Here is a 72,089-nt window from a genome sequence, read left to right as displayed (position 1 = left end):
CATCCGGTTTTTGCCGCATGCGGCAGATTTAGCCGATGCGGCGGCCGGATGGAACATTGCCTGGCACGTTTTTTCGTGCGGCAAAAAAAAACGCATCGTGCCGCATCCGGCCGACGTGGCACATTTTTCAATGCATGCCTATGGCGGCCGGATGTGGCGCGATGCGGCAAAAAACGCATCCGGCCGCCGCATGCGGTTTTTGCTACTGCGTATGCTCAGTAGCATACTGCAAGCGGCAAAAACCGGACGGGCCGCATGTAAAAAACTTATGCAAAGGATGCGGTGTTTTCACCGCATCCGCTGCATAGCTTGCACAGCCGGATTGAGCCGCACAGCTCAAGCCGGATGTGTGAAAGCAGCCTTACTTGACTGACAGCAGCTGATCGCGCTATTCACCTCAGTTGCTGTGTGGAGCTGACAGGAGCGGCAGTGTCTGCTGCAGCTCCAGTCACCTCCATGCAGCAGAGCTGGAAGCGACGCTGGAGGTCCGTGGATTACGCCGGACATGGAGGGCTTTTTGGGGCTTATTAAATTGGTTACGAGGGAATTGGTTTGTGTTTTTCATTTCTAATAAATGATTTTTTCAGGTGTGCGTGTGTGTTATTTACTGTAATTTACAGATTAATCATGGAAGGTTTCTTGGGGAGACGCCTGACATGATTAATCTAGGATTTAGTGGCAGCTATGGGCTGCCATTAACTCCTTATTACCCCGATTTGCCAACGCACCAGGGCAAATCGGGAAGAGCCGTGTACAGTCCCAGAACTGTCGCATCTAATGTATGCGGCAATTCTGGGCGGCTGCTGACTGATATTGTTAGTCTGGGGGGCTCCCCATAACGTGGAGCTCCCCATCCTGAGAATACCAGCCTTCAGCCGTATGGCTTTATCTGGCTTGTATTAAAATTGGGGGGACCGCACGCCGTTTTTTAAAAATTATTTATTTATTTATTTTACTGCACAGTATAGACACGCTCACCGGCGGCTGTGATTGGGTGCAGTGACACAGCTGTCACTCAGCGTGGTGGGCGTGTGTGACTGCAACCAATCACAGGTGCCTGTGGGCGTGGGAAGCAGGGAATACAAGATTGATTAATGAGCGGCCGGCTTTTTCAAAACAGTAAAAGCCGCCAGAGTTTTTATAACAGCTGTGCAGCGCCGCGCCGGGGAACGGTAAGTATGAGAGAGGGGGGGAAAATGACCGACAAACTTAGAGAGGGACAGACAAGACAGAGAGACCGAGACAGAAATAAATAAAATGACTTTTGTCACATTTTTAGGGTTTCTACATGCTGCCGGGGGGTCATTTCATAAAATTACTCAGGTCTCCCATAGGATAACATTGGGCTCGGTGCTCGGGCCGAGTACACGAGTATCTTGGGATGCTCGGCCCGAGCCTCGAGCACCCGAGCTTTTTAGTACTCGCTCATCACTAGTTATAACTTTTGATTTCCATTCATGATTTTGTGTGGTTTTGTTGTCAGTACTAGAGATAAGCGAACCGGTCGCGGTTTGGCTCGAGGTCGGTTCGCCGAACGGAGCTCCCGTTCGAGTTTGGTTCGTCGAACGTTCGACGAACCGAACTCGAACTGCATAGGAAACAATGGCAGGCAATCACAAACACATAAAAACACCTAGAAAACACCCTCAAAGGTGTCCAAAAGGTGACAAACAACTCACAACACAAACACATGGGAAAGTGACAAGGACATATACTCAAAAACAAAAGAGCTGGACAAGGAAAAAGAGGAGGAGACACAGATATATGAGTATATGCAAGGAAACATCGATGCCATTACTGTGCAACTTGAGCCCTGCTCATCTTAGGCTTCCAATCTGGATAAATTGCCTGAGCTCGACACGTACGCCTTGGGGATCTTGTCGTGTCCTGCAGCCAGCGTTCTCTCGGAACCTGTCTTCAGTGCTGATGGGGGTCTGCTGGCAGATAAGCACACGTGTCTGTCCACTGACAATGTGGACATGTCTCTCAGAGGACTTTTCTTCCCCTGGGTCAGCCAGGGGAGGTGAAAGGCACGCGTATTTTTGAGAGTGCTTCATGCAAAGCATCTTTTTCTTTTTCAAAAGGGGGGTCAACTGATGCCAGTCAAGTGGGATGTGTGTGGCCCAGTTAGTGGAAACGAGGGAGACTGTTTGGAGTCCCCTTGCTGTGTTTCTAAAAGAACCAAGATGAACAAGTCATGGCTCTCAGAGGACTTTTCTTCCCCTGGGTCAGCCAGGGGGCGGGAAAGGCACGCGTATTTTTGAGAGTGCTTCATGCAAAGCAACTTTTTCTTTTTCAAAAGGGGGTCAACTGATGCCAGTCAAGTGGGGTGTGTGTGGCCTAGTTAGTGGAAACGAGGGAGACTGTGGTTGGAGTCCCCTCGCTGTTTTACATGCTTTTAGAAGGGCATGACATGGCTTGGAGGTTGACTTTCAGCATCTGCAAACTGTTGGCTATCAAAATGCTGCCTTTCCAACCTTTTTAACCGAGGATTTTCGAGACCTTATGCCCATCGCAGTGACCCAAGAGCCGATGCCCAGGCGCCACTCCTTCTCCAACAAAGGCGTGCACGCTCTACACCAGCATGTCGTACTAAACATCACTGATTCCTTGAGAAACTCTGTGTGAAAGGGTGCATTTCACCACAGATAATTAGCCTAGTAAGCATGGACAGGGGCGTTACATGTCGCTGACTGGGCAATGGGTTACTGTGGGGAGAGATGTAGAAGGGTCTGCTGTACAAGTCTTGCCGTCCCCACGAGTTGTGTCAATCCTTCTTCTGTATGTAGAAGTTAATACACTGCTTCTGCCTCTTCAACCTCGTGTGGGTCCTCCACCTTGGCCCAAACCCTGTGTGGTCAGGCCACCCTTCCTTGTAACTGCGCACAAGGAATACCACACACCTCCTTACTATGCTGGCAGCAGAGCTCAATGCCATCAGGCGGTCAATGGTTTACTTTGAAATGTATGGGAAATGTGAGTCACACCGCTGAGAAGTTGTGGACGGTTCGCTCTGGAGACCGAGTTTCATCAATGGTTGTCTCCACTCAACCAGCAGCCAGGGAAGGCCGGGTGTGACAATGATGTAAACATGGGTGCGGCCCTTCGCTGTAACAATGTGACACACGTGCCTTGTGTGGCTCACGTGTTGAACCTGGTTGTCCAGCAATTTTTAAAGCACTATCCTGGCCCACATGGCCTTCTGCAGAGAGCACGGTGTAACGCCTTCCTTGATCCACACACTCAGATGGGCTGTAAATGATAGGCTAGAGGGAAGCCACTCACCAAGCAGGACCCCTAGAACCCTGAAACCCTTTAACCCCTATACAGGGATTAGGAATTACACAGGGCCCAAGTTGATCAATACCTGTGGAAGGCTGCAGTTCCAGAGAATAGTAGTCAGGCAGGGTCAAAACATTAATTGAGGAACAGGAACAGAATGGGACGGACAGGACTTAATCAGAAAACAAGCAGAGGTGAAATGCGGATCGGCCAACAAGGTACATAAACAGCAAGCAGGAAAAGTAGTCAGGTAACAAGCACACAAAATCATAAAACTGAACCGGGGGTAAAAGTAACCAGAGGTTCATAGCTATGTCTGGCAGTGGTCTGCAGACAGGATGGGCATAAAAAAGGGTGTGGTGTCTTCCCATTGGTTGTAGCTGAATGATGGTACTTCATCTGTGAGATACCCACCAGCTACATTCAGCCAGAGATTCTGCATCTGTCAAGGTAATGCAGCCCAGTGGGTAAGCATAACCTGCGTCCACCTGCGCCGCTGGCATCGACTCCTCTCCCATCATCAGCACTATGCATGAAAGGAACACGTTGTCACCTGCCGACCGGAGTACAAATTGACGGATCGGACTCCGTTGGTGACTTAACAGCCGTGTGCGGCAATGATGCAAACCTGGCTGCGGGCCATCGTCAGGGCAATGTGACACACGTGCCTTGTATGGCTCACGTGTTGAACCTAATTCTCCAGCAATTTTTAAAACACCATCCCGGCCTACATGGCCTTGTGCAGCGGGCACGCTCGCTATGTGCTCACTTCCATCGTGCCCACACAGCAGCTCAACAACTTTCGTCGCTACAGAAGTCTTTAGGTCTGGTGGTTAAACGCCTGAAATGCGATGTGCCGACACGCAGGAATTTTAATCTGCACATGTTGCAGCGATTGTGGCAGCACCACCGAACCCTGCTGCAATACGTTATGACATATAGCCTGGGATAACGTGATCCTGAGGTGGTGCAGATCATGCTGCTGGAGTGGTGTCAGATCAAGGACCTATGCACCCTTCTACACAGTTTACAAATGTCGACGAAGATGTTTAGCACTGGCGATGCCATTCTCAGCGTGACAGTTCTGGTCATCTACATGATGGAGCACACTGTAATTATTATTCGGTCAGGTGTTGGGACAAGAGGAAGGGGAGGAAGTACAGGAGGAGTCATATGCGGAAGGGATAACAAGATCTACGAGGTCCAGATGGTCAGCGGCACCTAGGCGGCAGTCATGGTGAGGGAGAGGGATTAACAAGGGCGCATAGTATCAGCAAAAAGTGTTGAGGAAGGTGCAGGAGCCCATGAAGAAATGGAGGACGAACTGGCGATGGGCATGGAAGACTCAGCAGATGAGTGAGAGCTTTCTCACATTTCGGTTGTGCAAGGTTGTGGGGAGAGGGCAGAGGAAGGAGGCACGATTCTCACCTCTCTGCCACCAACACACCAAGGACTTTGTCCTCCTGGATGCACAAGACACATGAGCACCTTCTTGCTGCACTACCTACAACATGACCCTCGGATTGTACGAATTCAAAGTAATCCTGACTACTGGGTTGCCACACTGTTAGATCCCCGGTACAAGACAAAATTTGGCAAAATAATTCCTGCCATAGAAATGGACGCACGTATACAGGAGTATCTGCAGAAGGTGGTACGCAATCTTAGATCTGCTTTTCCAGTAAACACCAGTGCTGCACAGAGTGAATCTCAACGCTTTGTCATGGATAGGAGGAAATGGTCTTTTACTTGTCCACATCTGAGGGACCGAGGGCTGGCTGCTGTGCTGAGATGGTGTTGAGTACAGTGTCCCTGCAGAGTTGCACTTTTGTTCATATACCAAAATGAGTTGAAAAAGGACAGATGCTGGTGGAAAGGGGAACAGGTGTGTTGGAAAGGGGAAAAAAGTTTTTGTCCGTGGGTTTGGTGGTTAAGCAACAGTAACATTTGCTGAAGAAACACCATCTGTTACAGTGGGACTGGCAGATTTGGATAAGGTGGTATATACTATGTTACCGCTATATACCGAAAATTATTAAGAAAAGAAAGAGAAAGGTATATATCCCTATCAGCAGTCAGTGTCCACCGTGCTCCCAGATGGAAAAGGAGAGGTTGGCAACTTTAAGGTTTGGTGGAGGATACAGAGCTGTGTGGCTATGAAACTAATAGTAGCCTGAACCGAGATAGACGCCATTCGGATCTGGAGACTGGGAGCCCTGTTAGCGTCACAGGGTCCACATGCCCACCCAGCCCAGGAACTCCCTGTTAACAACACAGGGGCCATTGAGTACGCTGACCGTGTGCGTAGGGGCCACACCTGTGGACAGCAGGTGCATCAGCAGCAGCAGGCCTGTTAATGCCACTGGGCTGCACAAGCAGGACTGGTAGGACAGGAGCTGGTCTTAACCGTTCTGCGTTACCAACTGTGGTGGTGGCCTGCATCGACACCCTATCCCTGCCTACCTCTGGCCTAAAGCCGCAATGGGTTCAACACATGGAGGTGTGCTCTTTCGGAGCATAATAGAAGACTGCGCACCTCCTTGTTGGCTCCAGCCCCTTTTATAACCTGGGTCCGCCCCAAACCAGGGTGAACCACAATGCACCTCCTGGAGACAAATGCAGAGTGACACGTCATGAGTGGCATAACTGGCGTCCTGTTTGGAACCGCAACTTCAATGATGACCTCATGGCTGCCATGACCCAAACACCTCACCAGTCATCGTCTGACCATCAATAATGCGGTGACAAGTCATAGGGGCGGGCCTCTGCAAGCAATTTGGGAGTGGCCTGGCCACATCGTCAGGACACCTGATGCCCTGTGGTCTATATGGGACCCCCACATCAGGGGCAGGGCCAAAGAGTTCCTTACCGGACATAGTCTCTGATGCAGTAAGTGCCTGAGCATGCTCAGTAGCATGAAATACAGTGTCTGAAAAAAGACTATCAGCTTTATGGTGTCTAGGCACAACACAGGACCTAGACCCAGCACGGAGTGCAAGTACCTGTGCAAAGAGGCTTTTCGCACTAAGTGTGGGAGCATGCGCTGTATCCCGAAATGAAGACTTAGCCTCAGCAATGGCACAGTCAGGCTGAGCATACTCACTAGGCGAAACACTGTAGTTAGGCTGCGGCTGGGGTAAATCGGCACACGCATGCGCACTAGCTGCCTCTCCACACTTAGACATGGAGGAGAAAGCAGCCAGCTGGACAACCCAAGGCACAGTCCTAAATGGCAGCTGACGCCTGGGCGCAAATGAAACCGCAGCAGGCTTCAGGTTACAGGTTTTGTAACAAAAAATACCATCCAAAAGACCAGGTATACTTCTTCCCATGGATAATCTGATATGATCCTTTTTTTCACGGACACAACCATCGCTAACAAATGTAGATGAGGCCAAAACAGCAGCTGCTTCAATGGATCTGAAGTGCTCCATAAAGTGGGCTCTCCTCCACCACAATTTCAAGATCCCAAATACTCCATTCCTCTGTGGTGTCAATCCAATCGCACTTGCTTCCTAACAGCTCTCAAGTTTCCACCAGCCCTGCTGAGTATGGGGTAACAGAGATGGTTGAGTTTGCATAGCTGTTCAGTCGCACTATAGCCTGGGAATCAGAGGTCTGCTCCAAAGCTGCAATGAGTACAGACAAGGAAGTTATTATTATTTTTATTATTATTGATTTATAGAGCACCATTAATTCCATGGTGCTGTACATGAGAAGGGGGTTACATACAGAATACATATACAAGTAACTATAGACAGACTGGTACAGCCCTGCCCTTGCGGGATTACATTCTAAAGGATTTTTGGGAGGAGACAGTAGGAGTGGTGTAGGTTGAGCGTCAAGTACGTATGGTGGTGGTGTCATTGAAGGTTATAGTCATTTCTGAACAGATGAGTTTTCAGATTCAGTTTGAAGCTTGCGGGTGTAGCAGATAATCTGACGTGTTCAGGTAGCGAGTTCCATGAGACAGGGGAAATGATCTGTGCAGATGGCCAGAAGCTTTGTGAGTGGGATCCAGGCCCCGATGAAGAAGGTGCTGAGCCTAATCTACACCCTCATTTCCAAAAAGTAAATCCTCCTGGTGGAGACAATGGGGAACATGATGAGGAGCACAGATACCTGATTGGAATGACAACTTTACTATTCGGTCAGGGCAGGAAGAGGTTGTCTCGGAGGACTCAGGACGAGGGGAATGAAAACATACAGGGTTTTTGATGAGGTTGGAGACCACACTTACTGTCAAACCAAAGTCAGCCAGTCGATGAGGTCAGCAGAGGAGGTGGAGGAGGATGCTACTGACGACGAGGTTACGTTGCGTCTTCCTGGCCAGAGACAAAGTACTGGAAGCACGTCAACAACTGAATCCTGGACCACAACTTTGACTCTAAGCAGAAGTCGTGTTGGCTATGCAGGTCGCATGGGCTGTAAGCCTTGCCTAGCCTGTGAATTTTTGGACATCGCAAAGGATCACCCAAGTCATGGAATCTGTAAGATTTGTCAACAATCTGTAAGTAGAAGGCAAAAACTCACACCTTTGAGTAGTTCCTCCATGAAGTGTCACATGGATATGAATTGATAGCGTGAAGGTGTATTGCTCAGCTTTAGCCACTGTCAATGCAGCATGCTTATTTGCCATTGCATGCATTGTTGCAGACTACACACAAGGGGCTGCTGTTTTTTTGGATCTGCCTTTGTTTAGTCACTATAGCAATATCAAATAGAGGGACAGCAACACATGTTTGCATTCACTGTTGCTTTTCAAGATTTCCATGACTGTGTTGCAGAGCTGTGTGGTTTGCATTCACACTGTTATCATCTGCATTATCTGTGAGGCTTCAGCTAACAAGGGTATTCAGGGGGGGTAATGTGTTTTGACTATGTTTAGGTAGATAACTTGGAAGCTCTTGTGATGCGCCACTGGTAAGTCGTGTTCAAACACACACACACACGCACAAACACACAATTACTGCTACACAGAGGGATTAGCAGGTAGTAGGCAACAGAATAGATTATTCAATTATTTAAATTGTATGCATAGTTCTTATTGTTTGTTTTGGTAAAGTTAAACAATCATTTATCAACCCAACTGCCTAGAGTCCTTTTCCTGTTGCCTGGTTTTGCTGCATACTGGGTAGCCCACCCTGTACACAACTTAAAATGAAGCATAAGTCGCAATGTGAATTTCACTTTGCTACAATGCGGCCTAGCGTGCCTGTGCAACCACCGCCTGCCCCATCAAGTGCATCTGCGTGCTCTTCATCCTCTGTGACTGTGGGGACAGCAGTCACACATGGTTTTTCACACTGAACTTCCACTCCTTTACCCGCAAGAGGGAGTGTGATTGGCAGGTCATCACTTGTTTTGGACGTGGAAACAGAAGGTATTGTTGAGCTGTCACACATCAGAGAACCATCATTGGATGCAGGCTACATTATATCCACGCCTGCACCTTCGTCACAGATTGGCTGGACTACCTGCAGTTAATAATTGCATTCCAGAAATGGAAAGGAGTGTAGAATGCACATGTGTTGTACCTTGCTTGGCAGCAAAGGAACACTAACTTAGTATTCCAGAATATTTTAGGATGGCAGAAAAAGAGTCAGCTCTTTGGGCAAATTAAATAGCGTGGCAAAAGTGGACAGATGGGTACAGGGGCCGTGTTCTGTGGGTACCAGGTCAGTAAAAGAAGCCTCACTTTCTATCCCTCCTAATGATCAAATGCAGCAAGGAATTCCCTGAGTTTGCTAAAAAATTAGCATAGCTAAATGTGCATGAGGGTAGAATGCAGAGGTGCTTGAGATTGCTTGGCACAAGTGGCACAATAAAGGAGTCCAACAGCCAGTTCTATGATGCCACTAAATGGCAGTATTTTTTGCTATCATTATAGCTTATTAAAAACAGAGCAGGAGGGTGTCCTGCACAGGTGCTAGAAATAGCTTGGCGCCAGTGGGGCACTAATGGAATACAACAGCCAGTTCTATGATGCCACTAAATGGCAGTATTTTTTGCTATCAATATAGCTTATTAAAAACAGAGCAGGAGGGTGTCCTGCACAGGTGCTAGAAATAGCTTGGCACCAGTGGGGCACTAATGGAGTACAACAGCCACTTCTTGTATGCCACTAAGTTTACTCAATTTTTGGTATTATAATGTCTTAGTAACAATGAGTTTGAGTGTTCAATGCAGGCAGAGGTGCTGCAAATATCTTTGCACTTGTGGGACTATACAGAAGTCCAACAGCCATGTTTAGGATGCCACTAGGTTCACTGAGTGTTTGCTAGTATAATTGCTTAGTAACAATGAGTCTGAGTGTGCAATGCAGGCAGAGGTGCTGCAAATATCTTAGCACTTGTGGGACTATACAGAAGTCCAACAGCCATGTTTAGGATGCCACTAGGTTCACTGAGTGTTTGCTAGTATAATGGCTTAGTAACAACGAGTTTGAGTGTGCAATGCAGGCAGACGTGCTGCAAATATCTTTGCACTTGTGGGACGATACAGAAGTCCAACAGCCATGTTTAGGATGCCACTAGGTTCACTCAGTGTTTGCTAGTATAATGGCTTAGTAACAATAAGTTTGAGTGTGCAATGCAGGCAGAGGTGCTGCAAATATCTTTGCACTAGTGGGACTATACAGAAGTCCAACAGCCACGTTTAGGACGCCACTAGGTTCACTGAGTGATTGCTAGTATAATGGCTTAGTAACAATGAGTTTGAGTGTGCAATGCAGGCAGAGGTGCTGCAAATATCTTTGCACTTGTGGGACTATACAGAAATCCAACAGCCATGTTTAGGATGCCACTAGGTTCACTGAGTGATTGCTAGTATAATGGCTTAGTAACAATGAGTTTGAGTGTGCAATGCAGGCAGAGGTGCTGCAAATATCTTTGCACTTGTGGGACTATACAGAAGTCCAATAGCCATGTTTAGGATGCCACTAGGTTCACTGAGTGTTTGCTAGTATAATGGCTTAGTAACAATGAGTTTGAGTGTGCAATGCAGGCAGACGTACTGCAAATATCTTTGCACTTGTGGGACTATACAGAAGTCCAATAGCCATGTTTAGGATGCCACTAGGTTCCCTGAGTGTTTGCTAGTATAATGGCTTAGTAACAATGAGTTTGAGTGTGCAATGCAGGCAGACGTGCTGCAAATATCTTTGCACTAGTGGGACTATACAGAAGTCCAATAGCCACGTTTAGGATGCCACTAGGTTCACTGAGTGTTTGTGTTGCGGGCGGGGAGGAGGGTGTCAGCACACTACGCTCACCCCCCTTCTGCTCGGGTCCGGCGGCCGCTGCTCAGTGGTGGCTCGAGCTGTAGGCCGGATCCCGGGGGTTTCTCGAGCGGCACTCCTCGCCCGTGAGTGAAAGGGAGTTGTTGGGTGCGGGGATGATTATTGTCCGTGACGCCACCCACGGTTGTGGTGATTTCACCACCGCTGCTCTATACGGGGCTCCCGGGGATGGTGATGCGAAGCAGCCAGGTGTTGTGTTGCCCCTCCGTGGGTAGGGGTTGGTGATCCCGGGGCCCGGTGATGGAGATGGAGGTGCAGGGCCAGGTGTGCGCAGGGACGCGGGAGCAGCGCTGTGCCTTGCGGCACTGTGGTACTCACTCAGCCTGAGATGTGGACACAGTTTTACGGTAAACCAAACGGCTGGTAGGACGGTCCCACAGACGGCTGCACCTGCACTCCCGGTAGGTGACGGTGATGTCCCTCTTCCTTGCACCTATGGTTGACTGGTGGTAGCGGTGGATTCCCTCCGGTTACCCGCTCCCCGGCTTCAATCTGGGCCGGAGGAGCCCTACACTTTGCCCGCAGGCGCTGGCCCTGAGAAACTGGTGCCGTGGCGGTGGCGGTGTGTCTCCGGTTCGGGTTGGGCTGTTGCCTTCAATCGGGACTTGGTTGTTGGGGGATCTACGTCCCCTTCACTGACGGATTCGGCAAATTTGGCGACTCCTAGCCTTGCCGGGGTCCGAGAGGCCCCTGCCCTGGTGCTGACTGTCCTTCGGAACACTGCTCCAGACCACCGGGCACACAGCCAACGGGGTCCTTCCAGGAACTTCCAAACGGTCCCCATCCAGACAGTCACCGCCGTCGCTGACCTTGCTGATCTGGCCCTACACAAAGCTGGACCCTTCAGGCTTTCTTTCTCTTCTGTCACTTCACTTGCTTTCCTCCTTTTCCACTTTTCTACTTTCACTTTCACTTTCTTAGCTCCTCTACTTAGCTCCTCACTCCTGCTCCTCCCTGAGCTGACTGCACTCAAGCCCTGCCTGGGCTAATCTTCCACTCCTTCCACTTCCTCCTCCAAACTCTATCTGCTTGGTTACTTCCTGCCTCCAGAGCTGTGACCTCCTCGGTGGGCGGAGCCAACCGCCTGGCCCACCCCCTGGTGTGAATCATCAGCCTCTGGAGGAAGGCAACAAGGATTTGTAGTTTAGCTGTGATGTGCCTACCTGGGGTGTGGGGTGTGGTGGTGTTGTGACCTGTGACCCCTGGCTTGCCCAGGGCGTCACATTCCCCCTTAGCAAAATGCAGACCGTCCGCGGGCTGCCGTCCTACACCGGTTTTATTTTTCTGAAAAAGATAACATTTGGAATTAACATATTTACATTTTTAATCATAACTCTTCCCAAGACGGGAGGCACATTTCTTTTAACGTTACAAACGGTTTACGGTTACAGTTTCCGCTCTCTCCCACCCAAGCAACCTGGCCCTGATGCTGCCCCTAAAACCCAGGCAGCACCCCTTGACCCACAGTCCAGCACAAGTTACCCGAGCGGGATCTGTCCTTCCCCTCCAGAGGGTAGCCACCGGTTCCTTTGGTGGCTGGGCCCTAGCCTGCTCTGCTGAGGGCCCTCCCTCCAACCTGCCTCTCCGGAGGCGGCATTGCGGAAAACGGTAACGGTAACCAACATATTTACAAGCCACTTAACGTTTGTGGTGCCCTGCAAGTTCACGGGCTTGTCCATGGATAGTTCCCATGCAAATAAACTTTAAACAGTCCCCACGGGGACAACGGTGCCGGCTCCAGCCGGTTCAATCACTACAGACAATCAGGTAACTTCTTCTTGGATCAATCATTTTTCATTTTCAACTTTTAAACAAACAAACTCTAAACTCACAACTGCCTCCCTGATCCCCTCTCTAAAGGACGGTTTCTCTGTACCTAAGTGGGGGTCTACCTAAGTTGGAACGGGTGGACCTCCGGGGACCGGTATCAGTAGGGCTAGGCAGTGGGGCAGAGGGAACAACTGGTTCCACCTCCCGGCTATCGTGTGGGACAGGTGGAGGCATAGGGGAGCTGGGCATAGGTTCATCCCTGGGCACTGGCATCGGTTCTGGCTCACGGTTGACCGCTTCCACCATTTCTTCATCCACAGGTTGTGGGAACAGTATCACTGGAAGAATCACCGCGCCGTTCTGCATAGGCCAGTCTGCTGGGAAGTCACCCATCACCGTGTGGATCACCTCTTTTTCCTTTTCCGCTGGTGGAGGAGCTGGCACCTCCGGCATTGTCCTCAAGGCTGGTGGGCACCTTTTCAGATGGTCCCGAGAAACCGTGGCCAAAGTGCCCCCTTGGTTGCGACTGATCTGGTAAGTCTTTCCATTCTCCCATCCGGTGGGCTGAATGACGTAGGGGGTTTGTTCCCACTGATCATCCAGCTTGTGGGCTTTTCTCTTCCGCTTCAACATCACATCTCCAGGCTGGAAAGGCCCAGCAGCCGCTCTCTGATTGAAGTGCCGCTCCTGCTGTTTTCGACTCTGACCCAGGTTCTTCTCCACATACTCCTGAATCTGTCGGTACTGCACCCTCCGCCGGGAATCCCATTCAGCCGTTGCGGGGAGCGTCTCTGGGGCTTCCAATCCCATTTCCAAATCCACTGGCAGCCGGCCAGGCCGAGCTCTCATCAGATACGCTGGGGTGCACTTCGTTGAACTGGACGGGATATTATTGTACATATCGACCAAGTCAGGCAGCTTTTCCGGCCACAGATTCCGTTCCTCTAGTGGCAACATCTTGAGGAGACCCAGGACTAGATGGTTCATCTTCTCACACATACCGTTGGTCTGGGCATGGTAAGGGGTGGTCCGGATCTTCTTGCAACCATACAGCTGACAAAACTCATGGAATACCTCCGCCTCAAAGGCTGGACCTTGGTCGGTGAGCACCCTCTCAGGGTATCCATGGGGCCGACAGAAGTACGCCTGGAACGCTCTCGCAGTGGTACGGCCGGTTAAGTCCTTGACCGGGACAACCACCATGAACCGAGAATAATGGTCTACTATGGTCAGAGCGTAGGTATACCCACTTCGGCTGGGAGTGAGCTTTACATGGTCCAAGGCGACCAGCTCCAACGGTTGGTGTGTAACGATGGGATGCAGGGGGGCCTTCTGGCTAGCTTCATCCTTCCTCCTCAACGTACAAGGACCACATTCCCGACACCAGGCTTCCACCGATTCCCGCATCCCACTCCAATAGAACCGCTCTCTTAACAGCATCTCCAGCTTCTTCCATCCGAAGTGGCCGGCACCATCATGGTACGCCTGCAGAACGGTGGGCACATCAGCCTGGGGAATAACCAACTGGCGGGTCTTCTCGTGGGTCTTCGGGTTAATCAGCTCCCGGTACAGCCTCCCCTGATGCAGGCACAGCCGGGTCCGTTCTTTCCACAAGCGTTGGGCCTCCGCTGGGGCGGCAGGGTCCATCCCGGCGGCGCCTTGCTCTACCAGGTTCTTGACCAGGCGGACCGCAGGTGCCTGATTTTGAGCTTCTTGCCACTTCTGACTGGGTAGCGGATCCAGATTCACCTGTTGTTGATGGACATGGATCTTCTCAACCGATGGCCGGTGGAATGCAGGCAACTCGATCTCCTCGAGGTCATCATCTTTGCACTCACCTTCTGACAAGTGGGGCATTCGGGAGAGGGCATCAGCATTGATGTTGACACGACCGGCCCTATACTTGATGGTGAAGTCGTAGTTGGCCAGTCTGGCTACCCACCGTTGTTCTAATGCACCCAGTTTGGCCGTGTCCAGGTGAGTCAACGGATTGTTATCCGTAAAAGCGGTGAACTTTGCGGCGGCCAGGTAGTGGCGGAACCGCTCGGTGATAGCCCACACCAGTGCCAGGAGCTCAAGCTTGAAAGAGCTATAGTTCTCAGGGTTCCTTTCGGTCGGTCGGAGTTTTCGACTCGCATAGGCAATCACTTTCTCCTTGCCTTCCTGGACCTGGGACAGGACTGCTCCCAAACCCACATTGCTGGCATCAGTGTGGAGAATGAATGGGCAGCCGTAGTCCGGATACGCCAGGACCTCTTCTCCGGTCAAAGCCGCCTTCAGCTGACGGAAGGACTCCTCGTGCCTGTCCTCCCACACCAGTGGGGCTGGTCTTCCCCCTTTGGTCTGTCCCACGAGGAGGTCTTGCATGGAGGCAGCCATCTTCGTGTACCCCTTGATGAAGCGCCGGTAGTACCCCACCAGACCCAGAAACTGCCTTACTTCCCTTACTGTAGTTGGTCTCGGCCAGCTCTGGATGGCAGTGATCTTCTCAGGGTCGGGAGCGACACCATCCGCACTCACCACATGCCCTAGATACTGCACCCTGGGCTTCAGCAGGTGGCATTTAGAGGGCTTCAATTTCATCCCGTACTTGGCAAGGGACGCGAACACCTCGGCCAGGTGCTCCAGATGGGCTTCATACGTCTGGGAATAAACAATCACATCATCCAAGTACAGCAGGACGGTCTCGAAGTTTAAATGTCCCAAACAGCACTCCATCAGCCGTTGGAAGGTTCCAGGGGCATTGCACAGCCCAAACGGCATGCTATTGAATTCGCAGAGCCCCATCGGGGTGGTGAAGGCGGTCTTCTCCCGGTCTTCCGGGGCCACAGCCACTTGCCAGTATCCACTGGTGAGGTCCAGGGTAGAGAAATAATTTGCCGTCCGCAGTGCGGCCAACGATTCTTCAATACGGGGCAGCGGGTAGGCATCTTTGTGGGTTATCTGATTAATCTTCCGGTAGTCCACACACATCCGCATGGTACCATCCTTCTTCTTGACCAGTACCAACGGAGCGGCCCAGGGACTACAGCTATCCCGAATGACCCCTGCCTCCTTCATATTCCTCAACATATCTTTGGCACACTGGTAATGTGCAGGGGGAATAGGCCGGTACCTCTCTTTGATAGGGGGGTGTTCACCAGTGGGGATGTGATGTTGGACCCCTTTGATCTGCCCGAAGTCTAGTGGGTGCTTACTGAATACCTGTTCATACTCCTGCACCACCCTGTATACCCCCGCTTTGTGATGTGTAGGGGTATTGTCAGTGCCCACATGTAGCTGTTGGTGCCACTCTTTCACCTCCCCCTGCGGTGGGGAAGTGCTGGGAGCAGGTGGGGAGACCGAGGGACTGGTTTCATGGATGGTGTGAGGGTCTAGGGTGAGCAGTTTGGCGATGGTAGCATACCGGGGAAGCCTGACTTCTTCCTCCCCACAATTCAACACCCTCACGGGCACCCTCCCCTTTTTCACGTCTACCACCCCTCGGGCGGCTATTACGGTGGGCCAGTGCTCGGAGGTTATGGGCTCCATCATGGCAGGGTAGTCACGCCCCTGAGGTCCTACTGCTGCCCTACACCAAATCATCATCTCACTTCTAGGGGGCACAAGCAATGGGGCCACATCCATCACTCTCACTCCACCAATCTCTCCTCCTGTGGAATTTACATGCTGGCGGTACATCAAGGCTCGAATCTCACGCTGCACAGCTCTCTGTCGGCTCCCCGCCGCCGTGGCGGCCAGCTGTTGCAATAGGGCCAACACATCACCCATACAGTGCTCCATAACATTGGTTCCTAGCACTATCTTCGGGTTATGATCACTGGGCACATTCATGATCACAATCATACCCTGGTGTTGCAGTTCAGCTTGCCCCACTGTCATGGCCACCTGCTTATACCCTACTTGGGTCAAGGGGAGTCCATTGGCAGCAATCAGCGTTATGCTAGTATCTGGGGGTGCCAGCTCGTCCGCCCCCCAATACCGCTGGTACAATGTGATATAGAAGGGTTAATAGTTTCTCTATTTCTTCATTAAAGATTTATTGTTATTAGTAAGTATATCTGATGGTAGTTCATAGTCATGGAGCCTACGGAATAAGAGACCGGCTCAAGGATTATTATGGTCTCTAAATGTTCTTCTAATCTTCTTCTTATCTCATATGCATGACTCTACATTTTTGTTTTGCTAAAACTTAAAGGTCATATGAGCAACTGGTAAAGTTCAGCTAGAAGTTTTTTTTTCTCTTTCTTTTGCAATATCACATTGATCTGTAAATGGTATAAATAAACTGTACTTTCCTTAAATAAACAGAAGAAATTGATCATGCTCACATGGATGCTGGTCTTTTCTCTCCGAGCGCTCGATCTTGATTAGGTCTGAAGAGGCCTAATTCAGAGGACCTCACTGGTGATCCCATAAGCTGACTTGTGACAAAACAGAACAGCTACGACAGTTTTGGCGCCTAACGTGGGGCCGTGGCCAACCAGCCTATTCGGAAGAAGATTTGGGGACTCTTGAGACAGTGAAATTTCAGCTGCAGCAAGGTGAGAAGCTTTATTCTTACACTTCATTTCACTCTCTCTGATTTCCCGAATATTCTGGGTAAGGCTGTACACACGGTTCAAGAACTCTGGCATCACCAGTGAGTATTGTTTTTTTCATGCATGTCTGAATGAGAGTTGAAATATAGAGTAATAAGATAATCTGTTGTCCGTCCATTAACTGATTGCATAGATTGCATAGTACGGAATTTGGGACAGTCTCTGTATAATTGCATTTGCTGTGTTGCTGTGTTTTGTGTTTTGCTTTGGCCATCTTTGCATCTTTGATGGGCAATACACTGGTCTAGGGATATGTGTTCATAAGTGGTTTCATATTAATGCCTAGATAAAGTAGGCAGGCAATAGGTTGTTGTATATTGATGAGAAGCCTCTGAATAACAAAGTGACAAGTAATTGAGATAAGAGACTTGGTGAAATAATATGTATGTATAAGTCTAATGGTTATAGGCTATACTGTGGACTGTGAAAAGATGTTCCGGTTGTGACATGTCACAGGGCATAGCCATATAGAGTATTTGAGTGGATACCTGACATATGTATTTTTTCCCATCAGTGTCAAGAGCGGTTTAGATAATTTTATTTGCATGTGAGGTTAACTGATCCTTGGAAGGTGTATTGTTACATATGTTTCTAGAATCAAGTGCTGTGAAGGTATATAAGTAGTCTCAATTTTCTGCAGGGATTGTGTATTATACCAGTGGGTATTAGGATTGTGTTTTGGAAAGCTGAATCTGAACGAGATAACACTCTTGCTAAACAAACTGTGCGCTACTGACATTCTTTTGGGAGGGGTCAAGTGAACAGCTGCGCGATTTTCTGCCCTTTGTGAGAAGTCAGCTCTGTTAATTGTATTGGTTTAACTCTAGTTTACGTTCGTTGCTGGAATACTCTGTAAAGGACCAGCATGAAGTACCCAACTGCACATCAGATTTGAAGAAGTGGGTTAGAGAGCCGTGTGGCCTTCCCACTTACATGGAGGTGGTCTAGCAGGTGAGAGGACTATCACACCTGGTCCTTCCTGCTTTAGTCATCTGGTCTATTGGGTGAGAGGTGTTTTTAACCCTTCCCAATACGCCCTACAAGTGTAGCAGGTGAGAGTGAATGCTGATTGAGCCTTCTTGCTACCACTTGAGAGCCCATTCTGACTTGCCAGGAGACGTGTGGCCTGTTAACAAGGTTCAGGGACACTGAGAGGGCATTTGCAGAAAGGTGGGCTGTGTGGGAATAAGTTGAAGCCATGGGCAACTTGTTCAGTGTGCAGCGTGGGGCTCCAGCAGGATCCAAAACAGCCAAACAGATAGTGCAAGAAAGAGAAGGCAAAGAAGCAGTGAAAAATGTCAGACCGATACTCAAAAAGGCAGACATGCCAGAGTACGGATGTTTGGATGTTGAGAAATGGCACAGATTCAGGGAAGAAAAGAGAGGTTGGATAAAAGATAAGAGAGTAGAGCAACAAGTAAATAAATGGTGTCGTGTGGCTGAAGAGGTGCAGCATTGTGGATATAAAGAGACCACAGCGGGAGATAAGGTGTATTATGAATGTTTTAATGCACCAAAAGCAGGAATTGTGACTGCTACCGCCCCCCCTTCACATAAGCAGAAACCCAGACCAGATGAATGGATTTGTAAACATTGTAGTCAGAAAAACCCAGACTGGAGAGGTACTTGTGCTACGTGTAATGTTACTCGCCCTAGGCAGATTGCACTAAATCCTGTTCGAACCAGGTCACATGTGATGACAGAGGACGCTGACACTGAGACAGAGGTAGTGAAGGAATTGAGTTTTGCGGAGGAAGCTGACGGTGAGGAAAGAAAAGAACTCCCTGGGACCAGTACAAAAAAATCAGATGCATCCCGACCGAGGAAGGTCACAAGAATCAGACAGACACAGGAATATCATCCCTGGAGCCCCTCTGACCAGCTAGCTATGTTGAAACAGTTACCTGACCCTGAAAACCAACCTTTCCCATTTTACAGGCAAATACAGACAATACAGGTGACTTATAAATGCACTTGGTCAGACCTCGAGAGTTTGGTGACTGCAAAGGCAGGTGACGTGCTGGGACACATAATTAAGACGCATACTGATATGATAAAGGAGCAATCATGGATCATGGATATTCAGTCTGAGAGGTCTGGAATGACGTACTGTGAGGCATTGAAAGGATGGGCTACCAAGAAACAAACAGAGCAGTCTGTACTGATGACTGACATGACACAGCAAAAAGGGGAGAGTATAGAGACGTACTTTGGGAGGTTACAGCTGAAGTGGACAGACATGGGGTACAGTGCAAGAAACGACCTTGATATCAAAATATTGGTGAATGCATTCATTGACGGTATGAATAAGTTTTTACGAGAAGCAGTACAGACGGCCAGACCTGAGTGGAGAAACATGGACCCAACAGACCTTCTGCAAGTAGCTAAGGGGGTTGAACTGACAAAATGCAAGCGACCAGTTATGTATGCTAGAGCACAAGGAAGACAGTGGAAGCAGAGGGGGGGGGCACCAGGTGACCGAGCGACCGTACAGTGCTGGAATTGTGGACAGAATGGACATTATGCCAGACAGTGCAAAAACTCCAAAAAGGAGAGTGAGCAGACTGATTTCCCTCCTCCCTTGCCTCTGACCTAGGAAACTGGCAACCCAGTGACAAATATGTACCCTGTTTTCGTTCCCTCAGGACTAGAGATGAGCGAACCGGTCCCGGTTCGGCTCGAGGCGGTTCGCCGAACGGGGGGTCTGGCTCGAGTTCGGCTCGTCGAACGTTCGACGAACCGAACTCGAGCCCATAGGAAACAATGGCAGGCAATCACAAACACAGTAAAACACCTAGAAAACACCCTCAAAGGTGTCCAAAAGGTGACAAACAACTCACAACACAACACAAACACATGGGAAAGTGACAAGGACATGTACTCATGCGAAAACAAAACAGCTGGACAAGGAAAAAGAGGAGGACACACAGATATAGGCATGGCACGCCCTTCTAAAGTCATGTAAAACACCGCAAGGTGACTCCAAGCGGAGTCTCCCTTTTTTCCAAAAATTGGGCCCCACACACCCACCCCTTCAGTGGCAGCAGTTGTGCCCCAGTTGTACACTTCACAGCTAGATTTGCATCAAGCACATTCAAAAATACGCCATTCTTATCCGTCCCCAGGATGACACCGGGGTAGGTAGCAAAGTCTTTCCTGATCCCAGCTCTGTTCATCTTGGCTTCTTTTAAAAACACAGCAAGCAAGGGTTACTCCAAGCGGAGTCTCCCTTTTTTCCAAAAATTGGGCCACACAGACACCCACCCCATCAGTGGCAGCACTTGGGCCCTAGTTGCAAACAGGATGTTTTGATTTGCATCAAGCACATTAAAAAATACGCTATTCTTAGCCGTCCACAGGATGACACCGGGGTAGGTAGCAAAGTCTTTGCTGACCCATGACTTGTTCATCTTGGCTTCTTTTAAAAACAATGTAAGCAAGGGTTACTCCAAGCGGAGTCTCCCTTTTTTCCAAAAATTGGGCCACACAGACACCCACCCCATCAGTGGCAGCACTTGGGCCCTAGTTGCAAACAGGATGTTTTGATTTGCATCAAGCACATTCAAAAATACGCTATTCTTAGCCGTCCCCAGGATGACACCGGGGTAGGTAGCAAAGTCTTTGCTGACCCATGACTTGTTCATCTTGGCTTCTTTTAAAAACAATGTAAGCAAGGGTTACTCCAAGCGGAGTCTCCCTTTTTTCCAAAAATTGGGCCACACAGACACCCACCCCATCAGTGGCAGCACTTGGGCCCTAGTTGCAAACAGGATGTTTTGATTTGCATCAAGCACATTCCAAATCCACAAGCATTTACTCTCCCCAGGATGACACAGGGGTAGTAAATTCCTTCTGGATCCATGACTTGTTCATTTTGATGAACGTCAGTCTGTCCACATTGTCACTGGACAGACGCGTGCGCTTATCTGTCAGCACACACCCAGCAGCACTGAATACACGTTCAGAGACAACGCTGGCAGCTGGACACGACAAAATCTCCAAGGCGTAAGTTGCGAGCTCTGGCCATTTTTGTAGGTTTGAAGCCCAAAAGGAGCAAGGCTCCAGTTGCACAGTCATGGCATCGATGTTCATTTGGAGATACTCCTGTATCATCCTCTCCAGCCGTTGACTATGTGTCAGACTTGTTGTCTCTGGTGGCCTTGCAAAAGAGGGTCTAAAAAAATTATGAAAAGATTCCATAAAATTGCTGTTACCGGCACCAGAAAAGGTCCTACTGGTACGGGTAGACTGTTGAAGATGACGAGACCGTCCCATGTTTGTCAAGTTACAACTGGGAGATTCACTCCCTGCACCTGCACGGTTGTTTGGTGGAAAAGCCGAGCTAAGATCTAGTAACAGCTTCTGCTGATACTCCTGCATACGTGCGTCCCTTTCTATGGCTGGAATTATGTCACAAAATTTGGACTTGTACCGGGGATCTAATAGTGTGGCAATCCAGTAGTCATCATCACTTCTAATTTTGACAATACGACTGTCATGTTGGAGGTAGTGCAACAAAAAGGCACTCATGTGTCTTGCGCAGCCATGCGGACCAAGTCCATGCTGTGTTTGTGGCATAGAGGTGCTACCCGTTCTTTCTTCCTCTGACATCTGACCCCAACCTCTTTCAACTGAAATTTGACCAAGGTCTCCCTCATCCGCTGAGTCTTCCATGTCCATGGACAGTTCGTCCTCCATTTCTTCATGTTCTCCTGCACCTTGCTCAACATTTCGCCTGCTACTATGCGCCCTTGTCGATCCCTGTCCCCCATGGTCCCATGCCTGCTGCGTTGGTGATGATGAACGTCTGGACCTTGGTGATGTTGTTGTCCCTTGCGCATATGAATCCTCCTGTAGTTCCTCCCCTTCATGTTGTCCCACCCCCTGACTCCGAATAGTGTTTAGCGTGTGCTCCAGCATGTAAATGACTGGAATCGTCATGCTGATAATGGCATTGTCAGCGCTAAACATATTCGTCGCCATGTCGAAACTGTGCAGAAGGGTGCATAGGTCCTTGATCTGAGACCACTCCATCAGGGTGATCTGCCCCACCTCTGCATCTCGTTGGCCCAGGCTATACGTCATGACGTATTGCACCAGGGCTCTGCGGTGCTGCCACAGTCGCTGTAACATGTGGAGAGTTGAATTCCAGCGTGTCGCCACATCGCATTTCAGGCGATGAACCGGCAGGCCGAAAGACTTCTGGAGCGATGCAAGTCGCTCTGCTGCGGCGCTTGAACGGCGGAAGTGAGCTGACAGTTTTCGTGCCCTGTTCAGAAGGCCATCTAGGCCGGGATAGTGTGTTAAAAATTGCTGCACGACAAGGTTCAACACGTGAGCCATACAAGGTACGTGTGTCACCTTGCCCAGGCGAAGTGCCGCACCCAGGTTTGCAGCATTGTCGCACACGGCCTTACCAGGCTGCAGTTTGAGTGGAGACAACCATTTATTAAACTCGGACCGCAAAGCTGACCACAACTCCTCAGCTGTGTGACTCTTATTACCAAGACATGTCAAGCTAAAGACCGCCTGATGCCGTTGCGCTCTGCTGCCAGCATAGTAATGAGGGGTGCGTGATTCCTTCTGCGCAGTGAGAACGCTGGTGGCCTGACCAGGCAGGCTTGGGGCGGAGGTGGAGGACCCAGATGAGGTGGAGGATGCAGAAGCAGTGGCGGAACTTGGACAGACAGAGGATTGACACACAAGTCGTGGGGACGGCAAGACTTGTGCAGCAGACCCTTCACCATCTATCACCATAGTTACCCAGTGCCCAGTCAGCGACATGTAACGTCCCTGTCCATGCTTACTGGTCCAAGTATCGGTGGTGAAATGCACCCGTTCACACACAGAGTTTCTCAAGGAAGCGGTGATGTTGTGTGCGACATGCTGGTGTAGCGCGGGCACACCTTTCTTAGAGAAGTAGTGGCGACTAGGCATCTGGTACTGGGGCACAGCGACAGACATAAGGTCTCTAAAATCCTGTGTGTCCACTAGGCGGAAAGGCAGCATTTCGGTAGCCAACAGCTTACAGAGGGATAGAGTCAACCTCTTAGCTTTGTCATGGGTCGGAGGAAGTGGCCTTTTATTTGACCACATCTGAGGGACAGAGATCTGGCTGCTGTGTGTAGACGGTGTTGAGTAGGGTGTCCCTGGAAAAATGCAGGTTTGTGAGGAAAGTGCAGGCGGAGACATGATGTTGCCTTCATCCAACGTTGGTGCTATCGATGTCTGAGAGAGCTGTACACACTCACTTGTTTCCCCTTCCAAACCAACTGACGACCTTACAAGCAAACTGCCTGTTGCGGTTACAGTGGTGGAAGTTTTGCGTGGAAAAACAGGTGTGGCAGCTGTCCCCACAGTCCTAGAAGATGAAGAGCGCGCGGATGCAGTGGAAGGGGCGGGCGGTGGATGGTTCGCTCCGCTAGGCCGCATTGCAGCACGGTGAGCTTCCCACCGGGACTTATGATATTTATTCATGTGACGATTCATGGAAGAAGTTGTCAAACTGCTGAGCTTTTGACCTCTACTAAGAGAATCATGACAAATGTTACATATCACATGAGTTGGGCGATCTTTTTCGATGTGAAAAAAGGACCAGGCTAGGCAAGGCTTAGAGGCCATGCGACCTGTTGATCCACCCCGAATAATGCTCATAGGCAGAGTGGTGGCTGAGGATGCAGTTGTAGACGTGCTACCAGTGCTCCGACTCTGTCCAGGAAGGCGCAAGGTAACTTCGTCGTCGGTTGCATCCTCCTCCACCGCCTCTGTTGACCTCCTCGAGTGCCTGACTGGGGGTTGACAGTAGGTGGGATCTAGAACGTCATCATCAATTGTTGTGTTTGCACTCCCCTCCCCCTCAGACCGAGCCTCTTCTTGCCCTGACGGAATATTTAAGTTGTCATCCCAATCGGGTATCTGCGTCTCATCTTCATCAGTATGTTCCTCATTGTCTATAACCACAGGTGTTACAGTTTGTGACAAAGGGTCAACATTATGCTCAGAAACTTGGTCCTCACGGCCTGAATCTGAGTCACAAAGGTTCTGGGCATCACTGCAGACCATTTCCTGTTCTGTACTCACTGTAGCTTGGGAGCAGACCTCTGATTCCCAGGCTATAGTGTGACTGAACAGCTCTGCAGACTCAGCCATCTCAGTTCCACCATACTGTGCAGGGCTGATGGAGACTTCAGAGCTGGGAGAAATCAAGTGTGATTGGGATGACAACTCAGAGGACTGGTGTTTTTTGGATGCGGTACTTGAAGTGGCTGAGAGGGCACTTGTTGGACCACTTGAGATCCATTCAAGCATTTTCCTTTTTTGCCCATCATCTACCTTTCTTCCTGTTGTTCGTGTCCGTAAAAAAGGGAGCACATCGGATTGTCCACGGTAAGTAGTAGACATCTTACTTTTGCTGGTAGATGGTCTATCTTCAGCAGATGATAATGGAGCTTTGCCACCTTCCCCACGGACAAAACCTTTTTTGCCTTTTCCACCACGCCTCTTCCCCTTTCCACCAGCATCTGTCATTTTGCCACTCATGTTGATTGCGACAAGATTGTGGACTGAAAATGTGGTAGTAAAAATTGAGAGGTGGTGAAGATTGCAGTGGTGGTCTAGCTTTATTAACAGCAGAATAATAAAGAATAAATATCCCTGACAATGCAACTTAGTTATAATTAGTTGGAGTGTGCAACGCAGGCAGACGTGCTGCAAATGTCTTTGCACTAGTGGGACTATAGCAAAGTCCAATAGCCACGTATAGGATGCCACTAGGTACACTGAGTGTTTGCTAGTATAATGGCTTGGTTAGAATGAGTTGTAGTGTGCAACGCAGGCAGACGCGCTCTGCAAATGTCTTTGCACTAGTGGGACTATAGCAAAGTCCAATAGCCACGTATAGGATGCCACTAGGTACACTGAGTGTTTGCTAGTATAATGGCTTGGTTAGAATGAGTTGTAGTGTGCAACGCAGGCAGACGCGCTCTGCAAATGTCTTTGCACTAGTGGGACTATAGCAAAGTCCAATAGCCACGTATAGGATGCCACTAGGTACACTGAGTGTTTGCTAGTATAATGGCTTGGTTAGAATGAGTTGTAGTGTGCAACGCAGGCAGACGCGCTCTGCAAATGTCTTTGCACTAGTGGGACTATAGCAAAGTCCAATAGCCACGTATAGGATGCCACTAGGTACACTGAGTGTTTGCTAGTATAATGGCTTGGTTAGAATGAGTTGTAGTGTGCAACGCAGGCAGACGCGCTCTGCAAATGTCTTTGCACTAGTGGGACTATAGCAAAGTCCAATAGCCACGTATAGGATGCCACTAGGTACACTGAGTGTTTGCTAGTATAATGGCTTGGTTAGAATGAGTTGTAGTGTGCAACGCAGGCAGACGCGCTCTGCAAATGTCTTTGCACTAGTGGGACTATAGCAAAGTCCAATAGCCACGTATAGGATGCCACTAGGTACACTGAGTGTTTGCTAGTATAATGGCTTGGTTAGAATGAGTTGTAGTGTGCAACGCAGGCAGACGCGCTCTGCAAATGTCTTTGCACTAGTGGGACTATAGCAAAGTCCAATAGCCACGTATAGGATGCCACTAGGTACACTGAGTGTTTGCTAGTATAATGGCTTGGTTAGAATGAGTTGTAGTGTGCAACGCAGGCAGACGCGCTCTGCAAATGTCTTTGCACTAGTGGGACTATAGCAAAGTCCAATAGCCACGTATAGGATGCCACTAGGTACACTGAGTGTTTGCTAGTATAATGGCTTGGTTAGAATGAGTTGTAGTGTGCAACGCAGGCAGACGCGCTCTGCAAATGTCTTTGCACTAGTGGGACTATAGCAAAGTCCAATAGCCACGTATAGGATGCCACTAGGTACACTGAGTGTTTGCTAGTATAATGGCTTGGTTAGAATGAGTTGTAGTGTGCAACGCAGGCAGACGCGCTCTGCAAATGTCTTTGCACTAGTGGGACTATAGCAAAGTCCAATAGCCACGTATAGGATGCCACTAGGTACACTGAGTGTTTGCTAGTATAATGGCTTGGTTAGAATGAGTTGTAGTGTGCAACGCAGGCAGACGCGCTCTGCAAATGTCTTTGCACTAGTGGGACTATAGCAAAGTCCAATAGCCACGTATAGGATGCCACTAGGTACACTGAGTGTTTGCTAGTATAATGGCTTGGTTAGAATGAGTTGTAGTGTGCAACGCAGGCAGACGCGCTCTGCAAATGTCTTTGCACTAGTGGGACTATAGCAAAGTCCAATAGCCACGTATAGGATGCCACTAGGTACACTGAGTGTTTGCTAGTATAATGGCTTGGTTAGAATGAGTTGTAGTGTGCAACGCAGGCAGACGCGCTCTGCAAATGTCTTTGCACTAGTGGGACTATAGCAAAGTCCAATAGCCACGTATAGGATGCCACTAGGTACACTGAGTGTTTGCTAGTATAATGGCTTGGTTAGAATGAGTTGTAGTGTGCAACGCAGGCAGACGCGCTCTGCAAATGTCTTTGCACTAGTGGGACTATAGCAAAGTCCAATAGCCACGTATAGGATGCCACTAGGTACACTGAGTGTTTGCTAGTATAATGGCTTGGTTAGAATGAGTTGTAGTGTGCAACGCAGGCAGACGCGCTCTGCAAATGTCTTTGCACTAGTGGGACTATAGCAAAGTCCAATAGCCACGTATAGGATGCCACTAGGTACACTGAGTGTTTGCTAGTATAATGGCTTGGTTAGAATGAGTTGTAGTGTGCAACGCAGGCAGACGCGCTCTGCAAATGTCTTTGCACTAGTGGGACTATAGCAAAGTCCAATAGCCACGTATAGGATGCCACTAGGTACACTGAGTGTTTGCTAGTATAATGGCTTGGTTAGAATGAGTTGTAGTGTGCAACGCAGGCAGACGCGCTCTGCAAATGTCTTTGCACTAGTGGGACTATAGCAAAGTCCAATAGCCACGTATAGGATGCCACTAGGTACACTGAGTGTTTGCTAGTATAATGGCTTGGTTAGAATGAGTTGTAGTGTGCAACGCAGGCAGACGCGCTCTGCAAATGTCTTTGCACTAGTGGGACTATAGCAAAGTCCAATAGCCACGTATAGGATGCCACTAGGTACACTGAGTGTTTGCTAGTATAATGGCTTGGTTAGAATGAGTTGTAGTGTGCAACGCAGGCAGACGCGCTCTGCAAATGTCTTTGCACTAGTGGGACTATAGCAAAGTCCAATAGCCACGTATAGGATGCCACTAGGTACACTGAGTGTTTGCTAGTATAATGGCTTGGTTAGAATGAGTTGTAGTGTGCAACGCAGGCAGACGCGCTCTGCAAATGTCTTTGCACTAGTGGGACTATAGCAAAGTCCAATAGCCACGTATAGGATGCCACTAGGTACACTGAGTGTTTGCTAGTATAATGGCTTGGTTAGAATGAGTTGTAGTGTGCAACGCAGGCAGACGCGCTCTGCAAATGTCTTTGCACTAGTGGGACTATAGCAAAGTCCAATAGCCACGTATAGGATGCCACTAGGTACACTGAGTGTTTGCTAGTATAATGGCTTGGTTAGAATGAGTTGTAGTGTGCAACGCAGGCAGACGCGCTCTGCAAATGTCTTTGCACTAGTGGGACTATAGCAAAGTCCAATAGCCACGTATAGGATGCCACTAGGTACACTGAGTGTTTGCTAGTATAATGGCTTGGTTAGAATGAGTTGTAGTGTGCAATGCAGGCAGACGCGCTCTGCAAATGTCTTTGCACTAGTGGGACTATAGCAAAGTCCAATAGCCACGTATAGGATGCCACTAGGTACACTGAGTGTTTGCTAGTATAATGGCTTAGTTATCAGTTGGAGTGTGCAGAGGACAAGAGGGTACAGTGGCAGGATTGTGGTGCTCTGGGTAGAGGAATGGAAGACTGCCTTTCTATTCCCTCCTAATGGTGAAATGCAGGTAGGAAATCCCTGACCTGGGCTACACAGACGCTGTTGCTGTTTGCAGGACCTGTCACCTATGGCTCTCTGACCCTGCCGGTTGGAGCCCTTAAAAGGACTGCTATAAAGTGCTCTCCCTAAGCTGTCTAACGCTGTGTATGCAGCGCATACAGCTGTATCGGCTATAGGACTCAGGAAGACGGAGCTGCGACAGTGATGTCTGACACCAAAGACGCAGAAGGCAGATAATGGCGTCCGTGAAGAAAATGTCCGGTTTTATAATGCAGGGACATGTGACATGCAGATCCTATCACACATGCCGTTGCTTCTCTGGCTCAAAGTCCACTTAGCTGTGTGTGTGTCTGGGATTGGCTGACATGCTGGCCCGCCCCACAAGACGCGCGCGCTTAGGGAAGGAAGACAAGAAAAAAAAAAAAAAAAAATGGCGATCGCCATTATAGAAACAGCAGTGATCTGAAGGCGCTGTTCACGCACACTATACACTGAAATGTGATAATAGTTTGATTCACAGAGTGACTTACACTATTACAGCAGAAACCAAGCTATGATTTAGCTGTTTTTTGGCTGCTAGAACCGTTCTCGAACGTTTCTAGAACTACCGAGCTTTTGCAAAAAGCTCGAGTTCTAGTTCGATCTAGAACATGCCCCAAAATCACTCGAGCCGCGAACTGGAGAACCACGAACCACGAACCGCGCTCAACTCTACTCAGGACCTGGTCCCACCTTACTTACGACCATAACCATGCCAGGGGGGAAAGAGGCAGAATTTTTAATTGACACTGGGGCAGCCGGCACTGTGGTACATAAAGACCTGATAAAGCCAGATATGATTACTGACGAGACTGTGGAGTGTGTCGGGGTGGAGGGATTGGTGTCTGAAACTCCCTTGACAAAACAGATGAAGCTGAGATTACAAGATAGCCAGGAAATTCTCACAAAGCTTATTGTTAGTGAAAACACTCCTATGAATTTGCTGGGGGCTGATGTGTTAAGTGCTATCCAGGCTACCATACAATACACCCCAGAAGGTAATACAGTCACAAGTCCCCTCTCTGACAAACACTTGTGCAAGATTGCAGCAATGGTGTACATGTCCAAATCTGCGAGAGTGTCCGATACCAGAACTAGTGAAGACATAGCAATGCAACAAGTTCCAGACATTGTATGGGCAAAGGGAAAAACTGATGTTGGTCGGCTTCCTATTCCCCCAGTCATGATAAAATTAAAAGAAGGCTCCACTCCTCCTTGTTTAAAACAGTATCCCTTAAGCCCAGCCAAATCAATGGCCCTGACCAGAGATATAAGAGAATATGTGGAAGCAGGGGCTCTAGTACAAAGGTCCTCCCCCTGTAACACTCCCTTGTATCCAATCAAGAAAAAAGGGCCCAAAGGTTCCCCTGACACGTACAGAATGGTGCATGATTTGAGAGCTGTCAATGCTGTCACTGAGAGTGTAACACCAATTGTTCCAAACCCACATACATAACTGTCACAAATCCCAGGGACCTCCAAATGTTTTACAGTAATTGATTTGGCAAATGCATTTTTCTCTGTGCCTCTACACCCTGACTGTCAGTATCTTTTTGCCTTCACACATGAGGGGAAACAGTACATGTGGACAGTCCTCCCGCAAGGAGGAATGAATTCACCTACCATTTATTCCACAGCTATGGCAGGAATTCTGGAACAGTGGCAACCGCCTCATCCACAGGTTACGCTATTGCAGTACGTGGATGACCTTTTGCTCTGCTGTCCAGACCAGACGTCCTGCAAGGAAGCCACAATTTCTTTGCTGTGTTTTCTGGCAGAGAATGGTTGCAAAGTTTCACGTGAGAAATTACAGTACTGTAAGCAAAAGGTAACCTTTTTGGGTCACTGTATCTCTGAAGGTACGAGACACCTGACTGAGGAGAGAAAACAAGCAGTCCAAAATCTCTCCTTACCCAGGTCCCACCGGCAACTGCGCACCTTTTTGGGCTTAGTGTCATACTGCAGGCCTTGGATAAGGTCTGCCTCGCAAATGATGCAACCCCTCTATGATTGTCTGTCATCTGACCCCTTTGACCTCACTCAGGAAGCTATTGATTCCTTTCATTCCCTTAAACTACTCATTGTATCTGCCCCGGCCCTGGGTATTCCAAATTACGATCAACCATTTTTCTTGTTTTGCACAGAACAGGGAGGGCATGCGACAGCCGTCCTCACACAGCAACATGGTGACAAACAAAGACCAATAGCTTACTACTCAGCGCGATTGGACCCAGTTGTCAGAGGGTCACCCACATGTGTCCATGCTGTAGCGGCTGCTGCAGTACTGCTAGGGAAAGCTTGCGAGATCACATTGACATTTCCCTTAACAATTTACTCCCCGCATGACATCCATGCTATACTTGTGCAAGTCCAACCGAAACACCTGTCTATGGCCAGACAGCTCAGACTTGAATGTGCCCTTCTGATTCCTGAGTATGTCACCCTCAAGAGGTGTAATGTTCTGAATCCAGCCACCCTTTTGCCAGTAGATTTAGAAAAGGGGGAATTGGTGACAATGGTAGCAAGTGAGGATGAATACTTTGACATGACGCACGAGCATGACTGCATAGAGCTGATGAGTCAGGAGACAGCAGGTTTTCCACATGTCTATGATACACCTATTACTAATGCAGATTTTGAGTTTTTTGTAGATGGCTCCAGATATCACCTGGATGGGAGATTCTACACTGGATATGCAGTAGTATCCTCACATGAGGTAATCCGAGCTGAACCACTCCCGCCGCACATGTCCGCGCAGGAGGCGGAGCTAACAGCGCTCATTGAGGCGTGTAGAGCGGGGTCAGGTAGGAAAATTAATGTTTATTCAGACTCAAAGTATGGATTTGGGATCTGACATGATTTTGGCCCTATCTGGAGAAGTAGAGCTTTTCTTACGTCAGCTGGTAAGCCTATTAAAAATGCAGAATTGGTAAAACGGTTAATGGAGGCACTAATGTTACCAGTCCAGGTTGGCATCATTAAGGTGAAAGCACACACAAAAGGTGACTCACTGGAGGTAGCGGGCAATAGAAGGGCGGATGCAGCTGCGAAAGCAGCGGCAAAGAGGCCTAGGGATCAGAGGATAGTGGCAGGGAGCCAGCAAGTCCCAGCCACAGTGAGTCTGGATGTCCTGAAATCCCTCCAGCATCAGGCTGCCCAAACAGAGAAGGAACACTGGGAGAAAATGGGAGCTGGGCTGAACTCGAATGGAGTATGGGAAAGTAAGGATAGGCTGTGTTTACCAAGGTCCCTGTTCCCTATGATGGCACAAGCAACACATGGCCCCACTCACGCCTCAAAAAGTCACATGTGTAACCAGGTGAATGCCTTCTGGATCGCTCCTGGCTTCAGTTACGTAGCCTCCAAACATGTACAATCCTGCATTATCTGCGCACAACACAACCCAGGTAAAACAGTAAAAGTCCCTAAGAAAGCAACACCCAGACCGCTCTATCCGTTTCAACGACTGCAAATAGACTACATACAACTACCCAAGGTAGGAGTGTATGAATACGTCCTGGTATGTGTAGATCTCTTCTCAGGATGGGTTGAGGCCTATCCAGTAAAATGTGCAAATGCTAAAACAACTGCAGAAAAACTGATGAAGGAACTAGTCTGTCGGTATGGCATCCCAGAAGCCATAGAAAGTGACAGGGGTACACACTTCACTGGAGAAATAATGAGGGACATTATGCAGGCCCTGGGAATAGAGCAGGCATTCCATACCCCTTATCATCCACAGAGCAGTGGAAAAGTAGAGAGATTAAACGGGACACTTAAACTAAAAATTCAAAAGGCCATGGCAGAGACAGGAAAGAATTGGGTAGAGTGCTTATCCCTGGCACTCTTTTCAGTCAGACACACTCCAAATAGAAAGACAGGCTTGTCTCCTTTTGAAGTCCTTTTTGGTAGTGCCCCAAAAACAGGTCTCTACTTTCCACAAGTGTTACAGATGCAGCACGGCACTATGACAGCCTACGTCCAGGCCTTACAGGAAAGACTTAATGTGGTGCATAAACATGTCTTTTCATCCATTCCAGATCCCAATGCAAGTGCAGATGTGCATCAGCTGAATCCAGGTGATTGGGTGGTCGTGCGCAGACACGTGAGAAGGAGCCTAGATCCACGCTTTGATGGCCCATTCCAAGTCCAGCTGACCACATCCACCTCAGTGAAACTTGAGGGAAAACCCACCTGGATCCACGCCAGTCACTGTAAAAAGGTCACTCCACCGGCAGAATGACAGTTTTGCTAATTATCCTGCTAGGTGTAGCAGGGTTGCTGCGCCAAACAAAGACACTGAGCGAACTTTTAACTACGGACTGGGATAATAAACTCATTCGCCACCATATTTCTCTTACTGAGGACATGGAAGGAGAAAAGCCAAAAGACTGTTGGATCTGCACACACAGTCCTATTTCTTCAAAGACTATGCCTTATTTAGCCTTACCTCTGGAACCACAGGAGGTGTTGGTACCAGACTGTATACACAATGAAACCTGGACTGAATCTAGATTTTTGGGAGAAGAAGTACCTCGTGATGTATCTGCTACATTGACTATAGTTGGATGGGTCACTAAACCCTGGTTCCAGCTAAATATCACACGACCCGATGGATACTCGTGGTGGATGGAATACGATTCAGACAAGGGCATAATTGCCAAAATAAAGACTAAGATTCCTCATTCGGGCCCCATTCCTCATGATGGATTATGGTTCAGTCTTCAATACAATGGTGTTGGAAATTGTGGAAAAGACAATAACTGTTTCTATATACATACACATGACTCAACCAAGGACAATGAGACAGTATATCAGAAGGGTATTGAGGGCTGTACATCATCATTTATTAGACGGACTTTTAGGAGGGAGCGGGGTAGCTGTATCTCGGGTATGACCGGAAAACAAATGAACAATACATGGTGTGCTCATAAAGTCATGAAGGGGCTTCTGAATCTGCTTTATTGTGTACAAAGTCAAACTCACTTTTGTATTTTCCCAGAGGGAGTGTTTTTGGTTTGTGGGAATCGTGCTCACAAGTGGGTGAGCCCTGACATGAGAGGGGTCTGCACACTTGCCAGACTAACACCAGCCACTTTCATAGTCCCTCATAGTGAAGTAGATGTAGCAGCTGTCCCAATTCATACCTTGTATAAACGAGCAGCAGATAATAAGCCCCGGTCAAATGGTAGGCCTCATGTAGTAGAAATGGGAAAAGCAAATAAGGTATTTAGTGCTATTTTCATACACCCTTTCTTAATGCAAATGTGGGACAAGTTAGTAGAGTCCACTGACTACCTGGATGATCAAATTTTTCGGGTTCTTGAGATTCTAAATGCTACCAATGCTATACAAAAACAATTAATTGTAGTCACTAACCAGCATACTATAGTGCTAGACTTTGTGACAGCAAAAGACGGCGGAATGTGTCAAATAATTGGTCCTGCCTGTTGCCATTACATTGACCCTGCAGGCAACCTCCAGGTTAGAGCAGATATACAGAAAACAAGTGAACTTAGGGATAAATGGTTAAAAGAGCACGATGCCAACAAGGACTCCTGGTGGGGAAATACATTTTCTTTTATGAATCCAGCCAATTGGTTTAAGGGCATAGCAGGTTGGGTTTCTGGCATTATACAAACCTGTATGCAAATATTGTTGTTCTGTCTACTGCTTTATATAGCTGTAAAAGCATTGATATATGCATTACCTAAACTAATGAATAATGTATGTTCTAAGAGTCCCAGCATTGAACCCTCTGTAGTTTACTACGGACCCCAAATGGCCTCTGCTGACCGGGAGTAGGTGTCCACACTGAGGGTGGATGGGTGAAGTGGTAGGAAGACCCCTCATGGGTACTAGGCCCATGAGCCAGCAGCTCCTGTTTGGACGCCTACTGACCGTGTAGTGAAGGTTATACCATTTACAAAAGGGGGAAATTGATATAGAAGGGTTAATAGTTTCTCTATTTCTTCATTAAAGATTTATTGTTATTAGTAAGTATATCTGATGGTAGTTCATAGTCATGGAGCCTACGGAATAAGAGACCGGCTCAAGGATTATTATGGTCTCTAAATGTTCTTCTAATCTTCTTCTTATCTCATATGCATGACTCTACATTTTTGTTTTGCTAAAACTTAAAGGTCATATGAGCAACTGGTAAAGTTCAGCTAGAAGTTTTTTTTTCTCTTTCTTTTGCAATATCACATTGATCTGTAAATGGTATAAATAAACTGTACTTTCCTTAAATAAACAGAAGAAATTGATCATGCTCACATGGATGCTGGTCTTTTCTCTCCGAGCGCTCGATCTTGATTAGGTCTGAAGAGGCCTAATTCAGAGGACCTCACTGGTGATCCCATAAGCTGACTTGTGACAAAACAGAACAGCTACGACAAATGTATATGGTATGGTGGTTACCTGGGATCCAGTGTCCAAGAGAGCCATCACCGGTATACCGTCCACAACCACGGGAATGATGGGTCGAGCTCCGATATACCAATCCCGCCAGTCCGAGGGGCCACGGGGTTCTACTCCTGAGGATTGGCCCGGGGCCCCAGGGGTTGCTCATTTAACGGGCACTCTCGAAAGTAATGCCCCAGCTTACGGCACTTGTAGCAGATTGGAGGCCTGCTCCGCGGGGGATTAGCACCTCTCCGCTGCATCCAGGGTACATCTTCAGGGCTGTCAGCAAGCTGTATCTGTGCTGGAGGCTGAGATCTGATCAGAGGTTGTAGTGCAGCAAGGATTTTGGCAAGGTCTCCGTCCATGCGACGGACCTGGGCTGCCAGTTCTTCCACTGTGCTGCTCGGGGCTGCAGGCATTGGAGAGGTTGGTTTGGCTGAGGCCGCCACAACGGGAGCTGTCTCGACAGGCCACGGGGCGGGTTCCAGAACTTCTGCAGCTGGGGGCTGTAGTGCTTTAATGGCCCGCTCTTTTAGCACAGCAAAGTCCACATCAGGGTGTTCCAGGGCCCACAGCCGGAGATGTTTACGATCCTCAGGGGACCTCATCCCCTGCGCGAATTGCTCCACTAACATCTTGTTGCTATCTGCCTCATTAATAGGATTCACCCGCCTCAGCGTGCGGAGGGCGGTCTGCAGACGTAGAGCATAGTCCCGAATGCTATCCCCAGCTCGTTGCCGGCACTGGTAAAACTGCATCCTCAGCTCAGCTTCAGTCCGGGTCTCGAAGGCAGTCTGTAGCTTCTCAAAGATGGTGGCTACAGAGAGCCGGTCCCCCTCGGCCCAGGTCTCCGCTTCCTGCTCCGCCGCACCGGTTAACTGGCCTAGCACTATCGCTGCATGTTGCTTATCAGTCAGGGGGTACAGCTCTAGCAACGGGTTAAGCTTTTTCCGGAAGGCCTGTAGGGCATCCGGTTTCCCGTCATACTGCGGTAGCCAGGCAGCTCCGGGCACATAGGGCAAGGAGAATGGCATCACCTGAGCGAGCGCGGGGGCCGCAGCACCTCCCGCCGGTATGGCCGGGACCTGGGCAGGCCCATTCCCATCCGCGGGTGCCGCTGCGGCTGCGACCACCGCTCCTCCAGCGGCTCCGTCGGGCGCAGACATCTTGTTTCCGTCCCCCTTAGCTCTTTCCGGCCCCTCCTCTCTCGGGGCGGGGTTTTGGCCTTCGCGCCTCTACTGCTCGAGAAGACGCTCGAGCGGGAACTTTTCGCGCCAAAGATGGCGGCTTCTGAAATTTTCCTGCCGGACACCTCCGGCGGTAACAAGGCGCACCTCTACCAGACGGTAGAGCGGTAAGATCCTGTTCGTGACGCCAAGTTGTCGCGGGCGGGGAGGAGGGTGTCAGCACACTACGCTCACCCCCCTTCTGCTCGGGTCCAGCGGCCGCTGCTCAGTGGTGGCTCGAGCTGTAGGCCGGATCCCGGGGGTTTCTCGAGCGGCACTCCTCGCCCGTGAGTGAAAGGGAGTTGTTGGGTGCGGGGATGATTATTGTCCGTGACGCCACCCACGGTTGTGGTGATTTTACCACCGCTGCTCTATACGGGGCTCCCGGGGATGGTGATGCGAAGCAGCCAGGTGTTGTGTTGCCCCTCCGTGGGTAGGGGTTGGTGATCCCGGGGCCCGGTGATGGAGATGGAGGTGCGGGGCCTGGTGGGCGCAGAGACGCGGGGGCAGCGCTGTGCCTTGCGGCACTGTGGTACTCACTCAGCCTGAGACGTGGACACAGTTTTACGGTAAACCAAACGGCTGGTAGGACGGTCCCACAGACGGCTGCACCTGCACTCCCGGTAGGTGACGGTGATGTCCCTCTTCCTTGCACCTATGGTTGACTGGTGGTAGCGGTGGATTCCCTCCGGTTACCCTCTCCCCGGCTTCAATCTGGGCCGGAGGAGCCCTACACTTTGCCCGCAGGCGCTGGCCCTGAGAAACTGGTGCCGTGGCGGTGGCGGTGTCTCTCCGGTTCGGGTTGGGCTGTTGCCTTCAATCGGGACTTGGTTGTTGGGGGATCTACGTCCCCTTCACTGACGGATTCGGCAAATTTGGCGACTCCTAGCCTTGCCGGGGTCCGAGAGGCCCCTGCCCTGGTGCTGACTGTCCTTCGGAACACTGCTCCAGACCACCGGGCACACAGCCAACGGGGTCCTTCCAGGAACTTCCAAACGGTCCCCCTCCAGACAGTCACCGCCGTCGCTGACCTTGCTGATCTGGCCCTACACAAAGCTGGACCCTTCAGGCTTTCTTTCTCTTCTGTCACTTCACTTGCTTTCCTCCTTTTCCACTTTTCTACTTTCACTTTCACTTTCTTAGCTCCTCTACTTAGCTCCTCACTCCTGCTCCTCCCTGAGCTGACTGCACTCAAGCCCTGCCTGGGCTAATCTTCCACTCCTTCCACTTCCTCCTCCAAACTCTATCTGCCTGGTTACTTCCTGCCTCTAGAGCTGTGACCTCCTCGGTGGGCGGAGCCAACCGCCTGGCCCACCCCCTGGTGTGAATCATCAGCCTCTGGAGGAAGGCAACAAGGATTTGTAGTTTAGCTGTGATGTGCCTACCTGGGGTGTGGGGTGTGGTGGTGTTGTGACCTGTGACCCTTGGCTTGCCCAGGGCGTCACATTTGCTAGTATAATGGCTTAGTAACAATGAGTTTGAGTGTGCAATGCAGGCAGAGGTGCTGCAAATATCTTTGCACTTGTGGGACTATACAGAAGTCCAACAGCCATGTTTAGGATGCCACTAGGTTCACTGAGTGTTTGCTAGTATAATGGCTTAGTAACAATGAGTTTGAGTGTGAAAAGGGCAGGAGGGTACAGTGGCAGGGTTGTGGGTCTCTGGGTACAGGAAAGGAAGCCTGCCTTTCTATCCCTCCTAATGGGGAAATGCAGCGAGGAAATCCCTGACCTTAGCTACACAGACGCTGTCATCTTGTGTAGCTGTTAAACTCTGTTTTCAGGACCTGTCACCTATGGCTCTGACCCTGCCGGTATGAGCCCTTAAAAGGACTGATAGAAAGTGCTCTCCCTAAGCTGTCCAGCGCTGTGTATGGAGTGCATACAGCAGTATCGGCGATAGGACTCAGGACGGAGCTGCGCCAGTGATGTCTGACACCAAGGACGCAGAAGAGATAATGGCGTCCGGACGGGCAGATACTCGTTTTTATAATGCAGGGACATGTGACATGGACATCCTATCACACATGCCGTTGCTTCTCTGGCTAAAAGTCCACTTAGCTGTGTGTGTGTCTGGGATTGGCTGATATGCTGGCCCTCCCCACTACACGCGCGCGCTTAGGGAAGGAAGACAAAGAAAAAAAAAAATGGCGATCGCCATTATCCATACAGCAGTGATCTGAATGCGCTGTTCCCGCACACTATACACTGAAATTTCATAATAGTGTGAGTCACAGAGTGACTTACACTATTACAGCGGAAAGCCAGCTAGGAATTAGCTGGGTTTTTTGCTGCTAGAACCGTTCTCGAACTAGAACTATTGAGCTTTTGCAAAAAAGCTCGAGTTCTAGTTCGATCTAGAACAGCCCCCAAAATCACTCGAGCCGCGAACTGGAGAACCACGAACCTAGAACCGCGCTCAACTCTAGTCAGTACATTCAACTTTGTACAGAGCAAAGTATTCAATGACAATATTTCATTCATTTACATCTGGAATGTGTTATTTGAGTGTTCCCTTTAATTTTTTGAGGAGTGTACATTTAGCAGGAAAAATAGAAGGGAGCAGTTTGTGCAGCCAAACACTGATATTCTATAGACGTACACCACAGGACTGTCTTTCACTCATTTCATACCTGTGACATTATCCAGCTGCAAAATTCCCCACAGTTAGGCTATGTGCGCACGTTGCGTTCTCTGCAGTGCGGAAAAGAGCACACCCTCTGGCAGACTGGACACTGCGTTTATAAAATAAAATGCATCCACAACGCATGCATTTTGGATGCTTTTTCCATGCGTTTTGCATGCGTTTTGGATACATTTTTGACAGTGCATTCCCCCGGCAATTCAGCTCTGCTACATGCCCGCTGACAGCAGACAGAGACAGAGTAGCGCAATGAGAATGAACTTGGGTGAACTGCAGCTCTGTCTGTGTGGCGTCCCGATTATCATCTTCACCACACACATCCCAACATTACCGCCGACATCTCCGCACACATCCCGACATTCCCGCACACATCCCGACATTACCGCCGACATCCCCGCACATATCCCGACATCCCCGCACACATCCCGACATTACCGTCGACATCCCCGCACACAACTCGACATTACTGCCGACATCCCTGCACACAACCCGACATTCCCGCACACATCCTGACATTACCGCCGACATCACTGCACACAACCCGACATTCCCGCACACATCCTGATATTACCGCTGACATCCCCGCACACATCCCGACATTACCGCCGACATCCCCGCACACAACCCGACATTCCCGCACACATCCTGACATTACCGTCGACATCCCCACACATATCCAGACATTACCGCCGACATCACCGCACACAACCCGACATTCCCGCACACATCCTGACATTACCGCTGACATCCCCGCCGACATCCCCGCACATATCCCGACATTACCGCCGACATCCCCGCACACAACCCGACATTACCACCGACATCCCCACACACAACCCGACATTCCCGCACACATCCTGACATTACCGCCGACATCATTGCACACAACCCGACATTCCCGCACACATCCTGACATTACCGCCGACATCCCCGCACACATCCCGACATTACCGCTGACATCCCCGCACATATCCCGACATCCCCGCACACATCCCGACATTACCGTCGACATCCCCGCACACAACCCGACATTCCCGCACACATCCTGACATTACCGCCGACATCACTGCACACAACCCGACATTCCCGCACACATCCTGACATTACCGCCGACATCCCCGCACACATCCCGACATTACCGCCGACATCCCCGCACACAACACGACATTCCCGCACACATCCTGACATTACCGCTGACATCCCCGCCGACATCCCCACACACATCCCGACATTACCGCCGACATCCCCGCACACAACCCGACATTACCGCCGACATCCCCGCACACAACCCGACATTCCCGCACACACCTTGACATTACCGCCGATATCCCTGCACACATCCCGACATTACCGCCGACATCCCCGCACACAACCCGACATTCCCGCACACATCCTGACATTACCGTCGACATCCCCGCACACATCCAGACATTACCGCCGAGATCACCGCACACAACCCGACATTCCCGCACACATCCTGACATTACTGCTGACATCTCCGCCGACATCCCCGGACACATCCCGACCTTACCGCCGACATCCCCGCACACAGCCTGACATTACCGCCGGCATCCCCGCACACAACCCGACATTCCTGCACACATCCTGACATTACCGCCGACATCCCCGCACACATCCCGACATTACCGCCGACATCCCCGCACACAACCCGACATTACCACCGACATCCCCGCACACAACCCGACATTCCCGCACACACCTTGACATTACCGCCGATATCCCTGCACACATCCCGACATTACCGCCGACATCCCCGCACACAACCCGACATTCCCGCACACATCCTCACATTACCGCCGGCATCCCCGCACACAACCCGACATTACCGCCGACATCCCCGCACACAACCCGACATTCCCGCACACATCCTGACATTACCGCCAACATCCCCGCACACGTCCCGACATTACCGCCCACATCCCAACATTACCGCCGACATCCCCGCACACAACCCGACATTCTCGCACACATCCTGACATTACCGTCGACTTCCCCGCACACAACCCGACATCCCCGCACACATCCTGACATTACCGCTGACATCCCCTCCGACATCCCCGCACACATCCCGACATTACCGCCGACATCCCCGCACACAACCCGACATTACCGCCGACATCCCCGCACACAACCCGACATCCCTGCACACATCCTGACATTTCCGCCGACATCCCCACACAAAACCCGACATTCCCGCACACATCCTTACATTACCGCCGACATCCCCGCACACAACCCGACATTATCGCACACATCCTGACACTACAACCCTCATCATCACCGCACACACACCGGCATTACCTCAGTGACGTCCCCGCTGACAGCGCGATTCACTTCAGTTGCTGCGTGGAGCTCCCAGGCGCGGCGGTGTTCTACTGCCGCTCCTGTCAGCTTCATGTAGCAGAGCTGGAAGCGTCGTGGGACCTTTGGATTACGCCGGACCTGGAGGGGTATTTGGGGATTTTCATAAAGTGGTGAAAGAGGGTGTTTTTTTGTCTTTTATTCCAAATAAATGATTTTTTCGGGTGTATGTGTTTATTTACTTTCACTTATAGGTTAATTATGGAAGGTATCTCGGGGAGACGCCTATCATGGTTAACCTATGACTTAGTGGCAGCTATGGGCTGCTGCCATTAACCCCTTATTACTCCGATTGTCACCGCACCAGGGCAATTTGGGATGAGCCGGGTAAAGTCCCGGGACTGTCGCATGTAATGGATGCGGCAATTCTGGGCGGCTCCTGGCTGATATTGTTAGGCTGGGGGTCTCCCCATAACATGGCGCTCCCCATCCTGAGAATACCAGCCTTCAGCCGTGTGGCTTTATCTTGGCTGGTATCAAAATTGGGGGAACCGCACGTCGTTTTTTTTAATTATTTATTTATTTTACTGCCCGATATAGACCCGCTCACCTGTGGCTGTGATTGGTTGCAGTGAGACAGCTGTCACTCAGCGTGGGAGCGTGTCTGACTGCAACCAATCATAGGCGCCAGTGGGTGGGGAAAGCAGGGAACACGAGATTGAATAATGAGCGGCCGGCATTTTCAAAAGAGGTAAAGACGCCGGAGCAGTGTGAACGCCGTGCCGCTGATCGGGGAACGGTGAGTATGAGACGGGGGGGGAATGACCGACGGACAGAGAGAGGGACAGACAGAGAGACCGACCAACAGAGAGGGAGAGACAGACAGAGCGGCTGACCAACAGACAGAGGGAGATTCACCGACATCCACAGACAGAAATTGACCGACATCTCAGAGACTGAAAAGACCTGCATTTTGCTTGTCAAAAAAGCATGCGGAACGCAACAAAAATGCAGTCCAAGTGCATTTTGGTTGCGTTCTGACCCACATCATTGATTTCAATTGGTGGAGAACGCAGCTACAACGCACAAAAGAAGTGACATGCTGCTTTTTTTTCCGCAGCGATTTTGGGCATCCAAAATCTGCGTTTACAAACGCAGCGTGTGCATTGATTTTTCGGCTTTCTCATAGACTTTGCTGGGGAAGCTGAACGCATGCAGTTACGCTGCAGTTCAAAACACAGCGTTTCCACGGAAAAAAAAACGCAACGTGCGCACATAGCCTTAAAAGAAAACACTTACCTTAAAAAATGTAATACTTTTTACTGGATATTAGATGGCATGTGAAGGGATATCTTTCCTACCCATAGATAAGTAACTGTGACATCAACAGGGCAGTATACTGTGACATCACAATGGCTGTATACTGTGACATCACAAAGGCAATATACTGGAACATCCCAAAGTCAGTATACCATGACATCACAATAGCAATATACTGTGAAACTACAAAGGCAATATATTGTGAGTTTGTGACATCACAACGGCAATATACTGTGATATCACAAAGGCAATACACCATGACATTATAAAGGCAGTATATTGTGACATCACAAAGGCAAAATACTGTGACATCACATCTCTTTTTCTTTCAGGTAATTTGCTGTGACATCTTAAGTGGGTTGTAGTGAGGAAACGGACTGTGACGTCACCAATGTGTTTTTATCAGATTACCAAATGTGACATCACATTTTATTCAGTTTGGTAATATCAAGGATGGACATACTATATTACCATCAAATTAGCATATATATTGTTCATGCCCAATGGGCACTCTGCTGTTGTGTTTTTACTATGTCACTAAATTTTGAAGGATCCCTATTAGAGATGAGCGAGGTTCGAGGTTCGCCAATTTCATGTTCGAGTGATTTTGGGCGGTGCTTGAGCTCGAACTCGAGCTTTTTGCTAGAAGCTCGACAGCTCGAGTTACGTTCGAGAATGGTTTGATCACCAAAAACGTGGCTTTTGACAGTAAGGCTATGTGCACATGTTGCTATCTGCATGCGTCCTGCGTCCCCAGCACAATCCCTCTCCCTTTCCTACTCACCGATCACGTGCGTCTCGCTCCACGTCTGTCACAAATCTGCATCGTCTTTTCCTATTTAGAAAAAGGCTGCCGCTTCATTAGTCAATTAGTTATTCCGTGCTTTCCCCGCCCACCAGCGCCTATGATTGGTTGCAGTCAGACATTTCCCCAAGCTGAGTGACAGCTGTCTCACTGCAACCAATCACAGCCGCCGGCGGGTGGGTCTATATCGTGCAGTAAAATAAATAAATAAATAAAAAAAAAAAAATGCGGTTTCCCCCATATTTGTTACCAGCCAGGATAAAGCCACACGGCTGGAGGCTGGTATTGTCAGGATGGAGAGCTCCGCGTTATCGGGAGCCCACTACCCTAACAATATCACCCAGCAGCTGCCTGGAATAGCCGCATCCATTAGGTGTGACAGTCCCGGGGGACTCCACCCAGCTCATTCCGAATTGCCCTGGTGCGGTGGCAATCGGGGTAATAAAGAGTTTAATCATGCCAGGCATCTTCCCGAGATACCTTTCATGATTAAACTGAAAGTTATAGTAAAGAAACACACACCGCGAAAAATCCTTTATTTGAAATAAAAGACAAAAAACACCCTTGTTCACCTCTTTATTAATACCAAAAATACCCCTCCAGGTCCGAAGTAATCCACACGACACTGTCAGCTCTGCTCCCTTAAGATGTAGTGGCACCGTAGCAATGAAGTGACTCACGCGGTTAGCAGAGACTTCAGTCAGCACTGCTGACTTCAAGATTACCAAATCTGCCTATCTATCTCATTAGAGGTGCTAGAGTAGTGGATCAAGCGCCTGCCTAAGAAGCATAATGTCGGGAGTTCTGGTCCTAGTAAAGAATTTAATTTTTTAATTTTTTTTATTTTTAATTTTAAATTATAATTATTATCTATTTATAAAGTGAAAGTAAATAAACACACACCGTGAAAAATCCTTTATTTGGAATAAAAGACAAAAAAACAGTTTCACCATATTATTAAAATCCTCCAATACCCCTCCAGGTCCGACGTAATCCACATGACACAGTCATCTCTGCTACAGAACACGAGTGCTCTGGATGAGCTCCACGTAGCAATCAAGTGAATCACATGGTCAGCTGAGACTTCAGCAATCCAGACTTCAAGATTACCAAATCCACCTCACTTTCATATTAGAGGCAACAGCTGAGGGTATAGAGCACTCACCTAAGAAGTATAAGGTCATGAGTTCTAGACCCAGTAAAGAATTTTTTTTTAATTTTAAATTATATTTATGATATATTTATAATTATAATTTAATTATGCACTGTGGGGAGGAGCTGGACATCAGCTGTGACCTCTCTCTCTATCTCTCTCCTTTCTTTCTCTCTCCTTTCTCTCTCCTTTCTTTCTTTCTCTCTCCTTTTTCTCTCTCCTTTCTCTCTCTCCTTTCTTTCTCTCTCTCCTTTCTCTCTCTCCTTTCTTTATTTCTCTCTCCTTTTTCTCTCTCCTTTCTTTCTCTCCTTTCTCTCTCCTTTCTTTCTCTCCCCTTTCTTTCTCTCCTTGCTCTCTCTCCTTTCTTTCTCTCCTTTCTCTCTCTCTCCTTTCGCTCTCTCCTTTCTTTCTCTCTCTCTTTCTCTCCTTTCTCTCTCTCCTTTCTCTCTCTCCTTTCTTTCTTTCTCTCTCCTTTTTCTCTCTCCTTTCTTTCTCTCCCCTTTCTTTCTCTCCTTGCTCTCTCTCCTTTCTTTCTCTCCTTTCTCTCTCTCTCCTTTCTTTCTCTCTCTCTTTCTCTCCTTTCTCTCTCCTTTGTCTCTCTCCTTTCTCTCTCTCTCCTTTTTCTCCTTTCTCTCTCCTTTCTTTCTCTCTCTCTTTTTCTCTCTCTCTCTCCTTTCTCTCTCTCTCCTTTCTCTCTCTCTCCTTTCTCTCTCTCCTTTCTCTCTCTCTCCTTTCTTTCTCTCTCTCTCCTTTCTTTCTCTCTCTCTCCTTTCTTTCTCTCCTTTCATTCGCTCTCTTTCTCTCACTCTCTCCTTTCTCTCTCTCCTTTCTTTCTCTTCTTTCTCTTCTTTCTCCTCTTTCTCTTCTCTCTCTTCTTCCTCTCTTTCTCTCTCTCTCTTCTTTCTCTCTCTCTTCCTTCTCTTTCTCTTCTTTCTCTCTCTTCTTTCTCTTTCTCTCTCTCTCTTCTTTCTCTCTCTTTCTTCTCTCTCTCTCTCTTCTTTCTCAGACCTGGCATTGATGAGCTGATGGGATAAGCTGACACTATCAGTCGAGCGGTGAGGCCGGCTTTTAACTGCCTGACCGGCTAAACTATCAGCTGATGCTGTTGGACAGGAGTCTGCAGTGTTTAGTTTGTTTTGGTTTTTTTGCACTGATGCATCAGCTGATTGTATAAAGGCCGTTTATAACATCAGCCTCTGTGTCATGTGATTCAGGCCCCTGAACCTGACACATCATCTGATCGCTTTGCCTTCCAGAAAACCGATCAGATGATATTGGATCCGGATTGGATGGCGTGGGACCCTTAACCCAGGATTACTGTGGAGGGGGTTCTTTATTTCAATAAAGATGGAGTCACTAATTGTGTTGTGTTTTATTTATAATAAACATATTTTTCTGTGTGTTGTGGTTCTTATTATCGGTACTAGAAATTCATGGTGGCCATGTCTAATATTGGCGTGACACCATGAATTTCGGGCTTAGGGCCAGTTGATAATATATAGCTAGCCCTAACCCCATTATTACCCAGCGAGCCACCCGTCAACAGGGCAGCTGGAGGAGTTGGATACAGCGCCAGAAGATGGCGCTTCTATGAAAGCGTCATTTTCTGGGGCGGCTGCGGACTGCAATTCGCAGCAAAGGGGCCCAGAAAGCTCAGGCCAACCTGTGCTGTGGATTCCAATCTGCCAGTTGTACCTGGCTGGACACAAAAATATCGTAAAGACCACGTCATTTGTTTTTTAATTATTTCATGAAATTCATGAAATAATTAATAAAAAAAGGGCTTCCCTATATTTTTGGTTCCCAGCCGGGTACAAATAGGCAGCTGGGGGTTGGGGGCAGCTCATAGGTGCCTGCTGTACCTGGCTAGCATACAAAAATATGGCAAAGCCAACGTCATTTGTTTTTGAATTATTTCATGAAATTCATGAAATAATTAATAAAAAAAAGGGCTTCCCTATATTTTTGATTCCCAGCGCCAGAAGATGGCGCTTCTATGAAAGCGTCATTTTCTGGGGCGGCTGCGGACTGCAATTCGCAGCAGAGGGGCCCATAAAGCTCAGGCCAACCTGTGCTGTGGATTTCAATCCCCAGCTGCCTAGTTGTACCTGGCTGGACACAAAAATATGGCGAAGCCCACATAATTTTTGGGGGGGGCAAAAAACTTCTGCATACAGTCCTGGATGGAGTATGCTGAGCCTTGTAGTTCTGCAGCTGCTGTCTGTCTGTATGGGGGAGAGCAGACAGCAGCTGCAGAACGACAAGGCTCAGCATGCTCCATTCACAAGTGTATGCAGGAGAGCAGACAGCAGCTGCAGAACTACAAGGCTCAGCATACTCCATCCAGGACTATATGCAGGAGTTTTTTGCCCACCAAAAAAATGACGTGGGCTTCGCCATATTTTTGTATGCTAGCCAGGTACAGCAGGCACCTACGGGCTGCCCCCAACCCCCAGCTGCCTATTTGTACGCGGCTGGGAACCAAAAATATAGGGAAGCCCGTTTTTTTTTAATTATTTCACTTATTTCATGAAATAATTAAAAAAACAAACGACTTGGGCTTTGCCATATTTTTCTGTCCAGCCAGGTACAACTAGGCAGCTGGGGATTGGAATCCGCAGCACAGGTTAGCCCGAGGTTTCTGGGCGCCTCTGCTGCGAATTGCAATCTGCAGTCGCCCCAGAAAATGGCGCTTTCATAGAAGCGCCATCATCTGGCACTGTATCCAACTCTTCCAATAGCCCTGGAGCCGGGTAGCTTGCTGGGTAATGATGGGTTAATACTAGCTTTGTTTTACTAGCTAGTGTTAAGCCAGAGATTCTTAATGTCAGGCAAGTTTGACCCGGCCATTAAGAATCTCCAATAAAGGGTTAAAAAAAGACACCACACAGAGAAAAAATACTTTAATAGAAATAAATACACAGACACACTTAGAGACTCCATGTTTATTACTCCCTCTTATCCCTCCATGATCCTGCTCTTCTGTCTTCTTTCTGCAGCTCTGCTACATCAGCAGCGCTGCATTGAAAAAAGACGGTGCTGCTTCCCGTGCAGTCTTTTTACTCCGTGAGTGATCAGAGGCTGCGTGCTGTTAGCGGTGACATCTCCACTGAAAGGCGCGTTGCTATAGCAACGGTGATCTCAGTTATTGACCAGCTGTAGCAGCCGGTGAATAACGGAACGGGGAAGCAGACCGGGAACCCGACCGTGTGCTAGAGCATGTCTCCGGTATACGGAGATACACAAACGATCACCGCGTACTGGAGAGATGCACTGACAGGTCCTAGCATGATGTCAAAGCCATGTGACTAGTCTGTAGCCAATGAGATAACAGACACATGACTGGTCACATGCTATTTTGACATCACGATAGGTCCTATCATCAGTGCTGGTTACAGGGAGGACGCAGCGATCATCAGAAGGAATAGTGGCAGGAGACAGAGTGCAGGACGCATCGCGGGGACAGGTAAGTGTTATGGCAATATTTATTAACTGTATGTGTACATTTATAATGTGTTTTTATGTGTTTGTGATTGCCTCCCATTGTTTTCAATGGGGTTCGAGAGGTTCGTCGAACGGCTCGCCGAACCGATATCAAACGCGGAGTCCGTTCGATGAACCGAACTTGAGCCTCTAGAGGCTCGCTCATCTCTAATCCCTATCCCATCTTACCGCATAGTCTCTGACTACTGTCACTATGGAGCTGTCAGTCAGGAGAGAGAGGAATTTTGAAATAAAGGGAAAAATGTCTAACTCAATTAGTGTTGATTGGAGTGAATGGAGTGAAGCTTCATAAGCCATGGCCAGGTTTTATTTTAATACACAGCATATTTTTTCTTCTTTGGGTCTTTTTGCTTATTCTGTTATGTAGAGCCTCCCTCTGGAAACTGCCAGAATCAACAGCTTGTCAGTCCTGTACTGATGGTAATGCATTCTGTCAGGCCTTAGGTGTGAAATCTACGTCTAAATCCTGACAAAATCCACAACATTTGAACATGGCCCAAGGCTGTTTTCACACTGTGCTTTTGTCAGCTGGTGTGAATGCTAAACCTTTCACTGTTTCTGTGATGGGATCTAATGCAGGGTTTCATACAAAGCATCCAGCAATCACATCAACTAGTAGACAACTAATACATCAAACTGTCATAATCAATTGCATATAATGGATGTTTAACTTATTTTAAAGTTTTATGTTCAAAAAGCATGATAAAGAACCATTGCAGCAGCACCGTACACTTATAGGACTACCTCCCCAATAGTATTGTGGCTGTATAATTTGATTTTTTTTCTGTTCTGACTAGCAGTCCAGTATTTTGTGTTATGTATAGACAGAAAGTCAATCTTCTCTGTTTTGTGAGCTTCTTATGAACATTTGAATTGCATAGCCATTACATAAAATTACATCCTGGCCTACTAAAAAACTGTTCCTCGCCAAAGTTCTCCACTCTGTCAACCCCAAATTTATTTCAATTTGCTTGACTCAAGTAAAATTGCAAGTGTCTACCATTTTAGCTTGACTGATCTAAAAAATATATAAAACTCACCAGATAAAAAATATACAGTATATATGACTCACCCCAGGGCTATGGGGTGCTCGGTCCCAGGCCGTATATTTACAGGGACAGTTCACTGGTGGCCGTTGCCCAGTTCCATGACCCTGGGGGTCACTTGAAAGGAGGTACTGTATATACAGGGGAATTGTAATAAAGTTTTTGTCATGATGCCACTTGCGGGTTGCGGCTATGTAGATCGAGCCGCTGCTGCACAGTCTCTCACTGCTGGGGCTGATGTTAATGGCAGCCTGGATGTTGGACCCTCCACAAGTAGGGCCGGGGCCCCAGGGGGTAGGTGATGGAATTAGGGGTGGAAAGAAGGTAGGCCACACAAGGGATTGCAGTGTGACTGATTTCTTTACTCACAGCATTGTGAAGGCTGGTACCCTGAAAAAGGCTGGTCCTCACCACTGGTTCCCTTAGTTCTAGTGCCGGTGTGGTGACCTGGTGGCTTCTTTCCCCTGCACCTTTCTCTAGTTGGTGGGTCCCCGTGGCTTGGAGCGTCTGAAGGTCCCCTCCTGGTAGTCTCTCGGTCTTTAGTCTATACGGCGGGCAGTTTGAATCCTGTAGGGTCAGTGTTCTGTTCCGGTCCCTGGTTCTCCCATCACTGCTGGTGCCCCCGGACTTTACAGGCAGTGGGGTCCTGGATGGTCCCCTCACTGTGCAGATTTTATCAGGTCTGCCTGGAGCGTTCATCTGACCTAGGGCTCTGTACCCTGTTAGTGCTATGGTTCCAAGAGTACACCACCATACTCCTTTGGCAACCACACGCCTGCGCCTGACAGGTCACCCTTACACACTCCCGGCAGTACAGTTACGTCCATCTCCTTTCACTTCCACTTGCTGACTGTCTGACCCCCCTGGTTGTCGTCTAGTGGACTGGATCGGCTCTACCCCTAGATGGCCATCCATTGGGTCCAACTCTAGTCTGTCACCAGCCCTTGGGGAAGGGAAAAACAGGGATTATATATGTGCAGTTTAGAACATATGCTACAGTTCATGTGGATACAATATACCGTACTATATGATAATGCAGTCATTTCCATGGATGCACATAGAATAACATATTAATAGTTTTCCGATATTATATAACACAAATTATTCAGACTTGATGGTGATCGCAAACAATAGAGCAGCTGTCAAATTGTGCAGCAATTAAATAACTATCCACTCATGAAGTGTCATCATGATAAGGATGTTGTCTATTAACACTCGTCCTCCTCTACAAACTGCTAGCAGTGAAGATAACTAATTATAAAAGGAAAAAAGAAACGTCTTGTAAAGTGCTTATAATTTATGATCAAGAGAAAGGATTTTTTGCACATGGATTACAATTTTAGTGAGAAGTTATGTTTACATCAAAAATGGCAACTATTTATTGAGTTATATTTCAAGGCCCATATGTTAACAAACACATATATGCAGGGGCGTAACTACCGCGGTCGCAGCGGTGACCATTGCGACCGGGCCCGGGTGGTTAGGGACCCACGGCCGCCCGGCAGATCAGCAGCCAGCTCCTTTCTGTGAGAGGAGCTGCAGTGTTCTGCCGTAGACCATGCGGCGCGGCGGCCGCTATATGACCCGGTCGCCGCCGCTGACACAGGGCCCCCCTGCCTGGTGTCAGCAGTGGCGTCACCGCGCTCCCACCACCGCGCTCCCGTCACCGCACACTGCTTTGATATTGCCGGGGCCGCTCTATGCATCATCAGTTTTTCCCGTGCCTGTGCAGTGACGTCACTCCTGTGCGACTGCTATGTGTGGTGAGAGCACAGAGCACAGGAGGATGCCGACCGGAGCCACCGAGGGAACAAGGACAGAACTGAGGACGAGCAGCGGTGAAACAAGTAGAGGTGAGGACAGAGCTGCGGTGGAAAGAGAAGAGAGGTGAGTACAGAGCTGTGGTGGAAGGAGAATAGAGGTGAGTACTTGTTTTTATATTTTTTTTATAAATCAGTGAGTACACGGGGAGGCTGGCTGCAGGACACATGAAGTCCTTGGGGGGGTCCTGGCTGCAGGACACATGAAGTCCTTTGGGGGGCCTGGCTGCAGGATACATGGAGTCCTTGAGGGGGGGCTGGCTGCAGGACACATAATGGAGTCCTTGGGGGGGAGCTGGCTGTGGGACACATGGAGGCCTGGAGGGGCTGACTGCATGACACATAGAGGCCCTGGGGGGCTGGCTGCATGATACATGGAGGTCTATGGGGCTGCATGATACATGGAGGTCTATGGGGATGCATAATACATGGAGGTCTATGGGGCTGCATAATAAACATGAAGGACACCTTATACAGGGACTATATTGGTGCATTATACATGGAGGAGTATGGGTTGCATAATACAATATGAAGGTTTATGGGGCTGTATTGTAAAACATATGGGGGCTACATTATAATATATGCAGGACTATGGAGGCTACGTTATACATGGAGGACTATGAAGGTGCATTATAAAACATGGAGGACTGTGGTGCAGTATAATATATAGAGAACTATGGGTTGAATTATAATACATGGAGGACTATGGGAAATGTATTATAATACCTGGAGGACTATGCAGGTGCATTCTAATATATGAAGGGTTATGTGGGGCCCTTTATACTATATGGAAGGATATGTGGGGGCCATTATAGTATTTGGAGAACTATATACGAGGGAGGACAAAGATACAAGCATGGGATGGGAATGTTTTGTGCTGAGAAAAAAGGCTCTTTCCCTCAGCACCCAGCGTTCCCATGCTCTGATATGGGAAAGCTGGGTGCTGAGGGAATGATGCATAGCAGAGCGTGGGAAAGCTGGGTGCCGAGGATAAGATGGATATCAGGACATGGGAAAGCTGTGTGCTGATAGAGGGATTTCATATCATGGGAAACCTGGGTGCTGAGGGTAAGAGCCAAATGTCAGCATCCTTATCCTGTACCCCGAGTGTCAGTGTCATTATCCCGCACCCTAAGGGGTACTTTGCACGCTGCTACATCGCAAGCCGATGCTGCGATATCGAGCGCGATAGTCCCCGGCCCCGTCGCAGCAGCGATATCTTGTGATTGCTGGCGTAGCGAACATTATCACTACGCCAGCTTCACATGCACTCACCTACCCTGCGACGTCGCTCTGGCCGGCAATCCGCCTCCTTCCTAAGGAGGCGGGTTGTGCGGCGTCACAGCGACGTCACACAGCAGGCGGCCAATAGCAGCGGCAGGGCGGAGGTGAGCAGGATGTAAACATCCCGCCCACCTCCTTCCTTCCGCATTGCAGCCGGGACGCAGGTAGGAGATGTTCCTCACTCCTGCGGCTTCATACACAGCGAAGTGTGCGGCCGCAGGAACGAGAAACAACATCGTACCTGTCGCTGTACCGGCATTATGGAAATGTCGGACCCTACACCGATGATACGATAACGACGCTTTTGCGCTCGTTAATCGTATCAAAAAGGATTTGCACACTACGATATCGACTGCGACACCGGATGTGCGTCACCTTCGATTTGACCCCACCGACATCGCACCTGCAATGTCGTAGTGTGCAAAGTACCCCTAAATGTCGGTGTAAGTGGAGGGGGGCCCCCATTCCAAATTTTGCACCAGGGCCTATCAAACTCTAGTTACGCATATATGTATTTGATATCTTACAAATATATATTATTCGTAAGCCAGGCCTAGTTCGTTACTTTGTCATGCAAATCCTAAATCGACAAAATTTGGACTCTTTGTAATTTGTTGTTAACTTGCTAGTTACAATGACATCGCTGACACATTAATGTGCAATGTGCTAGTAGCATAGTGCGGTCTGAAGCCAGCTTTACACCTTACAATTAGGTGTGCAATCTCGTATGCGATGTGACATGCCCAGGTTGCATACGGGATCTTATGAGATTGCACCTAGGTCGTTCATTTGCTGTCACACGTGCGTTAGTAGTCTATGTTAAATTGATCAATTTTGTGTGCGATCCTTTAGATCACGTATTCTGTGACGTATGCATTGGGCACCCTTTTTTTTTTTTTTTTTATTTATTGACTTGCCAAGCGTGTGTAATGTGTAGGGATGCGTTTTTACTATGTCATCTGCCATTCAGCTCTGCTACATGGTCGCTAACAGCCGACACAGACAGCCATGTAGCAGAGCTGAATGGCAGATGACAGCAGACACAGAAAGAGCCGCACGATCAGAATGAACTCGGGTGAACTTCACCCGACTTCATTGTCATGCTGCGGCTCTGTCTGTGTCGCGTACTGATTAGCGATCACCTGTGAAGGACTCACCGGTGACCGCTAAACTCCTGAGTAACTGAATTGAGCAGCCCTCTCTCATATGTTTACCGACCCCCGATCACCGGCGCGGCGCTGCACGGCATTCACACTGCTCCGGTGGCTTTTACTATTTTGAAAAAGCCAGCCGCTCATTAAACAATCTCGTATTCCCTGCTTTCCCCGCCCACCGGCGCCTATGATTGCTTGCAGTGAGACACGCCCCCACGCTGAGTAACAGGTGTCTCACTGCACCCAATCACAGCAGCCGGTGGGTGTGTCTATACTGTGCAGTGAAATAAATAATTAAAAAAAAACGGCGTGCGGTCCCCCTCAATTTTAAAACCAGCCAGATAAAGCCATTTGGCTAAAGGCTGGTATTCTCAGGATGGGGAGCTCCACGTTATGGGGAGCTTCCCCAGCCTAACAATATCAGCCAGCAGCCGCCCAGAATTGCCGCATACATTAGATGCGACAGTTCTGGGACTGTACCTGGCTCTTCCCGATTTGCACTGGTGCGTTGGCAAATCGGGTAATAAGGAGTTATTGGCAGCCCATAACTGCCAATAATTCCTAGAGTAATCATGTTAGGCATCTCCCCATGTCAGCTCCAGGCAGCAACTGAAGACAGCCGCGTGATCAGCTGAGCTGTCACTGAGGTTACCCGCGGCCACCGCTGTATCCAGTGACAGCGGGTAACCTCAGTGACAGCTCAGCTGATCGCGCTATTCCCTTCATTAGCTGCATGGAGCTGACAGGAGCGGCGGTGTCTTCTGCAGCTCCGGTCACCTTCATGCAGCAGAGCTGGAAGCGACGCTGGACCATCCTGGATTACGCCGGACATGGAGGGCTTTTTCGGGCTTATTAAAGTGGTGAACGAGGGTATATGTTTGTGTTTTTTATTTCTAATAAAGGATTTTTTCGGGTGTGTGTGTGTTTATTTACTGTCACTTACACATTAATAATGGAAGGTATCTCGGGGAGACACCTGACATGATTAATCTAGGATTTAGTGGCAGCTATGGGCTGCCAATAACTCCTTATTACCCCGATTTGCCAACGCATCGGGAAGAGCCGGGTACAGTCCCAGAACTGTCGCATCTAATGTATGCGGCAATTCTGGGTGGCTGCTGGCTGATATTGTTAGGCTGGGGGGCTCCCCATAACGTGGAGCTCCCCATCCTGAGAATACCAGCCTTCAGCCGTATGGCTTTATCTGGCTGGTTTTAAAATTGGGGGGGGACCGCACGCCGTTTTTTATAATTATTTAATTATTTATTTCACTGCACAGTATAGACACGCCCACCAGCTGCTGTGATTGGGTGCAGTGAGACACCTGTCACTCAGTGTGGGGGCGTGTCTCACTGCAACCAATCATAGGCGCCGGTGGGTGGGGAAAGCGGGGAATACGAGATTGTTTAATAAGTGGCCAGCTTTTTCAAAATAGTAAAAGCCGCCGGAGCAGTGTGAATGCCGTGCAGCGCCGCGCCGGTGATCGGGGATCGGTGAGTATGAGAGAGGGGGTAAGAGGGATAGACTGACATGGACAGAGAGAGGGATAGAGATAGTGACCGACTGACAGAGATTAGTGAATGACAGACATTGTGAGGCGCTTCAGAATGCAGCTTTTCAGCTGCGCTCTGAAGCGGACCTTTTTTAAGCTGCGGTGCAGAGCGCACACCTGCGCACATAGCCTCAGACATCAAAATCGTATGAGGGATGTCACATGTTTCAATTGACTAGGTTCGTACAGCAAAACGTCCAATGTATGAGGAATAAACGACGTGTATGCGATCACCGTATTTGCGTTCAATCTTGATCGCACATAGGTGTCACACGCAAATACGTCACGAACGATGCCGGATGTGCGTCACTTACAACTTGACCCCGACGACGGATTGAAAGATCTATTGAAGCGTGTAAAGCAGGCATTACAATGTGTGTTTCCACCAAGGTCACCCAGCAGTCCGGATTCATTACTTTTCTTAGGCCCCATTACACACAACGACATCGCTAACGAGATGTCGTTGGGGTCATGGAATTCGTGACGCACATCCGGCCTCGTTATCGACGTCATTGCGTGTGACACGTACGAGCGACCGCTAATGATGCAAAATACTTACCAAATCGTTGATTGTTGACACATCGTGCATTTCCAAAATATCGTTGCTGCTTTTGGACGCAGGTTGTTCGTCGTTCCTGAGGCAGCACACATTTCTACGTGTGACACCCCAGGAACGACGAACAACAACGTCGCTAGAAAGGTAAGTATGTGGGACGGGTACTAGCGATATTGTGTGCCACGGCCAGTGATTTGCCCGTGACGCACAAACGACGGGGGCGGGTGCTTTCACGAGCGACATCGCTGCTTGTAAAGCCTCCTTTATACTCCGTTTAAAGAGTAGATGTTTTGTTTTTAAGATGTTGCCACCCAAAGACTTTACGGGGATCATTGAGAATAATAGTCATAAGACACCCTCTATTTGTTGGTGACAAATAGCAAGTGAGGTAGTTTTGTATTTTTGATTTCTCTATATACTTTTACTGACTTTTAAGAAAATTCACCATTTACACACTTCTCAACATTGAAATTGCAACACCAAGAAGGAAACGTCGTGGCATTGTGAAATCACACAATATATTGAAATGCAAATAATGTGCAAATGATGAAAAAATGTTAACACAATTTTCAAAACATCTCAATTTATTCAGTATTAAGTATGATCACCATACACAGAGATATATGCACATACAAGACTGGGCATGCTGTTAATGAGGCTATTAATGGTCACCTTGGTAATGTTTTGCCATACTGATTGCACTTAGGAAAACAAACTATCAGGTTCCACAGCTGGAAGCTCCTTTTCCGATTGCCGACCAATAGTGTCCCAGATTTGTGTGAAGGGAGACAAGATGCTACAAGCCATGATAGCACATTTCGGCCATGGAGGCTGGTCACTGGTAGCACGAGCAACACGTGACTTGTTGAAAAATGGCTCCTAGGACACTTTGGAAAAATGGCCATCCCAGTGGTTCTATGACCAAATCAATGTAACGCTGAGCTGTTATTGTACCTGGAATTAATACTAGAGGCGTCTGGTCTGCTGTTCCACATGAAGGCATGTTTATGGCGTTGCCAACGTAGTCTCCAGATCAATCACTGGCTATCGCATCCAAGATAAAAGTGGAATTCATCATTGAAGAGCCTAGAGCCTCAGTCCAACCTTCATTGACATTTTGCTCTGCACCAAGATAGCCTTTGAGAGCAGTAGCTAGACATCTGGCTGACTTTCTAAAGGTCCCGTTACACGCAATGACATACCTAACGATATGTCGTCGGGGTCATGGAATTAGTGATGCACATCCTGCGTCATTAGTGACGTTGTTGCGTGTAACAGCTCCGAGCATCTGTTAACGATCAAAAATACTCACCTTATCGTTGATCATTGACACGTCGTTCATTTTCAAAATCTCGTTGGTCGTTGTGGACGTAGGTTGTTCGTCGTTCCGGAGACAGCACACATCGCTACGTCTGACACCCCGGGAACGAGGAACAACCTCGTACGTGCGGCTGCCCGCAATGAGGAAGGAAGGAGGTGGGTGGAATGTTCGTCCTGCTCATCTCCGCCCCTCCGCTTCTATTGGGCGGCTACTTAGTGACGTCGCTGGGACGTCGAACGAACCCCCTCCTTAGAAAGGAGGCGGTTCGCTGGCCACAGCGACGTCGCTAGGCAAGTAAGTATGTGTGACGGGTGTTAGCGATGTTATGCGATTTGCCCGTGATGCACAATCGACGGGGGCGGGTACACTCGGTAGCGATATCGATAGCGATATCGCAGCGTGTAAAGTGCCCTTTAGTTCAGGAATAAAACAGCCATTTATAGGACATTTCATAACTTTCCCAAATTCCTATGAAAAAATATTCAGTACATTCTGCATTCAACTACTGTACCCAATTTATTATATATTTTACGAGTTGGAGTCGGCCCATTTTATACCGACTCTGACTCCGACTCCACCAAAATGAACACCGACTCAGACTACACGACTCCGACTCCACAGCCCTGCATACAAGAGAGAAATACCACCATATGACAAGACCACATATTACCACCAGATAGTGACTCAATAGTACCATACACAAAGAGAAATATTGCTACACCATGACCAGATTATGTATCACTACCACATAGTGACTGAACAATGCAACACTGATGATTAATAAAAACTAATATACTAATAACACTATTAACAATACTAGTGAAATTATACTCATAAGCTCTACATTTCGTGTATAGAGTACAACTAAAAGCTTACACATAACAGCTTACCTGCGTCCTCCGGCAACGAGGTGGGCGTCACTTTTTTTCGGCTGCTCTCTGTCCCTCCGCTTCTATTGGACGGCTGCTGTGTAACGTCACTGTGACGCTGCACAAACCGCCCCCTTAGAAAGGAGGCAGTTCGCCGGCCACAGCGACGTTGCTATGCAGGTAAGTCCATGTGACGGGGACTAACGATATTATGCGCCACAGGCAGCGATTTGCCCGTGACGCACAAACGACGGGGGCGGGTGCTTTCACGAGCTACATCGCTAGTGATGTCGCTGCGTGTAAAGCCCCCTTTACAGTTTGTGCAGACACTGTAACAATATAGAAAGAACAAAATCATCAACTCATCACTTCAAGGTAGCAATAGTAGCTTGTTGGGTGTGGTGCATGGACAAAGGTGTGAGCTAGTTCTCAGCATGTAAAAAAGTAAAGTGGGTAATTCCAGCATAAGTGATATACATTTTACTTGCAGTACAGAATGGATAACTACAGGCCATTCTTCTAATTTGACATTTCATCTGTACAGAGGTTCATCTCTGTCAATAAATTGCTTTTATTCCAGTTAATTGTTGTTCTCCTAAACATACAATGTTGATCAGTGCTGATATCTTGGCCTACCAGCGTTGTGATCTGCAGGAGTGATAAACTAAGGTTACTCAGTTGCAGGATTCTCTCCCTCTCAGTGAGGGACAAATGGCGATAGCTGGCACCTCGATGAACAGGAGGTATTGCACAATAATACCATTAAATTTTAGCTGACTTTGAGGTTTCATGTGGCTAAAAAACTTGCTTTCATACTGCTCCTAATGCCAAACCCACATGCCCCAGATTGGAGTTCAATGCTTGAAAATTTGATAATTTGCAGTTTTTGGCGACACTCGCTACTTTCTCGATTATCATAACCTTATTGTAACGCTCACTGCTGGTGAAGATGGTAAACAGGAGTGAACCCACTTGACAGAGGGAACAAAGGCTTACCTTTTAGTGGAAGGTGTTTGACTAAGCGCCTGCTCGAGGTAGAATGCCGGGTACCACTCCTAGGGCAGTAACCGGGACTGGCGCTGCTGAGTGAAGCAGAGAGACAACAGGACAGGTAGAATAGACGGGATAGACGGGGATGTGCAACTGGGATGACTGAGGCAGACAGGACAACAGCTTCAGGGAAGAGCAGAATAGGAGGCACAATCTAAATGGGAATATCAGGAAGGGTAGAGGCAGGTAAGGAACTACCGGCATTGGTCATCATGCTCAAGTCACCAGGCATGGGACATCTGGGACAGAACATTGGACATAGGTGCAGGAGGGACAGGACCAAAGAAGGAATTCTGGTCATCAAGGTCCAGGTCATCAGACACGGAACTCCAGTCGTCAGGGTACAGGGCAACAGACATGGAAGGAGGCAAGGCACATCAGGCACAGGGTAGCAAACACAGGTGCAGCCAGGTCGGGACCTCTGGAGAAACTCCGGTCATCAAGGTCCAGGTCATCAGGCATGAAACTATCTTCGTCAGGGTCCAGTTAACCAGGCACAAATCACCAGGCATGGTATATCAGGCACAGAATATCAGACACAGGTGCAGACAGGATGGCTGAGGCAGACAGGACAACAGCTTCAGGCAAGTAAGGACACACATGCAGGATACAGGCTGGTACGGACACAGGTGAAGGATACAAGCTGGTACCAACCAGGGAATAGACAGGATAGCTTCAGGGAGACAGAGAGGACAGACACAGCAGAGCAGAACTGGTCACTTGCAGGACTGGTGTTGGAGTCTGGAAGACCAGAGCAGACAGGTAAGACCAACACATAGCTAGGATCATGCCCTAATGCAATGCTCTGGCCCCTCCAAACAGGGCAGGTAGCCTTTAGTACCTGGTACTATTCAGTGATAGGCTGGGGACACTATAGCAAGCTGAACATGCTACCTGTGAAAGGGACAGCAAGTTCTCGTGCGCCCCCTAGGCTGGTGACCAGGAAACCCTGAGTGGCATGCGCAGGGACTGGGCCCTATGTGGGAGCTGGAGACTGGCACAGACATAGGAATCAAGGGAGCGCGTGTAACAGTGTGTCCCTCCCCCGCCTCCCCCGCCTTCGCTCATGGTGTAATAGTCTGTCTCTCCTTGACTGACCTGTATGTACTACTGGTGGGGGATTGTTTGTTCTTCTCATCATGGGACTTCTCCAATCCACAACTTGGTAAACAAGAAAGAGCCAGGACTTCTAAAGTCCATTCATGTATCAAGTGTCCAGGCGGGGTTGGACTCTTCTGTCCACCTAAGGGGCTGATCCCAGGAGAGAAGAACAATGAGACCCATGTTAGTTAAGTTAGTTGGATCTCGGCTGGAGAAGGACTAGGATCTATAGCTGAGGCTGGATCCTAGGGCCTGTGTATGGACTGTTACAGACTGAAGATCAGTGGCCACGTGGGATTGTGTTTTGTTGTTCACCCTGTTGGACTCAAGGAACTCATATAAGGACCATTGCCATATTTTCCCTGGCGTTGGAATACCGGGAGACGCCCCTGGATCTTTTGTTTTGTTGTGGACTCCTTGCAGACTTTAAGGATCTATATTTATGTTTGGTGCTTTATCTTTGTGGTTCCAGTAAAGCCCTTTGGATTGTTCCTTGCCCTGGCGTCCCTTACTGCTCTGCCGCATACCCCGTCACAATGCGAGGAGCTGGGGAAGCAGCACATGTGGAAATGAAGGGAATGCAGAGGACCATGTGACATGTGATTGGCCACTGGGGGGATTGAACTGAGGACCACAGAGCACAAGTTTGGCTGTGCGGGAGTAAAGAGGACCACACAACATATGTGTGGCCATACTGATAAGCAGAGGACCATGCAACACGAGGATGGCCATTCAGGGAAGAGGAGAGTGCAGGCACAATGGTGCTAGGATGCTGCAGAGCACAATTAGGAAACCTGGCGCTACTTACAGTTAGGTCCAGAAATATTTGGACAGTGACACAAGAGGGGCTGGGGCGCAGGCACCACTGGGGGGGCACAGATATCACTTGCGGAGCCCTGTCATCAGTGAGGGGAGGAGGGACACACAAACCTAGGGTGATACACAACATTGGGGGGCACACAGCATGGAGGGGAGGGGGCCACAAAGCACTAGACAGGGAATACAGCAGCAGAGGGCTGGCGCTGGACACACAGCAGCGCCGAACTCAAGCACCGGAGAGCAGGCACCGGACAGGCAGCTCCAAGGACAGAGGACACGCAACTGTGAGGGCTGGGGGGCGGACACGCAGGGCCGAGGGCGGGCACGCAGCTCCGAGGGCCGGGGGACGGACACGCAGCTCCGGGGGGCGGGCATGCAGCTCCGAGTGCCGGGGGGTCTGCACACAGCTCCGAGGCCCGGGGGGTGGGCAACGCAGCAGCTCCGGGGGCGGGCACGCAGCTCCGAGTGCCGGGGGGCGGGCACGCAGCTCCGAGGCCCGGGGGGCGGGCAACACAGCTCCGAGGGCCGGGGGCGGGCACGCAGCTCCGAGGGCCGGGGGGGCAGGCAACGCAGAGCACTAAACCCGCCCACAGCAGCACATGGTGCACAGCACCACATGTGTGGATTTAAAGGGCCAGCGGCCCTCAACATGGCGGTGGTGGCTCGAGCACTGACGCCCCCGTGAAACTGCCCGGGGGCCCCATAAAAGGGCATGGCGGGCCGTATACGGCCCGTGGGCCGGAGGTTCCCCACCCCTGCTTTACTGTGTCGTGTCACACTGGTAATCTCTTAGGCTAGGTTCACATTTCTGTCAATTTGTATCAGTCACAATCCGCGGCTCTGGTAAACAACGGAATCCGTTTGGCGGATTCTGTTGTTCCCATATACTTGTATGAGCGGCGGATTGTGACTGATGAAGCTGCGTTGCATCCTCCACTCGACTGATCAGTCGTGGAATGAATGACCGTTGGGCGGCAGGAACGCAGCATGTAGCGGTTTTTAGGCAGTGGAATCCTTTTGATTCCGCTGCGCATGCTCTATCTCAGCGGCCGAACGAACAGCTGATCATCCGGCGGCCTGCTAATTTGAGCGATCAGCTGATCACCCGGCGGCCGGCTTATGTGAGCGATCAGCTGATCACCCGGCGGCCGGCTAATGATAGCGATTAGTTGATCGCTCTCATTAGCCGATCGCCGGGAGATCATCTGTTCGCTCTCAAAAGCCAGCGGCCGGCTATTGTGAGCAATCAGCTGATCGTTCGCTCTCTCACGTTTTACAACGGAATCCGAGAATGAATTCTATTCTTGTCATCCATTGTACAACGCATCAGTCACAAGCGTCAAGCAACGCATGTGACTGATGCAAAACAACGGAAATGTGAACCTAGCCTTATTATTAATAAACCCTGGAGGCAGATTGTGATGCAGATCAGTGCCTTGTCCAAAGCCTGGAACAGCTCTACAGCTCTTTTACATAAAAGAAAAATGTGGATTTCCCTGGAATAAGACATCAGATCGTAGATATCAAGGTATCATTTTCTTCCCTTAGACATTTAGTTGGACTAAAAAATAAGAAAGTTATGGCTCTTGGAAGAACGGGAGAAAAAAAATAGAAGTTGGCTATGTTGGAAAGGGGTTAAAAGTAACCACAGAACTGCAGTCATTTAGATCACAGAGTATTAATAGGTATAAGGCCAGTTTCACACTTTTATGTTCTGAGGTCTATGCTCAGACTGCAACGCACGGACTGGCTCAGGTCAAAAAACCCACGGCCAATCTGTTTACAAGGACTGCGAAACATAAATGTGTGAAATAGTGTATAATTATAGATTATGTCAGTGATTAATGTTCAATAGAATACCAATCCTTTGCAGTTGAATGTTTGCATGGATTTCCTGTGTGCACCATTGTTAATGACCCATTTTACATCCATAGCTGTCCAAGACAGAAGATAACACACATTCAGTGATGGACAACATTTCTCATCCATCCTACAATATTTGCTTTAGAGAAAAGCTGTGTTGTCATACGAGCTTCCCTAATCAAATCAATCAATGTTACATTTCCATTTTATTTCTGTTGGAAAAGAATTATTTGTCAGATTTACTAGTTATCCTGAATTCAGCTTCAATCGCAAATTGATAATATGGGTAAGAGCCAAATTCTACAAACAGCTGCCTCATGTATTACTCCTACATCCTTGTAGAGACGCTGCCTGGATCAGTCACATAAGAGACAAGCCATTAGCATTGTCACTACACTAGCAGACATTGCTGTAGCTCAGAAATGAGGTGTGCTGGAAGCGGGCCATTGTATAGATGTGTCCTTCCAAATCAACGATCCACAGTATGCAAAAAAATCCCTGATTGATACTGTGCAATATCCTTGCATCTAATGAACTCTCAATTTCACACGAGGTGAATATTGAAGCAAACTAGTAGAAGGATTATTGGTACGGAGCCATGACGCACCTGTGTGCATGAGCCCTTAGATTACATTCAGAATCTGTCAATTTTGTAAGTTATGTCATTTGAAATGTGACACTGCTCATTCACAATATACACATATACATGTAGGACAGCTTGTCTTCAGTCTTCAGCACATGCGTCATTGCCTAAACCTCTGGTAAAGTTAGAAATTCCGTCGCCCTGTAATGTCATGGCATTTTTAAGTCTTGTCATTGCCAGAGGCTTCAAAAAGGAAGACAAAAAAGCGAGTGCAGTGACCCTGGAGAAATGGGGTGTGAGGCCCCCTTCGCCGTCGGCTCAGAGTACTGCCCATATAGGCAGACCCCGCTACTGTTATTGGCCTGTGAGCAGGAGGGGCCGGTACCAGGATAAAGTACTTCACGCAGGAGCAGTTTGTGGTGTGAGTACTAAGGAGGAACCATTGTGACAGCGTGAGACAGTGCAGTCAATGGGAGCCACAAAAAGGCGGGACTTTTCATCATCCAATCCCTACTGAGCCCGCTTTGCTGCTGTATATTATCAGTCATCACTGAGCAGCCGGTGCAGAGCTGGGGTGAGTCTGATATGGTGCACATTTGACAGTGAATGTGAGGCTGAGCTTGTACTAGTGGCATGTCCTGATTGTCGTCCCACGAGATGGGCAGCAGAACATCATCCGTGTGTCAGCTGGTGAGCTGTGACAGTACACCAAGCTCACTAAGAATGCAGACCGGTCTTAATACTAACTCCTCTCTATTTCTCATCTATAAACCTTGATAAATGCAATCGATGTTTGTTCTGGTGACCCCCCACCTCTTGTTGAGAAGGACCATTATAGGACACTACAGCTCCATTCTCCAGATTCCCAGAGATGTCATTTTGCACTCCAAACTGCTCTAGCCCATCATCCTCAGCAGGAGGTGAGGGGGTCACAAGCATAAACAATGCACTGTGCTCAGTGTCGGACTGGGGTGTCTGGGGCCCACCAGAGGAATTGACTCCAGGGGCCCACCCTACAGCGATATGCAAATACCTGTTAGCCGTTATCCCCGTTATAGTGGAGCATCGATTGTGAAACACAGGCGGCTCCTGCACATCTCCTGTGCACACAATAACTGATGTACAATTACTGTAGTTTGCAGTAAAGGGGATCTTTGGTGACAAGTTATCACCGATCCACAGGTAGTTAGGTAATCACTTATTGAATGAATGGATCAGGGGACGAGTCGGACATCAGCTCCACTTTCAAGGGGATAAAAGTTGCACAATCAGTGCAGGTCCCAGCAATCGGTCCCCACAGATGAATAAGTTATCACTTATCCTCAGGCCATGTTCAGAGGTTCAGTATTTGTTCAGAATTTCTAAGCCAAAACTAGAAGTAGGTAAAAAATGAAGAAGTGTTTCTATTATACTTTTCCTCTCATTTTTACAACTCCTGGTTTTGGCTACAAATACTGATGTAAAATATTGACCAAATACTCAACTTGTGAATGTGGCCTTAGAATAGGTGATTTCTTAGCATATTTGTGCAGTGTAATAGTCACAGGACAGGGAGGGGTTAAACATTCAAGTATTCAATCTCTTTTGGAAATAATCTTCCCTTTATTGATAGAGAAAAAAATGTCCTACAGACACAACACAATCCACTCTACAAGACCAATAATACCACATACAAGGGAGAAATACTTCCACACCATGACAAATAACATATTACCACCTCATAGTAACCGAATACAACCACATACAAGAGAGAAATACCGCCACATCATAATCAGAGCACATAATGACCGAATATTACCACATACAAGGGAGAAATACCTCAACACTATGACCAAACCACATAAATGACCAAATAATAGCACATACAACAGAGAAATACCACCACACTGTGACCAGACCACATATTACCACCACACAGTGCCCGAATAATACTACAATAATAATCATGAATAAAAACCACAATACTAATAACACTAATATTAACATCAGTGCCATTATACACAGGAGCTCTGTATATAGTGTCAGTGTACAGGTAATACAGTGATCACCAGTGACATTACTTAGTGACATTATATACAGGAGCTCTGTCCAGTGCCTACAAGTAGTATTCAACCCCCTGCAGATTTAGCAGGTTTGATAAGATGCAAATAAGTTAGAGCCTGCAAACTTCAAACAAGAGCAGGATTTATTAACAGATGCATAAATCTTACAAACCAACAAGTTATGTTGCTCAGTTAAATTTTTAATAAATTTTCAACATAAAAGTGTGGGTCAATTATTATTCAACCCTTAGGTTTAAAATTTGTGGAATAACCCTTGTTTGCAATTACAGCTAATAATCGTCTTTTATAAGACCTGATCAGGCCGGCACAGGTCTCTGGAGTTATTTTGGTCCATGCAGATCTTCTCCAAGTTATCTAGGTTCTTTGGGTGTCTCATGTGGACTTTAATCTTGAGCTCCTTCCACAAGTTTTCAATTGGGTTAAGGTCAGGAGACTGACTAGGCCACTGCAACACCTTGATTTTTTCCCTCTTGAACCAGGCGTTGGTTTCCTGGGCTGTGTGCTTTGGGTCATTGTCTTGTTGGAAGATGAAATGACGACCCATCTTAAGATCCTTGATGGAGGAGCGGAGGTTCTTGGCCAAAATCTCCAGGTAGGCCGTGCTATCCATCTTCCCATTGATGCGGACCAGATGGCCAGGCTCCTTGGCTGAGAAACAGCCCCACAGCATGATGCTGCCACCACCATGCTTGACTGTAGGGATGGTATTCTTGGGGTCGTATGCAGTGCCATCCAGTCTCCAAACGTCACATGTGTGGTTGGCACCAAAGATCTCGATCTTGGTCTCATCAGACCAGAGAACCTTGAACCAGTCCTCCAAGTGATCATGAGCAAACTGTAGACGAGCCTTGACATGACGCTTTGAAAGTAAAGGTACCTTACGGGCTCGTCTGGAACGGAGACCATTGCGGTGGAGTACGTTACTTATGGTATTGACTGAAACCAATGTCCCCACTGCCATGAGATCTTCCCGGAGATCCTTCCTTGTTGTCCTTGGGTTAGCCTTGACTCTTCGGACAAGCCTGGCCTCGGCACGGGTGGAAACTTTCAAAGGCTGTCCAGGCCGTGGAAGGCTAACAGTAGTTCCATAAGCCTTCCACTTCCGGATAATGCTCCCAACAGTGGAGACAGGTAGGCCCAACTCCTTGGAAAGGGTTTTGTACCCCTTGCCAGCCTTGTGACCCTCCACGATCTTGTCTCTGATGGCCTTGGAATGCTCCTTTGTCTTTCCCATGTTGACCAAGTATGAGTGCTGTTCACAAGTTTGGGGAGGGTCTTAATTAGTCAAAAAAGGCTGGAAAAAGAGATAATTAATCCAAACATGTGAAGCTCATTGTTCTTTGTGCCTGAAATACTTCTTAATACTTTAGGGGAACCAAACAGAATTCTGGTGGATTGAGGGGTTGAATAATAAATGACCCTCTGAATAAACTTTTCACAATTTAAAAAAAAAAAAAAAAAGAAATAACATTCTTTTTTGCTGCAGTGCATTTCACACTTCCAGGCTGATCTACAGTCCAAATGTCACAATGCCAAGTTAATTCCGAATGTGTAAACCTGCTAAATCTGCAGGGGGTTGAATACTACTTGTAGGCACTGTATATAGTGTATAGTACTTGTGTACAAGTAATACACTGATTTACCAGTGACGTCTCTAGCTGACGTTATTCATCTTCACTTTTCCTCTTCATCCGGCACTGATCGCCATCACTTCTTCCTGCCATGACGTGACTGCAGAAAATAACACAGTCACCTATAGCCAATCACTCCCAGAGCACATTCCTCACTTTTCCCCCCATTTCTACACCATGAGTGGCACAGCACTGGGTTGGCCACACACAGTACTAGGGGCGTACATAGCGGCTGGAGGCTCACAGCAGCGGTAGGCAGGAGGCTCACAACAGCGGTAGGCAGGAGGCTCACAACAGCGGGAGGCAGGAGGCTCACAGCAGGGGGAGGCTCACAGCAGGGGAAGGCAGGAGGCTCACTGCAGGGGGTGGCTGGAGGCTCACTGCAGGGGAGGCAGGAGGATCACAGCAGGTGGAGGCTCACAGCAGATGGAGGCTCACAGCAGTGGGAGCCAGGAGGCTCACTGCAGGGGGAGGCTAACTGCAGGGGGAGGCTCACAGCAAGGGGAGGCTCACAACAGGCTGTGGCTCAGTACAGGGGGAGGCAGGAGGCTCACTGCAGGCTGAGGCTCACAGCAAGGGGCGAGGCTCACAGCAAGGGGGAGGCTCACAGCAAGAGGGGGGCTCACAGCAAGGGGGTGGGGGGCTCACGGCAAGTGGGAGACTCACAGCAAGGGGGAGGCTCACAGCAAGGGGGAGGCTCACAGCAAGGGGTGAGGCTCACAGCAGGGGGGAGGTTCACAGCAGGAGGAGGCAGGAGGCTCACAGCAAGGGGGAAGCTTACTGAAGGGGGAGGCTCACAGCAAGGGGAGGGGGAGGCTCACAGCAGGGTGAGGCTCACTGCAGGGGAAGGCAGGAGGCTCACTGCAGGCTGAGGCTCACTGCAAGGGGAGGCTCACAGCAAAGGGGAGGCAAACAGCAAGGGGGAGGCTCAGAGCAAGGGGTGAGGCTCACAGCAGGGGGGAGGCTCACAGCAGGAGGAGGCAGAAGGCTCACAGCAAGGGAGAGGCTTACTGCAGGGGGAGGCTCACAGGAAGTGGGAGGCTCACAGCAAGGTGGAAGCTCACTGCAGGGAGAGGCTCACTGCAGGCTGAGGCTCACTGCAGGGGGAGGCTCACAGCAAGGGGGAGGCTCACAGCAAGGGGTAAGGCTCACAGCAAGGGGTAAGGCTCACAGCAGGGAGGAGGCTCACAGCAGGGGGAGGCAGGAGGCTTACTGCATGCTGAAGCTCACTGCAGGGGGAGGCTCACTGCAGGGGGGGAGGCTCACAGCAAGGGGGATGCTCACAGCAGGGGGGAGGTTCACAGAAAGGGGAGGCTCACTGCAGGAGGGAGGCAGGAGGCTCACAGCAAGGGGGAGGCTCACTGCAGGGGAGGCTCACAGCAAGGGGGAGGCTCATAGCAGGGGGAGGCAGGAGGCTCACTGACGGGGGAGGCTCACAGCAAGGGGGAGGCAGGAGGCTCAGAGCAAGGGGGAGGCTCGCTGCAGGGGGAGGCAGGAGGCTCACAGCAAGGGGGAGTCTTATTGCAGGTGGAGGCTCACAGCAAGGGGAGGCTCACAGCAGGGGCAGGCTTACAGCAAGAAGGAGGCTCACTGCAAGGGGGAGGTTCACTGCAGGGGGAGGCAGAAGCGCTTTACTGGTGCCTGCAAGTCCTCTTCTTCCATGCGGCCCCGGGGTTGATGGATGTCGGTGCGGTGCTGAGGTGCTTCTCTGCCTCAGTCCTGGCACTGCACCGTTCAAATGAATGCGCACCTGAAAGACGCGCGTACATTTGAATATGAGAGGCAGGCCTAAGGACTCCCGCAGGGCAAGGACCTATGGTTAGTCACATGAGTGTGATGTCATCACAGGTCCTGCTACAACCACGGAAACTGCAGAGATCACACAGATTATTCTGTGCAATTACTGTAGTTTATGATGAAAAGGCTGGGGGTCCATCAGAGCAGGGGGGCCTAGTCTGCCCGCTAAACACTTTATTAGCAATTTTGTCCAAATATTAGTTATAGAGCATTAGTGATGAGCGAGTACGCTTGTCACTACTCGGTACTCGCACGAGTATCACTGTACTCGGGCTACTCGGCAGGTACCGAGTAATCTCGCGATACTCGTGCTGTACTCGTGGTCTTCATCCCTGCATGTTGGCGCTCTTTTGAGAGCCAGCCCTCATGCAGAGATTGGCTGGCAGACCACTGCAATGCCACAGCCCTGTTAGTTGTGGAATTGCAGTGATTGGCCAGCCCGCACAGCGTGACCGAGCCTTTATACCGGCGGGCGCGCTGTGCTCTGCACACAGCCATCCAGACAGTCAGTGCAGGGAGAGTGTTGCTGCTTCAGGGAAAGGTTTGTGGCCCTTTATAGTTATTTCCATAGCAGGGCTGAAAACAGTGTGACCAGAAGTCCTTCTCAGGACTATTGTAGTTGTATACAGGCAGGCAGGGTATAGCCAGGTCGGAGTACAGGAGAAGAGTCCTTCTCAGGACTATTGTTGCTGTATACAGGCAGGGGAGGCAGGGTATAGCCAAGTCGGAATACAGGCTAGTGACCAGAAGAGTCCTTCTCAGGACTATTGTAGCTGTATACAGGCAGGCAGGCAGGGTATATAGCCATTCCTAGTAGTGACCGTATACCAGCCTTCATCATATCTGGGGCTGGTGTACACAGTCTAAAACAGTCCTGATAGTGTCAGACTTCTCAGTAATTGTCGCTCCTAAAAAGCTGTTAGGTTCTTAGTGCATCCGTGCGTGCATTTACAAACCGCACGTGTGTGCCTGTTGGTGGCAGCGTACAGGTGCACTTGTGTGCATTTTGCACAAACTTGGATATAACGCACAAGTCTAGTGAATAATACACGTCAGCAGTGTCTGATAGTGTCAAACTTCTCAGTAATTGTCGCTCCTAAAAACCTGTAAGGTTCTTAGTGCGCCCGTGCTTGCATTTAAAAACTGCACGTGTGTGCCTGTTGGTGGCAGCGAACAGGTGCACTTGTGTGCGTTTTGCACAAACTTGGATATAACGCACAAGTCTAGTGAATACACGTCAGCACAGCATTGCAAAATGCGCAAGGGCGTTGGCAACGAACAAGGAAGTGGACATGATGGTGATGCAGGCAGAGGCCGAGGTCGTGTGCAAGCTCTAATTTCACCACAACAAAGGACCACAGCTACTCGCTCGCACGTCCTGTCCCAAATTCTTGGGGACCGCAGCAGTACACCGCTCTTGAACCAAGACCAGTGTCAACAGGTTGTTAGTTGGATAGCGGATAATGCTTCCAGTCAGATTGGCACCACCACAAACACTCTGTCTTCCACACGGTCAAGTGTCAGTGGCCATGATACTGCACCGCGCATTTCAGAACCTGATCCTCCTTCCTACCACCAGGCCGAGTACACGTCCACGGACATTACTGATCCCACACTTGGACACTCGAAAGAGCTGTTCACGTTTCCATTCGCACATTCTGGCCTCTCGCCAGCTCCTGTTGAAGTGGGTCATGACGAGATCGTATGTACAGATGCCCAAATATTTGAGCAGCCACGTTCTCACGAAGTTGGCAACGTGTCTCAACAAGGGGTGGACGATGATGAGACACAATTGGCAGGAAGTCAGGAGGAGGAGCAGGGTGCGGAAGAGGAAGACGACGTGGTGGATGATCCAGTAACTGACCCAACCTGGCAGGAGGATATTGAGAGCGAGGACAGCAGTGCACAGGGGGAGGGAGGCGTAGCATCCCAACAGGCAGTAAGAAGCAGGGTGGTGGCCCCAGGCAGAAGTCAGGCAACCGTTCCCCGGAACAACAACACGACACAAGCTGCCCGTACAAATGTTAGGTCTTCCCGAGTCTGGCAGTTTTTTAAGTTGGCTCCAGAGGATTCTAAAAAGGCCATTTGCAACACCTGCCATGCCAGCATCAGCAGGGGTACCAAAACTAGCAGCCTGACCACCACCAGCATGATCAGGCACATGTCAGTCAAGCACCCGACTTTGTGGGATGTACAACAGAGTCGAGGAGCAGTGCTTGCTGATGTCACTGCTACGTCTTCACTTGTTGTGCATGCAAGCCAATCCCCTGTCCATGCTGCCCACGAACAAGCCTCCTCCGGCCCTGCACCTGCAGTTGCCCACGCAGAAATAACACCATCATCCAGCACATCCTTGTCCCAGCACAGCGTTCAGTTATCCATTCAGCAAACCTTTGAACGCAGGCGCAAATACACTGCCAACGCCCCACATGCCACAGTTCTAAATGCTAACATTTCGCGACTGCTTGCACTGGAAATGTTGCCTTTTAGGCTGGCAGAGACAGAAGCATTCCGCGACCTGATGGCGGCAGCTGTCCCACGTTACTCGGTCCCCAGCCGCCACTATTTCTCCCGGTGTGCCGTCCCCGCATTGCATAACTACGTGTCACAAAACATCACACGTGCCCTGAACAACGCTGTTTCAGCCAAAGTCCACCTAACCACAGACACGTGGACAAGTGCTTGTGGGCAAGGCCGCTACATCTCGTTGATGGCACACTGGGTTAATATTGTGGAAGCTGGGACCCAGTCTGAGCGAGGGACGGAACACGTCCTTCCCACACCAAGGTTTGCAGGCCCTACCTCAGTCAGGGTTTCACCCACACTCTACAGCTCCGGAATGTCATGCTCCTCAGCCTCCTCCTCCTGTGCATCCTCATCCACTTTACCCTCCACACCAGTCCCAAGCTGGAAGCACTGTAGCACTGCCTCGGCGAAGCAGCAACAGGCTGTGCTGAAGCTAATCTGCATAGGTGACAAACCTTGAAATCTTATCAGAAACAGTTCAGTCGAATTGAGTTTAGAGACAAGTACAAAGAACCTCAATTACCAGAATAAAATATAATAAACTTTATTTATCAAAATTAGTTAAAATACACCCCGGTGACTGTGAACACACAGGGGCATACAAGGTAAATTGAGGAGCATTACCAAATGGAATCCCTCTAACAAGAGAACTGCTCCTAACTGTGGGGAAATATACAAGTGTGTGTAGCATACACCCCCTTTTTTTTTTTTTTTTTTTTAACCAGTAATTAATCCTTGATGCACCCTAAATATCAAAAAGTATTTTTCACACCATAGGGGCACAGTAGGGTGGAGGGGGAGACAATCTCTATGGAGTCCCTATCTCACCCTATACACACTTACTCCTACCTACCGACGGGGGGTTTGACGCCGTAACTGTTTTGGGTGCCCCCGTTCCACGTCGGCTTTCCCTTAATGCACCCTACCTCAAAGGTGAATAAATACTAAATAGTTTTTCAGAATTCATACATGATTCAAAGAAATGGACTTACAAATATACATCCCGCAATTCAGATAAAATATTTACCAATAAATTGCAGAATGGTTACAACCCATAATCAATATGTCTTCTTTTGAAAAAATGAATTTCTGACTAACATTCATGGATCAGATTAAATGCAAATATTGTACAAACTGCACAAAGAATGCACAAAAAAGGACTAAAAAAATGACTAATCATTAATGCATTCTAAATATCAAATAAGTACAAATGACACCATAGAGGTGGAGTAGGGTGGAGGGGGAGACAGTCTCTATGGGGTCCCTATCTCACCCTGTACACACTTACCCCTACCTACCAACGGAGGGTTTGACGCCGTAACTGTTTTGGGCGCCCCCGTTCCATGTCGGCTTTCCCTTAATACACCCTACCTCAAAGGTGAATAAATACTAAACGGTTTTTCAGAAATCACACCTGATTCAAGGAGATGGACTTGCACATATACATCCTGCAGTTTAGATAAAATATTTACCGATATATTGCAGAATGGTTTCAACTGATAATCAAAATGCCATCTTTTGAAAAAATGATGAGATAAATTTCTGATTATCATGACATATCGTACAAATTGCACAAAAAATGCACAAAAAGAAGGAAATATAGATGCAGTTACTTCCCTTCAAATGATCGTTTCCATATCGCCTCGACGCGTTTCCCCTTCTTATAGATACAAGGATCATCAGGAGGCCAAAGTTTCAGCTGTCAGATGTGGTGATCCATGGCTGTGCGAAACCATTCT

This window comes from Anomaloglossus baeobatrachus, chromosome 2, assembly GCF_048569485.1.
Source record: "Anomaloglossus baeobatrachus isolate aAnoBae1 chromosome 2, aAnoBae1.hap1, whole genome shotgun sequence".
Classification (NCBI taxonomy): Eukaryota; Metazoa; Chordata; class Amphibia; order Anura; family Aromobatidae; genus Anomaloglossus; species Anomaloglossus baeobatrachus.
This window is presented reverse-complemented; position numbering follows the sequence as displayed.